Genomic DNA, 61,788 nt, shown 5'->3' on the forward strand with positions numbered 1-61,788 from the left:
CACAGAGTACATGCAAGTGGACGTCCATTCGTGCCTCTGATGCTGCAGGACCAGCCACCATTGCTGTTGGTCCTACAGGAGATTTATGGGGCGGTGTCTTCCAGGTGTTACCCCGCCCCCATCTTCTGGGTCCATCTCTTCCTTTGCCAGGACAGCTCCTTTCCAGTTGAAAGAAATTCTTTTTATTTTTTTTAAATTTAATTTATTTAATATATTTAGTTTTCAGCATTGATTTTCACAAGAGTTTGAATTACAAATTTTCTCCCCATTTCTACCCTCCCCCCACTCCAAGATGGCATATATTCTGGTTGCCCTGTTCCCCAGTCAACCCTCCCCTCCATTATCCCACTCCCCTCCCATCCCCTTTTCCCTTCCTTTCTTGTAGGGCAAGATAAATCTCTACACCCCATTGCATATGTATCTTATTTTCTAGTTAGATGCAAAAACTTTTTTGTTGTTGTTTCTGAACATCTGTTTTTAAAACTTTGAGATCCAAATTCTCTCCCCTCTTCCCTTCCCACCAACCCTCCCTAAGAAGTCAAGCAATTCAACATACGCCACATACCTATCATTATGTATAACCTGTCCATAATACTCATGTTGTGAAAGACTAACTATATTTTGCTCCTTCCTAACCTATCCCCCTTTATCCAATATTCTCCCTTGACCCTGTCGCTTTTTGAAAGTGTTTGTTTTTGATTACCTCCTCCCCCATCTGCCCTCCCTTCTATCATACCCCCTTTTTTATCTTCTTCCTCCTTCTTTCCTGTGGGGTAAGATACCCAATTGAGTGTGTATGGTATTCCCTCCGCAGATCAAATCAGATGAGAGCAAGATTCACTCATTCACCCTCACCTGCCTTCTCTTCTCTTCCTACAGAACTCCTTTTTCTTGCCACTTTTATACTCACACGCTCACACACGTTCGTCCGGGCCGAGCATGGTGTGGCGGGGACAAGGGGGAGAGAATCTTCTCTGACATGAACACCAGCATTGTTCTCCAATCTGTTCACAGACCGTCCTCAGGGACACACTCCGCTTGTCCGCCAGATCTCAGACGGCGGCATGTACCCGCTTGAAAACGCGCCTGCGCCCTGACAGAACCTGAACTACATTTCCCAGAATGCACCAAGATCCCAAGGCTCCCTATCAGAATTCAACCAAAGGCCACCAGGGGGCAGCAAGAGAGCGCAGTGAATAGAGTGCAGGGCCAGTCAGAAAAACTTCTCTCTCTGGGTTCACATATGGCCTCAGAGGCTTTCCAGCTGTGGGACCCTGGGCAAGGCACTTAACCCTGTTTGCCACAGTTTCCTCATCTGTAAAAAGAGCTGGAGAAAGAAGTGGCGAACCACTCCTGTACCTTAAATGAAGGGTTGGAAGCGACTGAAAAAACCAAACCACACCAACAACACTGTTATAACACAGATAAAAGCGGGGAAATGGAGTCTGGTCACAAGAACCTTTTCTGGCCCGATGCATCTCTCAGATGAGATTGAGTTTGGCAGGGAGAGGGGGACACTCAGTGCAGCGCTGAAGCTAATGAAGGGGATAGTTTTCAAAAGATCAGAGTGGGAACTGAAAGAGCCTTTAGTTCAGTTTCCCGATGAGGAAATTAAGGACTAGAGGGCCATGGCGCTTTGGCCAATTTTTAAACAAAATTTTGCATATTTTCAAGAAAGTCATTCTCCCTGTTATTCATGAGAGGATAGCCCACAATGGCTGAGGACCAAAACAAATCTGTGTCTCTGTGTTTGAAAAAACTGTGTACTCATCCAGGGTATTCATTTGACCCTACCAAAAACAAGTCTGTATATGTATGGCTGGACATTTTGTGTAATCACCTGGGGAGTCATTTGACCCTTCCAAAAGGAAAGCTGAGAAGCACTGAACACCAGGAGATAACAGACATCAGATGCCTCTTAAGAAGCCATAAATGGACATATGGATTCCACAGTCTAGAAGTTATAGATTCTAGAACATTGCCTTTAACCAACTAGCATCAGTTAGCTTTTACAAAGTGATATTCACTTAGCAGACATTATAACAGAAGTACAAACACTTCTCCCCAACAACTGGAAGCATACTCTATACTATACGGCATTGTTAACTGAGGAAAGTGGGATCAGTCCATTATCTCTTTCTCTGAAAACAGGAAGAGTGCTTCATCATGAATCCTCTGAAATTGTGATTATTCACTGTGTTGGTCGGAGTTCCTAAGTAATTCAAAGTAATTTGTCTTTAAAATACTGTTTTTATTATATAAATTGTTCTCTTCGGTCTGCTCTCCTAACTTTGCATCACTTTATATATGTTTTCCCAGGTGTCCCTGAAACCATCTCCCTCATCATTTCTTACAACACAATAGTAATTTGTCACATTCAAAAGCCATAACTTGATCAGGAATCACGCAATTGATAATACCTCCTCAGCTTCTAATCTTTACCACCACAAAAAAGAGCTGATATTGATATTTTCTACATATGTGTCTTTTTTCTCTTTCTTGGATTTCTTTGAGAAACAGTAGAAGCATTGCTGAATCAAACACTATACACACTTTAATAGCTTTTCGAGTTCAGTTCCAAATTTCTTTCCAGTATGACTGAACCAGTTCACATTTTCACCAGCATTGCATTAATGATGTTATGTTACAACAACCCTTCCAGCATTTCTCATTTTCCTTTTTTGAAATATTCCAATTTGATTTGTATGAGGTCATACCTCACAGTTGTTTTAATTTACTTTTCTCTAATTATCTAAGATTTAAAGCATTTTTCATATGCCGATTGATAGGTTGGATTTCATTCCCTGAAAAGTCCCAGTTCTTACCCTTTGACCATTTATCAATCAGGAAATGACTCCTATTCTTATAAATTTAAATATATTCCCTTTATATTTTACAAATGAGACCTTTTTAAAACTTGCTGCAAAGATTTTTTGCCTAATTTCCTGTTTCTCTTTTAATTCTAACTGATTTTGTTTGCTTGTGCACAAACTTTTTAAAATTTCATATACTCAAAATCATCCATTTTACCTTTGATGAAACTCCCTATCTCTTGTCTAGTTATGAATTTTCCACCTAGCCAAAGATCTAAAAAGTATTTTGTCTAGTACCTTCTAATTTGTTTATGATTATGTTTATACCTAAATCATGTCCCCATTTGGAGATTGTCTTAGTGTGCCATGTGACATTTTGATTTACATGTCATTTTTGCCAAACTGCTTTCAAGTTTTCCCAACAGTTTTTGTTTAACAGTAAGTACTTTTCCCAATAGCTGCAATCTTGGAGTTTATCAAAAACTAGGTTACATTCCACTCATTTGCTTCTCTATATTGAGTATCTAATCTGTTCCATTGAACCACCACTCTATTTCTTAACCTGTACCAAACAGTTTTGATATTTATGGCTTTCTAGTATAGTTTGAGATCTAGTACTCTAGGTCCCATTTGTTCCTATTTTTAAAAATTAGTTCCCCTGGTATTCCTGACCTTTAATTCCTCCAGATGAATCATTTTTTTCTAGCTGTATGAAGTAATCCCTTGGTATTTTGATTGGTATGACAGGTCCTAGTTTTATTTATTAATCCAACATTTTATTTACTTTTTTTTTTCACTTTCAATGTCATTCCTCTGGCCTGAGTTTCCCAAATGCAATCAGTTACATTTTACTTTAGGGCCCTGATGGGAGGACACTTATATCTCCCCTTCAGGATTTGAGGTGTTTTTCTATTATGCTTTATGAACCTCATAATACATCATTCTTCACCCCCCACTCCTTCAGTTAGCCTCCAGTGATAAGCATACCAGTTGCTTTTAACCAATTAAAATGTATTACCTCAATTGATAAATGGTCAAAGGATATGAACAAATGGTTTTCAGACAAAGTAATTAAAGCTGTCTATACTCATATTAAAAAAATGCTCTAAATCACTATTGATGAGAGAAATGCAAATTGCAACAACTCTGAGCTTCTAACACCTGTCAGATTGGCTAATATGACACAAAGGGAAAATGACAAATGTTGGAGGGCAAATTAAAATGCTGATGTACTATTGGGGAAGTAGTATACTGATTCAACCGTTCTGGAGAGCAATTGGGAACAATGCACAAAGTGCTGCAAAACCAGCATACTCTTTGACCAAGCAATGCCACTACTAGGTCTGTATCCCAAAGAGATAAAAAATCAAAAGGAAAAGGACCTATGTGTACAAAAATATTTATAGGAGCTCTTTTAGTGGTGACAAAGAATTAAAAATTGAGGCGATGTCCATCAATGGGGGAATGAATGGCTGAACAAGTGTGACTAGTGTCTTTGGAGCACATTCCAGATCAAGTTATATAGCCAATCAATGGTCTACATTCTCATCACAAGGTTAGCACACTGTTACCAACAGCTAAATATCTACATTTCCATTACACAGTATCATACATTTCCAGAAGCAAGTAGTAGTTGTATAGATTAGTATTTCTTTGGTTTTAATTTATTACACTCTCATAATCCTTTTTTTCACTTTGACATAGTAATTTCTTTTTATAGCACTGTGAAATTTACGTTTAAAATTTTAAATATTGAATTGTTTAGTAAGTAAAATAGAGAATACCTGTATTTATTCATTTTTGTTTAATCATTATAAAATACCTTGGTTTCTCTCTTTCATTTTATTTTTCTGGATTGAATTCTACTTTATCGGATACAATTAGATTCCTTCCTCCTTTTTTACACTTACTTTTGAATGATATATTATTAAAATTTATTCATTTTTAGTTTTCAACATTCACTTCCCTAAGATTTTGAGTTACAACTTTTCTCCCCATTTCTCCCCTCCCTAACCCCAAGACAATGTAAAATTTAATATAGTCTCTTTATATACATTCATATTAAACTTATTTTCACATTAGTCATGTTGTAAAGAAGAATTAGAACCAGTGGGAAGAACCACGAGAAAGAAAAAACAAAAAAAAAGAGAGTAAATAATATGATTCAATCTGCACTCAGACTTTATAGTTTTTTTTTTTTTCTGGATGTGGTTGTGCTCACTTCACTAAGCATCAGTTTATGCAAGTCTTTTCAGGTTTTTCTGAGAGCATTGTGCTCATCATTTCTTGTGGAACAATATTATTCCATCACATTTATATACCACAACATTGTTTAGCCTTTCCCCAATTGATGGTTACCCCCTAAATTTCCAGTTCTTGAACACCAAAAAAGAACTTCTATGAATATTTTTCTACATAGGGATCCTTTTTCCATTTTATGATCTCTTTGGGATACAGCCCTAGAAGCGGTAATGCTGAATCAAAGAGTATGTGCAGTTTTATAGCCCTTTGGTCATAGTTCCAAATTACTCTCCAGAATGCTTGGATCAGTTTACAACTCCACCAATAATGCATTAGTGTCCCAATTTTCCCACATTTTCTCCAGCATTTATCGTTTTAATATTTTCTCATGTCAGCCAAACTGATAGGTGTGGTGTGGTACTTCAGAGTTGTTTACATTTGCATTTCTCTAATCAATAGTGATTTAGAGCATTTTTTCTTATGACTATAGATAGCTTTAATTTCTTCATCTGAAAAGTGCCTGTTTTATCCTTTGACCATTTATAAATTGGGGAATAACTTGTGTGTGTATATATACATATATATGTATATACATATTTATACACATATATGTGTGTGTATACGGGTGTGTGTGTGCATGTGTATTGGAAATGAGGCATTGTCAGAGACATTAGCTGTAAAAATTCTTTCCCCATTGTGTGTTTCCTTCCTAATCTTGGTTACACTGGCTTTGTTTCTGCAAAAACTTTTCAATTTATTCTATCAAACATTTAAAGAACAATTAATTCTTATATTTTATAAAGTATTTGGAAAAATAGGCAAGGAAAGAGTCCTACCAAATTATTTTTATGACACAAATATGGTACTAATACCTAAACCAGGAAGAGTCAAAACAGAGAAAGAAAATTACAGACCAATTTCCCTAATGAATATGGCTGCAAAAATTTTAAATAAAATATTAGCAAAAAGATTGCCGCAACTTATCATGAGAATAATATAATATGACCAGGTAGTATTTCTTCCAGAAATGCAAGGCTGGTTCAATATTAGGAAAACTATCAGCAAATAATCAGAAACCATATGATTATCTCAAGAGATGCAGGAAAAGCTTTTGACAAAATACAACACCCATTCCTATTAAAAACACTAGAAAGCAGAGGATTAAATGGAATCTTCCTTAAAATTTTAAGTAGCACCTACCTAAAAACATCAGCAAGCATTATATGTAATGGGGATAAGCTAGATGCATTCTCAATAAGACCCAGGGTGAAACAAGGATGTCCACTATCACCCCTATTATTCAATTTGGTACTGGAAATGTTAGCTTTAGCAATAAGAGAAGAAAAAGAAATTGAAGGAATTAGAATAGGCAAACAATAAATTAAGTTGTCCTCTTTGCAGATGATATTATGATTTACTTAGAAAATCCTAGAGAATCAAGTAAAAAACTACTTGAAATAATAAATAACTTTAGCAAAGTTGCAGGATATAAAATAAACCCACATAAATCTTCAGCATTCCTGTATATTACTAACAAAGTCCAACAGCAAGAGATAGAAAGAAAAATTCTATTTAAAGTTACTGTAGACACTATAAAATATTTGGGAGTCTACCTGACAAGACAAACCCTATATGAACACAATTACAAAACACTTTTCACACAAATAAAGTGAGATCTAAATAAATGGAAAAACATCAGTTGCTCATGATTAAGCTGAGCTCATGTAATAAAAATGACAATTTTACCTAAATTAATTTACTTATAAAGTGCCATACCAATCAAACTACCAAAAAATTATTTTACAGAGCTGGATAAAATAATAACAAAATTCATCTGGAAGGACAAAAGGTCCAGAATATCAAGGGAATTAATGAAAAGAAATGCTGGGGAAGGTGGCCTAGCCATACCAGATATTAAACTATATTATAAAGCAGCAGTCAGCAAAACTACATGGTACTGGCTAAGAAACAGAGTGACGGATCAATGGAATAGGTTAGGTACACAAGATGTAGTACTCAACAACTATAGCACTCGACTCTTTGATAAACCAAAAGAATCCAGCTTCTGGGCTAAGAATTCACTGTTTCACAAAAAACTGCTGGGAAAATTGGAAATTGTATGGCAGAACCAGCCATAGACTAATATCTTAGACTGTATACCAAAATAAAGTCAAAATGGGTTCATGATTTAGGAATAAAGACTGATACTGTATAATCAATTTAGGAGACCAAGAAATAGTTTACCTGTCAGATTTATGGGAAAGAGAAGAATTTGTCACCAAACAAGAGATAGAGTGTTACAAAATGCAAAATGGATAATTGTGATTACGTCAAATTGAAAAGTTTTTGTACAAAGTCAGTGCAACAAATATTAGGAGGGAGGCACAAAATTGGAAAAGCATCTTTACAACCAGAGTCTCTGATAAAGGCCTCATATCCAAAATATACAGAGAACTGAGCCAAATTTATAGGAATACAAGTCATTCCCCAATTGAGAAATGGTCAAAGGATATAAACAGGCACGTTTCAGAGGAAGAAATTAAAGATGACTATAGGTATATGAAAAAATGCTCTAAATCACTATTAATTAGAGAAATGCAAATCAAAACAACTCTTAGGTTCCACATGTCTCCTGTCAGATTGGCTAACATGACAAAACAGGAAAATGATAAATGTTGGAGAAGATGTGGGAATATTATAATATTGTTACATTGTTGGTGGAGTTGTGAAATGATCCAGCCATTCTGGAGAGTAATTTGGAACTATGCCCAAAGACCTATAAAAGTGTACATACCTTTTAACCCAGCAATACCTCTTCTATGGCTGTATCCCAAAGAGATCACACAAGAAGGAAAGGGACCTGTATGTGCAAAACTATTTATAGCTGCTCGTTTGGTGCTGGCAAAGAATTGGAAATCAAGGGGATGCCCATCAATTGGGGAGTGGCTGAACAAGTTATGATATATGAATGCAATAGAATACTATTTGTGGTATAAGAAATGGGGAAGATACAGACTTCATAATAACCTGGAAAGACCTACATGATCTGATGCTGAGTTAGAGGAGCAGAACCAGCAGAACATCATACACAAACACAGACATACTAATTCTGTGATGACTAACTTTGATAGACTTGGCTCTCCTCAGCAATACAAGGCTCAAAGACAACTCCAAAGGACTCATGATGGAAAAACCTAGCTACATCCAGAGAAATATTGGTGGGATCTGAACACAAATTGAGGCAAACTATTTGATCTCTCTCTATCTTTTTTTCCTCTTTATTTGGTTTTGTTTCTTATCTCTCATGATACATTCCATTGGTCATAAATCTTTGCAATTTGACTATTGTGTAAATAAGTGTAATGGGAAGGTTTATGTAGAATCTATATCAGACTGCATGGTGTCTTGGGGGTAGGGGCGAAGTGAGGGAAGGGAAGAAAATTTGAAACTCAAAAACATGTAAAACTAAATGTTGTAAACTAAAAATTAAAAAAATCTAATTAAAAAAAAGAATCTGAATGCTATACCACTTGGTACATATATGTTTAGTAATAATATCACTTTGTTGCCTATGGTGCCTTTTAGCAGGATGTAATTTACTTCTTCATCTCTTTTAATTAGATCTATTTTTGCTTTTACTTTGTCTGAGAACAGGACTGCTGCCCCTGCTTTTTTTTTTTTACTTCAGCTGAAGCGTAATAAATTCTGCTCCAGCCTTTTATCTTTACTCTGTGTGTATCCATCCCACTTTGTGTTTCTTATAAACAACATATTGTCAGAGCGTGGTTTTTAATCCATTCTGCTATTCCCTTCCTTTTTATGGGAGAGTTCATCCCATACACATTCATAGTTATGATTACTATCTGTGTCTTTCTCTCCATCCTATTTCCCCTACCCTCTTTATACTTTCTTTCTCCTTTCTCCCTTTCCCTTCTCACTAGAGGCTTGCTTTTGACCACCTCCTTCAATCTGCCCTCCTTTCTATCAGCTCCCTCCCTTTTCTTTCCCTTTTCCCTCACTACTTCTTCCCTCCATTCTATCTCCTCTCCCTTTTCTTTTTCCTTTCCCCTCCTACTGCCTATAGGGCAAGTTAGAGTTCTATACCTAACTGAGTATGTTGTTCCCTCCTTGAGCCAATTCCGATAAGATTAAGTTTCAAACAATGTTCACCTCCCTCCCTTCTTTCTTTCTACTGTAATATATCTTTGTGCCTCTTCATGTGATGCAATTTTACCCTTTTCTGCTTCCTCCTTTACTCTTCTCCCATTACAATCCCTTTTCACCACTTGATTAGGTTGTTTATCATCACATCAAAGTCAACTTATACTCACACTTTCTGTCTATATATATCCCTTCTAAATGTATATCCTTTCTACATCTATCCCTTCTAATAAAGATACAGTTCTCAAGACTTACAAGTATCATCTTCCTTTGTAGGCATATAAACAGTTTTCCCTTATTGAATAATGATTTGTTTCTTTGTTGTTCACCTTTTTACGCCTCTATTGAGTATTGTATTTGAAAATCAAATTTCCTATTGAGCACTGGTCTTTTCATCAGGAAAGTCTGGACATCCCCTACTTCATTGCATGTCCATCTCCTCCCCTGAAAGATTATGCTTAATTTTGCTGGGTAGTTGATCTTTGGTTGTAATCCATGCTCCTTTGCCTTAAAGATTATGTTCCAAGCACTCTGATCTTTTAATGTAGAAGCTGAAAGGTCCTGTATGATCGTGACTGTGGTTCCATGATATTTGAACTGTGTCTTTCTGGCTGTTTGCAGTTTTTTCCTTGTCCTGATAACTCTGGAAATGGGCTACAATATTCCTTGGCATTTTCAATTTCAGATCTCTTTCAGGAGGTGGTTAGTGGAGGTGGTTAGTCCTAGAACCTTCTGGTTCTAGGACCTCAGGGCAGTTTTCCTTGTATTTTCTTAAAAGTTGCTGTCCAAGCTCTTTTTTTTCATCATGGCTTTCATGTAGACCAATAATTCTTAAATTATCTCTCCTAGATATATTTTTTGCTTTTCCAATGAGGTATTTTCTTCCTTTTGTTTATTCTTTCGATTTTGTTTAACTGATTCTCGATGTCTCATAGAGACATTAGCTTCCACTTGCAAAATTCTAATGAATTTTAATGAATTGTTTTCTTCAGTTAGCTTTTTCACCTCCTTTCCCATCTGCCCAGTTCTACTTTTTAAGGAGTTGTTTTCTACAATGTATTTTTTCCATTTTGTCAATTGTATTTTTAAATAAATTGTTCAATTTTTATTCTACCTCTCTTATTTGACTTTTAAAATCCTTCTTGAGTTTTTCCAAGAAGGCTTTTGGAGCTTAAGACCAGTTCATGTTCCCCTTTAAGGTTTCAGATGTGGGTATGTTAACAATGTTATCCTCTCCTGAATTTGTGTTTTGATCTTCCCTGTCACTGTAATATTTCTCTATGATCATTGTTTTTCTTTGTTGCTTTTTGCTTATGGTGTTTGCCTTTTTTCTGACTTTTAAAGTTGATGTCTGCTTCTGGGGCACATGGGGCACTGACCCACACTTCTTGTGCTAGGGGTTAGGGGCCTGGTAACTGGCTTTGTGTGCTGGGGCCTCAGGTGCTGGCAGCTGGAGGCCATAGGGGTCTGGTAGCTTATGTGATGCTGAACTGGAGCTGGTAGTAGTAGCTGTTGTGTGTCTGGTGTTGGTGCTTGCCTATTACATCACCCTGGGGCTCAGGATCTTCCCCCTTGCTTGCTGAGGTGTGGCTTGCCACTGATTTGCTGGGATGCCTCCCATCCTGTACTGGTCCCCTTCAGCCACAGCGAGAGGGATGTTTCCTGTTAATTCATCCAGCCTATTAAGCTAACAGAATGCTACAAACTGTCTTTCTGCTGGCTCCACTGTTCCAGGATTTTCCCCGGGGTGATATTCTCTGGGTTTTTCTTTTTCTTTTTTTAATATAATTTATTTATTTATTTTTAGTTTTTCACATCCACTTCCATAAGGTTTTGAGTTTTGAATTTTCTCCCCCACTGTCTCCTCCCCCCTCCCTAAGACTTCATGCAATCTGATATAGGCTCTACTTATACATTCATATTAAACATATTTTTACATTAGTCATAATGTAAAGAAGAATTAAAACTAATGGGAGGAACCACAAGAAAGAAGAAACAAAACAAAACAACAACAGAAAAGGAAAGCAAATAGTATCCTTCCATCTACATTCAGACTTCAAAGGTCATTCTCTGGATGTAGATTTCTCTGGGTTTTTCAAAGTCAATAAGGGAAGGCAAGAGTGACTTACTGCTTACTCCACTATCTTGGCTCCTGGAAGGAGAAATAGGTGACTTTTAAACATTCCATCTGTGGGCTAAGAACTCCAGAAGCAGCTATTGTCACTGCTGCTGCCAATTCATTCACTCCCAAAGCCTGCTGGACTGCGCTTCTCTCTCAACCAAGTCTAACAGACCCCTCCTGCTGAACTTCTAAATTGTTTTTGGCATCTGTGGGTTGAGAAGTCTGGAAATTGCCACTGCTGCCAGTGATTCAGTCCCCTGAGGCCTCCCCCAACTTTGCTGGGGCTGGGTCTGCACTGGCATGGCCTGTGCTAGACCACACTCCTCTCTCTACCTGGTTACAACAGACTTTTACTGTCAACTTTACAGGTTGTCTTCGGCTAAAAATCTGTCTCACTCTGTCTTTTTGCGAGTTCTGCCACTCTAGAATTTGTTCAGAGTCACTTTTTAATGATAATTGAAGTGGTTTGATGGAGAGTTCCGGCAAGGCCCTGCTTTCACTCTGTCATGCTGGCTCTGCCCTCTGAATGATATATTTTACTCTGGCACTTTAATGTTAACCTAACTGAACCTCCTCATTTAAAATGTGTTTCCTGCAAAAAACCTATTGATGGGTTCTCCTTCTCTATTCCTTCTATAACTTTTTCCTTTGATAGGAGATTTCAGACCACCCATATCTACTGTTATGTCTAATAAATTAGTTTTGTGTCATTTCTTTATCATTATTCTCGTTGATGCCTGAAGACAGTGGAATTTATCTAAATCTTCCATAAATATTTCCACTTTTTAAAAATTAGACATAAGATTTCATTGGTATAGTGTAGCAACAGAAATTTGGCTAGCAGCAGCTGTTGCGGTATAAGACCCAAGAAGACCAGCGCCAGCACAGGTTCTTTTGATCTGCTTTACTAGTTAAAGTAACTTTAAGCAGTTAACAATATCAGTTTAATCCAACATACAAATATCATTCATTTAGTTCAGAAGGAAAAGCCAGCACCTCGAACTTCAAAACAAATACAAATAAATTACAAACATCAACAGACAGACCTTGTCTGATTCAAATCTCAATCCATAGTAACCAAAGTTTAAAAAAATCCCAACATATGGGTTTACAAGCTGGGGAACTCTTAACAACAGCTGCCCAGAGTCTCTTCAAGTCACATACCACTCTTCCAGTGAGTGAGAGTCCCCAAGGAAAAACACAAACCTTTGAGTTTATATACCCTGTTCAGGGTCAGAGGGTGTCACAACATGGAACTCAAACCCATGTGGCCTAACAGCTTCTGGTGTCACAGACATGTGACTTAAACCCATGTAAACTAGGCTTTCCCTTGAGACAAACAAGTCATCAAAGACTCCCGATCTAATGAAAGAAACAAATGCCAGACTTTTCAAGGGCACTTGATTAAATAAGTGCTAAAAGGGAAAACAGTAAAAGAAAGTCCCACCTTAATTACTGATACATAGCATAACAAATGCTCAGGCTCTTTAAGAGTCTACTCAATATGGCAAATCTTTAATAAACTTTGTTTTTCTTTCACTGAGAAGGCTTGAGTCAAATCCATTTGGCAGGATCCAACATGTTGGTATTTTGGGGTCTCAAGCACTCCTCAACCCCAAACCTCATCATATGATTCCCCAAGACTGGGAATACTGCTAATCTCAAGTTCTTCTCCAGCCAAGACTGGAAGGTATGTAATCCTCCCCCTCTTCCTATCCCCTTTTCAATCTACAAGTACTTTGGAGGTGCTTTTTGGTCCCAATAGGTCAGATATCTAGGAAGCTGTCTTGTACTCAGCTTGATGCTCTCAGGTGGTTCTCAGTCCAGTGGTTATGTTGGAGGCCATGAACATGGCATGGCTTCTGGAGCATGGAGGACATGGACAGATGCCCCATCCAGAAGTATATGCCAGATTCTTTCAATTCTCTCGGCGCTAGGGAATTGGGAAAACTTCAGGTACCTTTTTGTGTTTTTTGTCTTCTTTTGTTTTGTTTGTCTCTTGATGCTTGCTCCTAACTTCTCCTTCACCCAGGAAGGGACTTCCAACCCCCACGCCAATAATGGGTCAATCTTTTTCAATTCCTACAAGCTCACCTTTGGGTTGTCTTTTACAAAATTGGGGAAAATTTAGTTTCCCTAAAGTAAAAGAAAAGCTGGTGTTCTTTTGCAACATTGTTTGGCCTCGATATCACCTAGAAGGCCATGAAGCATGGCCCATTTTGGGGACCTTGAAACATAATACTCTCTTGAAGTTAGAATTGTACTATCACCTAAAAGGAAAATGGATAGACCCTTCCTATGTGATGGCCTTCATTGAGCTCTCTCTGAAACCCATCCTCAGAAAAGACTGTGCGTGCCAATGACACAATAAAGATTTCTGAGTCCAAGCCCGAAATCAGAAAAGGCATGTACTATTCGCTCTCATGAGAAAGGATGCCACCCAAATGGTAGAGTTGGGGGGAGCTTTAATTATATTTTACATTTATTCAGTCTGAATAAATCAGTACATCCCCTGAACAGAGTAAGGGAAGTACAAAGGACTCAGATGGACGCCAATCCTTTTATAGACCCTCCCTTTGAATCTCCTGCTAAGCTCTTCATTGGCCAGATACAAGCCCCTGACTGTTTACAGCATGCCCTCCTCCAAGCACACATACGAGCCTCTGACCTTTCACCTGACCCACCTGAGACCTGGTCTCTGCCAGATCAGAACTCTGATCAGAAGCAGCTTCAATCAGTCACCTGACCTACACTCTGCCAAAGGTGGGGGGAAGGGGGAGGAAGATGGACACTCCCAACTGTGGAAACAAGACCACCCCCTCATCTCTTACAATTGTAAGATGCTCCTAGCTAGAGCCACTCCAAAAAGGGGCAATGGGAGTCAACAGGACATTTTGGATGACCCCCTTTATGGCCCCTAAGGCTTTGGCTTCTCCCCACAAGGTGACCACTGCTCAGGACCCAGCCACAGGTCTTGCTGAGGTGCATCCGTCTGCGGCCCCTTCCTCTGAGGTGGCACCCACTCAGGTCTCTGAGGTATCTTCCCCTCGGACCCCTACCCCTCTTCAGGTATCAGTTGATTTTCTCCCTTGCCAGCCTGATCCCCTGGCCTTGCAGTCTAATCCAGTTCAACTGGTACTCCCCAGCCCCTTCCTCACAAAAAGTGGGACTTCCTATCTCCCTCCCCAAGCTTCAGTCCCCATAGTGCCTTCAGGGCTTTTTCCCCTGAGGGAAGTGCCTGCCTCATCCAATGGGACAATCAGAGTGCTTGTTCCATTATCCATTTTGGATCTCATTCAGGTTAAAGAGAAAATGAGGAGATACTCAGAAGACTCCACTAAGTTTACTGAGGATTTTAGGGATCTTTCCCTGCCTACAATTCGAGCTTTCTTGGAATGATCCTCTTCTCTAGCTTTTGTACCATTGATGAGAAGAGGAAGATCTGGGAGCAAGCCCAAAAATTTGGGGATTGTTTGGGTAACAACAACCCCATAAAATATTGCCCAGGAACAGCTGCTGTTCCCACTAGTGACCCAGGATGGAATTATGAAAAGAGTAAGGATAGCGAAAAGAGAGACCGCATGGTAATTTGCCTGATAGAAGGCCTAAGAATGGCATTTCAAAAGTAAATAAATTTTCAAAAAATTAGGAAATTACTCAGGGAGAAAAGGAAAACCCTGCCCTTTTCCAAGATCGGTTAGTGGAAGCTATTAAAAAGCATGCAAAGGTGGATCCTGATTCTATTGAAGGGGCAGCAATCCTCAACATGTATTTCATTCATCAATCTGCCCCAGATACTAGGAGGAAACTGCAGAAATTGGCAATGGGACCACAAACGCCTCAGGACAATTACTGGAGAAGGCCTTTGGAGTCTTTAACAACAGAGACCTGGTTGCAGCAGAGGAAAGAGAATGCAGGGAAAGACCTAGAGACAGAGACCATGCTCAATTCTTGGCTGCTGCCATGGCCAGGAAAAGACCTGTTAAACCTGAAAATTTGGTTGAAGGAAACAACAGAGCTAGGTGATAGAAAAATCCATGTTGTTTATTATTTTCCCTTAAAGCATAGCGGAGCTAGCTTACTTGTACGTACAAGGAGTCAGAGTATAACTCTGGCTGCCTGAACAAAGCAATGAGAAAACTTATATACGTTATTTTAGCAGAGCTAGCAAGCCTGTATGACCTCATTTTTATGACCCCCATGTATGTTTAACCATGATACAAGAAGAGTATTTTCCTTAATGGAATAGATTGTAAATACAACAAATTAGATAGTTGTCAAAGTGTCAATTGGATTTGTAGCCCCAGGATCTCTGTGTTTAATTGGCCATTAACATTCCACAACATAGTATATGCCCATAAAATATTAAGATAAGGAAAAGTCACATATTCAAGATAGTGTCTGGGCTCAAGGTTTTCACCCTTAATGGCCATGGACAGAGCAAGAAATGCTCCATCTGGATTTGTTGATACAAGATAGAGGTATCTCTGAGCTTACTCAGAAAACAAAGAGACTGTTAGGATCAGGCTTTTCTTCTGGTTAGGTAGTTCAGGCCCTGAGTCTTATTGAAATTACAAAAATGATATAAAATAGTATAATATTTTCCACATTTCCTCCTTTTGGTCAAAGGTAAGCTGAAAGCTTCACCTGAAGACCAATTAAGGTATGGAAAAACCTCTATCTTCCTCAGGGGTAAAGTTGTAAAAAATCCTTATCTAGGTGGATTCAGGTTTTTTTTTTCTCTTTCTGTGTTTGGACATCCCCAGAGATGCACAGTAATTATAAACTACTTGTAAACAAGCAGGGGGAGCAAGTTGCAAGGGGTATTAGTAGGGAGCATAATGGGGAAACTAGAACACCTAAGTAAAATAAGCTAAAGATATCAAAGGTACAAGTAAACAGTCTTGGGAATGCAAGGGACTCAGAAAGGGAAAGAGCAGTTCTTCGTTCAGGTTCTGGTCCGGGCTCTTGGGAAGGTTGCCTGTGTCCGATGCTGTCCCCTTCAGGCTCTTTGAAACTGGAAGGCAAGGTGTCCTATGGGCTCAGATGTCCACTCAGGAGCACAGGCAATCATCAGATATGGTAGAAGGATCAAGGAGTCCATATCCACAAGTTGGCAGCTATAGAAGTAGTCAGATCTGACAGGAGCTCTCAGAACACATGTAATTTGATAATTGAGAGAAAAACAGCACACCATAGGTCCCAGCCACTCAGGGCTAAGTTCAAACAGTACAAATACAAAGTAGCTTTAAATCCCAGTTACATATTTCCAATGTCCATTTAAAGTGGCACTTTTTTCTTGAATCCCAGATGCCTGATTGTAGTTATCTGGTCCCTAGATAGTAAAAGAGAATTCTGCTTCTCTGGTTCAGATCTAGAAATTCTCAAACAATTCTGACTTACTTAATATAAATTAGTACAATCACTTAAATTTGGCTCTCCTTTTTTTTCTTTTTAACTTCAGAGTATTTCAGTTCATATATCATCTACTGTTTCTAACCTTACCTAAATTTTGTACCTGGTATAAGAGTCCTTTAAAATATAAAGGTCCAACCATAAATTGAATTCATCTTCCTTTTTTTTTTCTTGTACAAAAATCCACATTTAAGATCTTACTACCTAAACACACTTATTAGCTTGAATTTCCATGACTGATAAATTTTGGAGCCAATCATACACATCTGTATATAATTCTTAGAGGAATCAATTTGGTCCTATTGCCTTTTCCTCTCAAAATTTGCTATCCTATTTAATTAGACATTTATCACATTACATCTTTGCCTTATTACTTTGTCTAATCATTTCCTCCTTTGGGAGGATGTTATCTCTATATCCTTCTGATCTTTATTTGGTCATGAACATAGGTTAAAATTGTAAGCTATTCATTCCTGTATCCTATTATAATAACTCAGAGATATTCCAATATTCATCAATTACCTAATAGATTTAGCATTGTGCTTACAAAACTTCCTGATAATATAAATTTGCTATGAAAGAAAAGAGGGACAATTTCATATATCTTAACAGAAGGAAAGAACTTCCTTAGCTGTTTGATTCCAGGCATGAGTCATATCTGTTAGCCAATCATATAGCCATTAGATGCTGAAAGCAGGGCTTAGGAATAATCAGGTGGGGATTTTCCTTTTCAGAAAGGAAATAGCAGAATTGGGAAATAGAGTCAGGAAGATCCTACCTAGGTTGTGTCCAAGGTCGTCTTCAAGACTTTTTTCCAGGCATAGACATCCACCTTTAAGAATTCTCAGTCTGTAATGCCTGCCATTCCACTACTGGCTTCGTGTGACCTATACCTGTAATCAGAGCTTAAAACAATATTAAATTGTAGTCCCATAAAATCTTAAATAGCAAATAAATATCCTTCAGATAGGACTGTCCCAAATTTCATTGAGCTAATAATTATCAAATCAAGCTACATAACTTTTCCATCTTCTAAAATACTTTCTCACACTCTCAACTTAACTTAAACCATTTGAAACTAGTATTCCCTTGGGACAGGAGAGGCTTAGCTAACTCCCATTTGTCCCCAAACTTTCTTATCCTATTTTCCTATTTTCCCTCAACCTTAATTTACCTTTCCAAATCAGTCTTCTTTACATTTCAACCATAACACAAAACAACTCATAAGTTAGTACTTTCATTGTCATAACTGTGTATACTGGAATCCCATTCCAGTTTGCTTAAACAAACAAAAGAGGTTAATGACTGACCTCACAAGTCAGTGGATTTGTCCCTGTTAATTCCTTCTGGAGGGAAAAAAAGAACACTTCAGGAATTGAGTCTTATACACATTGTTAAGCAATAACTCTCGCTTAAAATCACAAAAACATTTTCCAAAATACTTCTAGAATTGTTTACCTAAACTGAAGATGTCTCTGATTTAGTCACAGTAATTAATTACACTATTTGTGTCAATACCCAATTGCTCTTCTATCACTTCACAACATCCAAGAACTCTATCTCGCATAAATACAATACAACTTTAAAATCCCAGTCTTAGTCCACGGGATAATGATTCAACCCTACATCATAAAACTTCTCTTCCCTTTCTAATTATTCTCATTAACACTTTAGAAACCATATTATCTTTCATTTGACTATACAAGAGTACCAATATAACCAGTCATTTGATTAAAACAACAAGATTTTACATATTTGCATTTATCCAATTTCCCATTTTTTTCAAAAAAACAACTTCTTTCACAATGGTAACAGATTCTGGCAGATAATTTCCCTTTTGTCACTACCTGCTTATTTCTGATTAAAGAGATCTGCCACATCATCTCCCCCTGAGGGTGGGTTCTTTCCCATCAGATGGCAAGCTTCACTAATAAGAACTGTATCCTTAAGACCCACATTCTCCTCGAAACCCAGTCTTATCCTAAAAACGCATCACTTTTGCTGACTTTAAAAAGCCAGGTTTTTTTTTTTTTTTTTTTTAGGCTTCTGACCCTTACTGTTCTTTCTTTCAGTAAAAACTCAAATCCCAGTAATTGTTGCCCCTCCCCTTTCCTTCCCTTCTGACAGGTGGGCTAAGGTGAATCTTCTTATCTAAACTAAGGGCGGGGAGGAGTAAGGAATTCAGACTGTCTTTTCCAACCTCCTTACTCAAAAAAGAACCTTGAATAAGACATTGAATGGGCGCTTCTATAGATAAGCATTAATTCTAATAATTCTAATTAGGTTCTCACCCAGAAACTCCGAGAACTCACAATAGGTTTGAACTGCAACCAATTGGCTTACAGGTGGAAATTCAGCAGGCCTTCTAAAATTATACAAAAAGATTTTACAGAACATTTTCCAAAAGTACTTTCCTTAAAGCAAATTAATCCTTAAATGCTGGAATTCATAAACTAAGTTGGTACCAAATGTCCTCATTCTCAAATATTGCCCAGAATTCCTAGATATTACAAGTTCCTTAGTCAAAAAGTGTTATAATGTGGAGGACACTTAGTTTCTATAATTACATGCCCAATTAATTAGCCTTATCACAATAATAAAGTTTACCAGGACTTTAAAAAGCTTTTTCCAGAGTAATTCCTCTACACTGAAAACCACACAAGATTGATAAGAATTCGTGACTAGATGGTTTCAAAAGTTCTTGTTTCAGTTAATAACCTCAATTTCTTAATTACTACGATTCTTAATCTAACAACATCCAGATTATAAGAGGAATTATTTTAATCACTAGTGGTAACATTTTAATTTCTAAGGCCCAATACTCTTAGCACTGTAAAAGATTACCACATTTTTCAATATTGCTGTTACATCTGTTTGTCAAATTACACAATTTAGAAATGTAACAGCACCCTAAACATAATTATGCATTTTAAAACTTGAAACAACCCATTTATCAGTTAGGTGAACATATTCCTAAATCTCCTTGCACAGAGAATCTTTCATCTCATCATTTGAAACTATAACTTTAAATCCCCAGATATATTCTCATAATAGAAAACTTTTTCACACAGAAAGTCTGTTCTCATGGTTAAATATCAGTATTATTAATTATTTACTTGTTATAACCACATATAACAGTTCCAGATTTTATCACACCCCTTTGGAAACCCAATTCACATATATCAAAATCAGATTAAAATTGCTATAATATCATTTCTTACCACACAATGGTCTTCTCAAATTCCACAATCTAAGAGAATTTTTGGGAACACAATGCAAGTTTAGAAACACAAAAACAATAATTTTCAGATGACGTCTATTGCATTTCCAGATTACCACATATAGAAATTATTCAGCTTATTACTTTTGGTACTTAAAAACCACTTCAAAAGTTAACAATTACATTAAATCAGAGAGAGATAATAATAATGTTGTATCTAACATATACCAGACTTTATGTTAAGCATTTTATAATCATTATCATTTTGATCCCATAACAACCATCATTATTACTTTCCCTTTAAAACTCAGGAAACAGGTCAAACAGAGATTAAAATACAGTTTTGCAGTTGGAACAAGAAGTGTGAAGTTACCTAGAGAAGTTACCTAGAGCAGAAGCTAGTATCCCAGCGGTGACAATTCTGGGAAGCAGAAAGTCCAAATCCATCTACCTTACCCTTCCCCCACAACTGCAAAAGTTACTGAGCCTAGGGCGGTTTGCAGCTGCTGGGGACAGAGTGGGCAGAATGCATAGGACCTGGGTGACAATTCCAAACTTTGCCAACAAGGATGGGCTACAAAGGTACCCAGGGGCACAGGACTGTCAGAATACTGTCAGTCTGTGAATTTCTGTCCTTCTCCTCCTTTTGCCAGGTGGGGAAAGGTGATTTAAGTTTTCCCTACAGTTCTCCTGCATTATCTTCTCCTAATCTGATTTTGGAGGAAAGGAGTTTGTTTAGCTGCTCTAACTTTTACTGCAGCTCTGGCTCAGTCAGAGACAGGACAATGGTGAAAGATCTCAATGACTGTAATTCAAATAACTTCACCTAAGTGATCAGCATTGGGAAGGTGTTTTAGCAAGAGTGAGCTCCTGGAGGGATTTTACAGTCTCAGGAGTTCTCTCCCAAAATTCCAACTAATCAATTTCCAAACTTTTAATGAATAATCAATCCCAGAATATGCTAAAATGTTTCAGCTCTATTTTTTTCTTCAAGTTCGGTTGGCCAGGCCAAACATTGAAAAAGGAAATAGAGTCTCTGTTTCCCTAACTGTAGCCTTAGAATTCTCTGGCTACCTGCGTTTCAGATTTTACACGGTATAGACGTTTCACAGCACAGGCTCTCACACAGACAGTTAACAGACAATTAACAAAACAAATACAGAACAAATACAGACTGAGCTCAGAGTTCAAACAACAGAGAATTAGAAGCTTTCCTGAGTTAGCTATTAGCACCCCTATGGTCTTTGGGAAAGCCTTAGCGTTCCTGATTTTTCTGACTCTCCATATCCTATCCCTTAGGAAGGGGGAAAGGGGAGATGGAGGAGGACTAGGACAGGTAAAGGAAGGCGAGGAGTAAGGATAAAATGCATTTATCCTCCCCATAATCAGAGCCTTCAAGGGAAGGAAGCAGGAATAGGGCAGAAGGCAAAAACAGAGCCCTTAAGGGAAGGGGGAAAGGGAGTGGGGAGGGAAGAGAGAGAGAAGGCAATGGTAGCAGAACAGAGTTACCTCCCTCAGGATCAGAGCCCTTCCTGGGAGGCAGAAGGGGAGGGAAAAAGCAAAGTGCAGTTTTTCTCCCCAGGACCAGAGCCTCCAAGGGAAGGAAGGGAGGGAGTGGAGGAATGGTTGGACTTCTAATTCTAGTTTTTGACTGATCCATAGTTAATTTTCTAGATCAATCAGTGTTTCCAGGGGATCTATGTGCGTTTGACTGCAGATCTGTGTTTTACCACAGATTTGATCCCTGCCCCCAGAGCTAGCTTAAAGGGAATTTCCAGACTTCAACCAATTTTGTGGGAGTTCTTTTTGGAAGCTGGTAAGAGAGACAACTTACCCCACCTTGTCAAGGCCAAAATTCCAGGAAAAATTAATCCTATGGCGCCCAAAAGCGTTGGCAAGGTTGGGCTGCGTTGTCCCGTTTCCATCATTTCCATCCGAAAGTCACGGCACCATAACTGTTAAACCTGAAAATTTGGTTGAAGGAAACAACAGAGCTAGGTGATAGAAAAATCCATGTTGTTTATTATTTTCCCTTAAAGCATAGCGGAGCTAGCTTACTTGTACGTACAAGGAGTCAGAGTATAACTCTGGCTGCCTGAACAAAGCAATGAGAAAACTTATATACGTTATTTTAGCAGAGCTAGCAAGCCTGTATGACCTCATTTTTATGACCCCATGTATGTTTAACCATGATACAAGAAGAGTATTTTCCTTAATGGAATAGATTGTAAATACAACAAATTAGATAGTTGTCAAAGTGTCAATTGGATTTGTAGCCCCAGGATCTCTGTGTTTAATTGGCCATTAACATTCCACAACATAGTATATGCCCATAAAATATTAAGATAAGGAAAAGTCACATATTCAAGATAGTGTCTGGGCTCAAGGTTTTCACCCTTAATGGCCATGGACAGAGCAAGAAATGCTCCATCTGGATTTGTTGATACAAGATAGAGGTATCTCTGAGCTTACTCAGAAAACAAAGAGACTGTTAGGATCAGGCTTTTCTTCTGGTTAGGTAGTTCAGGCCCTGAGTCTTATTGAAATTACAAAAATGATATAAAATAGTATAATATTTTCCACAGACCCAAGGAGCACCATTTCAGGGTGCCCCTTTGGAGGAAGCCTGGCAGCTTGGGCAGTGGGGAAACCTGCTTTGGATGCCACAAGGAAGGTCACTGATGCAAGGAGTTCCCCTCTAGGTTGTCTCCCCAGAGGAAGCCCCCAGGACTGACGCCTCTAGGACCATGCCCATTTGACCAGGAGGGACACTGGAGGAAGGACTGTCTTGGAGGTTCAAAAGTGCTGGAGCCACCCCCCCCACGGCCCCCCCCCCACCCCGCCACCTTCCCTGTCCTCCAGTCTTCTCAAGACTCTGGTGAGCCTGGGGTTTGGCAGTGCTCCCTCTTCCTCCACCTCTCTCACCAAGGCCTGGAGAAAATCGAGGCAGAAGGTAAGATTACCCACTTTATCATGTCTATGTTCTCTTGTTTTAACTAATTACTCTGGCCATACACACCCCTCAACCCATCGGGTCATAGGCATTAAAAAGGAAATTAAGGGATGTCTCCAGACATTACCCCTCCCAGGCCTACTTGAGGATCTGTTCTTTGAACATTCCTTCCTTATGCTCTCCTCTGGCCCTGCCCCCTTGTTGGGCAGGGACCTGATGGTGAAATTGGGGAGCCAATTTTCTCCAGTTAAACCTCATATCTGTTTTCCCTTTGTTTGCCAGACCTCCCTATATTCCCCCAGAGATGTGGGAGACACTCAAGCCAATTGTTAGGGATCAGGGAATTCCTGTGTGAGCTACTTCATCCACTCCAGCCATAGTTCCCCTCCCAGATACTAAAGTGTTTCCTCATTACTTTCAAAATCTAATGAAGCCCAAGGCCTGGGAGGGACTGCAACCATTAATTGCTACTCAAGGACCTGACTCATTCCCTCTATAGTGGTGCCCAGACCTGTCTCAAGCTTTTGAGATTTTGAAAATTAAATTGACCACCACTCCAGCATTAGCTCTACCTAACTTAGAAAACCTTTCACTTGGTATGTTGATGAAAGGAGAGGACAGGCCTTGGGAATCCTAACCCAGTCCTTGGGACCTGAATCCAGGCCAGTTGCCTTTTTTCAAAATAATTAGACTCCAAAGCTGCTACAGCCACTCTAATTGGGGAAGCTTCTAAACTTCTAGCAGATCAGCCCCAGGAATTTCTGACTCCCCATCACGTTCAGAGCATCCTAGAAGCAGAGAGCCACCAGTGGCTGGCTAGCCACATGCTCACCAAATATCAAGCCTTTCTCTTAGATACCCCTGACCTTATTTGGGTGTGCTACACACTCCTGAACGCTGAAGCAGTGTGGCACACAGAACAGGTGGTTAGGAGAGCTAGGTATGGAATAGTCATCTGTAATAACCTCCAGGAAAATTTTTACACCAGGGAAATTGTCCTTTCTCTATACTCCTATACTGCCTATTTGGTCCTTCTTGGCTTAACCTTCCCCCTAGGTTTATCTCTTCCAGGGTTGGAACCCTCAACTTCCAGATAACTGCTCAGACTCTGTACACCTTGAACTGGACCCATTGAGGCAGGGACTCTATGCCCCTTGCCAGCAGGAAGTAGTTTCAGAAGCTGAGACCTTTGCCTATGACCCCAAAAGAATTTGGGTCCCATTTGTTTGAGGGAGGAATGATGGGACTTAGACTATGGAAATTTGGATCCTGATTCTATTGAAGGGGCAGCAATCCTTAACATATATTTCATTAATCTGTCTGCCCCAGATATTAGGAGGAAACTGCAGAAATTGGCAATGGGACCACTTGTTCTAGCTTTTCATGCCCAAATAGCCTAGCCTAGCCTTCCATTGTCCAGTTGCCTCCAGTTTGCCTTCTGGCTGTTTCCCACATCTGTTATGCTAGCCCTCTGTCTGTCATCTCCAGGTAGCCTTCAGTTATTTCCAATCCTAGAGACTGATTTCACCTTAGTCACCCCAGTCCACCCTAAACCCCTCCTCCCATCACCCCAGACTTCAGAGTCTTTCTGTATATAAGCCCCTTCTCGCCTCCATGAAGGCACTCAGATTCAGTCTAGCTCACCTCAGATTAACCTGGCCTGCTAGCATTAGTATCATAAATACTCAGATTCCTTAAGAATCTACCCAATACGGCGAATCTTTAATAAACTTTGTTTTCCTTTGGCTGAGAAGGCTTGAGGCGAATTCATTCCACAAGACCCAACATGTCAGTATTTTGGGGTCTCAAGCACTCCTCAGCCCCAAACCTCATCTAAAATGATGGTTTGCTTTAACAGCATGCTATGAGTATGACAAATTAGAAGAAAAATAACAATAATGAAATAATAAAACCAATACATTGTTTACCTGCCTCTGGATATGCCTGATGATGTGTGATGGAAGTGTCTTGCTTTCCACTTTGGAATATGTACAGGCCAGTAGCTGGCTCTAGTTTACTACCCCTTGAGGAGGACATAGACCACTGATTGGCCAGGTCATCAGATCTGGGGTCTACTCCAAAATCACTAGTTACCCTAGGCCTTGCTTTTTGCCCACTTTCTTTCTACCTGGCTGCATGGCATTGAGAGAGACAATGCTGTAGGGTTAGATCTCTCAGGCCCACTACATCTGAGATGAATATTTGTCCTGTGAATATGGGCCTCAGTTCTTTCACTCTTTGTGCTTGTCCTTTCCTATTTCAGATGGAGTTTATAAATGTCTATGATTTTGTGAACTGAAAAAGGTCAGACATATAAAACACCAGAGTCTAGAAGTTGGAATTCACAAGGTGAGGTGTGAGGTCCTAAGCAACTCAATTGACCTAGGCCAGCAGGAGCACAGATACATATCTCAACCATTAGTCATACCACATCTGGAAACATGCTACTATAATCAATATGTAAAAACTTAGTAAAGGCTGATCCCTCCCTCCCCACATTCCAAGGTGATTTAGGTAGTATGTGTCCCCCCTTTGGGAGAGGGGGTTGGTGAGAAGAGGAATGTTTGTACTTCTGTTTTTTTCTATTATCTACAAAGTGAACATTTCTTTGCAAAAGCAATTCTATGCTAATTGGAGCAACTGGTGTATTTATTACTGGGTGCTAACTGCGAAAATGAGAGTAGGGATAGACCAGAATGAGGACTTGAGACATCAGCATTACTGGAAGTCATCCCCAAAAGGGAGATATAGCTGACCACCTCCTAGAATCATGAAGGGCAAATATAACTCATCTAATTCTGGGACAGGAAGTCCAAAGAATCATTACAATTTTATTTATCATAATCACTGATTTGAGTTTGTTTGTTTGTTGATGGCAAAACCATTCCATTCATGTACCACAATTAGTTGCCATTCCCTAAATAATGTGCATTTTCTTTTTTGAAGTTCTTTGCTACTACAAAAAAGTATTTCTATAAATAATTTGATAATGTGGAGGATATAGTCTATCTTCCTATCTTTCCTTGTCTTATGGTATGTGCCTAGTGATAAGATCTCTGGACCACCAGGTACTGTGAGAAATGTTCGTTAATTTCTCCTCATAATTCCAAATTGTTTGCCAGAATGGGAGACCATTTCAAAACTCCACCCACAGCGTATTGATTTTCCTCTTTCCACAGCACATCTAGCATTAACTTTTCTTGTCTTTTATAATTGTTATCAACTTGCTTAATTTGAGGTAAAATATAAGAGTTGTTGTGGTTAACATTCTGTTTATTGGTAAGTATAGGATTTTTGTGGATGTTTTTTCAAAATCACCTTGATTTCTGCCTTATATATTACCTCCTCTCCCATCTCAGAGAATCATCTCTTCTAACAAAAAATTTTTTAAGAAAAAGAAGAGAGAAAAAATTCAAAATAAGCAATGAATACAATGAATCCTCTTAAAGATTGGACCATTGTAAATTTGCAATATTCATTTTGATTTGATTACAATTGGTGTTTTTGCATTTACATTGTCATTATACATACATATATATATACATATGCATACTCACATATGTGCCCATATGTGTGTATGTATGTATATATGTATAAAATATAGTTTTCAACACCAAACTTTATATTACATCAATTCAAAAACTCTATCCATGCTTCTCTGTATTTAGCATGATTGTCATTTTTACAGCACTACAATGTCATGATTGAAATCTATGGATAAAGAAAATGGGACAGAGGGCAGCAGAACCAAGATGGTGGCTAGAAAGCATGAGCTCCCCACCAGGTCCCTCAAAAACCTGTGGAAAATGGTTCTGAACAAATTCTAGAACTGCAGAACCCACAAAATAGCAGAGGGAAGCAGGGATCCAGCCCAGGACAGCCTGGATGATCACTGGATGAGGTCTATCATGCACAAAGCTGAGAGGAATGGAGCCCAGCACGGGCAACAGCAGGAGCAACCAGACCGGGAGCCAGGAGGAACAGGCCCCAGCACCCTGAATCAGTAAGCTGTGGCAGTTACCAGACTTCTCAACCCACAAACAGCAAAGACAACAGAGGTTCGTGGGAAAAGCTGTGGGGGACAGAGTGAAAAGAGTTCGTGGTTTGGCCACCACCCTGGGCACAGTGAAGTGGTGCAGCTACAGAACTACAGCTGCAGTTGCTTCTGGCCCCAGGCCCACCTGGTGGGAGGAATTAAGTGGCAGATCAGAGCAGGACTGCAGAGCCTGCTTAAGATTTGCATCAGGTCCAGGTTGGCGGTTCTTGGGGAAGGAGGGGTGCTGGTGTGGCAGAGCTGGCTATATAGAAATAGCTCTGAAATCAATGGCACATCCCCTCAAGCTTGGAACAAAGTACTCTTTACTCTACAAGCAGTCATACCCTGCTGAAAACCTCAAGGGTCAAGTAAGTTGGGTGGAACATGGTCAGGCAGCAAAAATGCACTCGGATTCAGTCTCAGACTTTGGAATCTTTCTTAGGTGACAAAGAAGACCAAAACATACAGCCTAAAGAAGACAACAAAGTCATAGAGCCTACATCAAAACCCTCCAAGAAAAACATGAACTGGTCTCAGGCCATGGAAGAGCTCAAAAAGGATTTGGAAAAGCAAGTTAGAGAAGTAGAGGAAAAATTGGGATGAGAAATGAGAATGATGCAAGAAAACCATGAAAAACAAGTCAATGAGTTGCTAAAGGAAACACAAAAAAATACTGAAAAAAATATTGAAGAAAACAACACCTTAAAAATAGACTAACTCAAATGGCAAGAGAGCTCCTAAAAGCCAATGAGGAGAAGAATGCCTTGAAAGGCAGAATTAGCCCAATTGGAAAAGGAGATCCAAAAGACCACTGAAGAAAATACTACCTTAAAAATTAGACTGGAACATGTGGAAGCTAGTGACTTTATGAGAAATCAAGATATAAAAAAGAACCAAAGGAATGAAAAAGTGGAAGACAATGTCAAATATCTCATTGGAATAACTACTGACCTAGAAAATATATCCAGGAGAGATAATTTAAAAATTATTGGACTACCTGAAAGCCATGATCAAAAAAAGAGCCTAGATATCATCTTTGAATAAATTATCAAGGAGAACTGCCCTGATATTCTAGAGCCAGAGGGTAAAATAGAAATTGAAAGAATCCACAGATCGCCTCCACAAAAAGATCCCAAAAAGAAAACTCCTAGGAATATTGTTGCCAAATTCCAGAGCTCCCAGATCAAGGAGAAAATACTGCAAGCAGACAGAAAGAAACAATTTGAGTATTGTGGAAAAACAATCAGGATAACACAGGATCTAACAGCTTCCACATTAAGGGACTGAAAGGCCTGGAATATGATATTCTGGAGGTCAATGGAGCTAGGATCAAAACCAAGAATCATCTACCCAGCACAACTGAGTATCATGCTCCAAGGTAAAATATTGACTTTCAATAAAGTAGAGGACTTTCAAGCTTTCTCAGTGAAAAGACCAGATCTGAATAGAAAATTTGACTTTCAAACACAAGAATCAAGAGAAGCATGAAAAGGTAAACAAGAAAGAGAAATCATAAGGGACTTACTGAAGTTGAACTGTTTTGTTTACATTCCTACATGGCAAGATGATGTGTATGATTCATGAGACCTCAGTATCGTAGTAGCTGAAAAGAATATGCATATATATATATATATATATATATATATGTATATATATATGTGTGTGTGTATACATATGTGTATGTTTATGTGTGTATATATATAGGCATATATATAGACAGAGGGCACAGGGTGAGTTGAATATGAAGGGATGATATCTAAAAAAATAAAATCAAATTAAGGGATAAGAGAGGAATATATTGAGAGAGGGAGAAAGGGAGAGATGGAATGGCGTAAATTGTCTCACATAAAAGTGGCAAGAAAAAGCAGTTCTGTAGGAAGGGAAGAGGGGGCAGGTGAGGAGGAATGAGTAAATCTTGCTCTCATCACATTTGACATGAGGAGGGAATACTATACACACTCATTTGGGTATCTTACCCCATAGGAAAGAAGGAGGAAGAAGATTAAAAAAAAGGGTGGATGATAGAAGGGAGGGAAGACAGGGGGAGGAGGTAATAAAAAACAAACACTTTCAAAAAGGGACAGGGTCAAGGGAGAAAATTCAATAAAGGGGGAGAGGTTAGGAAGGAGCAAAACATAGTTAATCTTTCACAACATGAGCATTGTGGAAGGGCTTTACATAACGAAACACATGTGGCTTATGTTGAATTGCTTGCCTTCTTAGGGAGGGTGGGCAGGGCGGGAAGAGGGGAGAGAATTTGGAACTCAAAGTTTTAAAAACAGACACTCAAAGACAAAAAAAAAGTTTTTGCATGCAACTAGGAAATAAGATACACAGGCAATGGGGCTTAGAAATTTATCTTGCCCTACAAGAGAACAAGGGAAAGGGGGATGGGAGGGGAGTGGGGTGACAGAAGGGAGGGCTGACTATGGAACAGGGCAACCAGAATATGCACCATCTTGGAGTGGGCAGGAGGGTAGAAATGGTGAGAAAATTCGTAATTCAAACTCTTGTGAAAATCAATGCTGAAAACTAAATATATTAAATAAATTACATTTAAAATAAAAGAAAAAGGAAGCAAAAAAATTTTCAAAAACAATCAGTTTATTAGCCATGACTAGCCATTTGCCAATAAAATGGTCCAAGATCACCTCAGTTGGTACAAGGACCCTGAACTGAGTTTACGGAGCACTCTTATACACATAAATGAGAAACATCAGAATGGGGAATGAAAATAACAAGGAACATTAATCCCAAATTGAGAGATGTGATATTCATTCTCATAGGGGTTTACATTTTCTGATTGGTTAGGGTATTTAGGTATGGTCCAGTGTCATCATAGGAGTCTATCTTGAGAAGAATAGGGAATTTATATGAGAATGAGGTATTTTGACAGGTGAGCAATACTGAGGGAGTTTTCCATCCTCATGTGACTTATATTTGATCATGGAGTAACTATGAATATAGTCTACAGCAATACTTAATAGAAATAAGAAACTTAACCAGACAAAGGCATTTAATAGAAGTGAGAACTTTGGCTAAACAGGAAGCTAGCTGGAGCTGACGCCTTGTCAACCTGCACAGAATCTCATATACACTTCTTAATCTACTATGATTCATAAGAAGTGAATTATATGTGTAATTAAAGAATGTGATTAACATGATTGATCAAAAATTGATTGATATTTCACAAATCCATCATTATATTCATGCACCACAATTTTTTCAGCCATTCTCCTATTGATAGACTCTACTTTGTTTCCAGTTCCTTGTTTTCATAAAAAGTGGTGTTATAACTATTTTTATGCTCAAGAAATCTTTCTTTGTTTTTCATGACTTCCTCAGGGCTTATGCCTCTCAATAGAATCACTGGATCAAGGGGTATGGACATTTTAGGCACTTCATTTCCATAATTTAAAATTGTATTCCAGAATGGCTGTGTGTATACATAGTCCCACTGACAATAATTTAGTGCAAGTGTCAAACTCGAATAGAAAGGCAGACCAATAAGCCATGAATACCATCTGTATGGATACATATTGAATTAGAAAAAAACATATTAAGATTATCTATGTTTTATTACATTTTCATTTATTTCATTTATTTCTCAATTACATTTTAATCTGGCTATTTTACTGCATCTGCCTTTCTACAATACCACCTGCCAAAAATAAAATTTTGATTATTCCTATCTTTTGTCATCTATCCCAGCTGACTGGTTATGAAGAAAACCTCTGGGTTATTTTGGTTCTGATTTCTCTCACTAGTGATTTTGAGAGTTTTTTCTTAAAATTGCTAGGAGTTTATAGATTTTCTTTTGAACACTTTATTTATATCCTTTCAAAATTTAACCATTAGAAAATGGCCCTCTATTTGTTCCATAGCACAAAGTATTTCCCTACTCTTGCATCGCAGCACAAAAAAAAAAGAAAAGAAAAATACCAAATTTTAATTATCGGACTCCAGCAATAATTTTTTTATTGGTCTTCATACTGGCTGAATTTTGATAGTGTTAGGTCGAGTTTGAAGCTCTTGAATTAGGTCTCTAAATGATGAGAGTTTACATGGTTTTATCAGGCCTTCTTATTTATACTTGACTGAATTGATAAATGATGATTTTTTTGTAATTGTAATTTGATGTAATAGCCATACAAAAAAAAAGTAACTCTTAATACAGACTAGGTTTAGCTTTTCATGGTTGTAGATATGACTTCAGTTTCGGTGCTGGAAAATATGTACAACATACTACGCAGGAAAGAAAAAATGGAGTTTTTTTTTAAAGCAACTGCTAAAGAGCAATGAAGACAAAAGGCATTTGGAATGATGTCCTCAAAAATACATACTCTTTGTGGATTTGGAGGAAGAAGGAATAGAAAAAAGGTTTAATCCAAGGTGAAAGCTTAACCCCAGTCAGGTAGCACTAAACCTGGTAAAGAGTCCCAACAAATACATCGTACCTTAGGTTTTTACTATGAACCTGTTTTATTAATGTTTTCTAAATTTTAAAAAAGTGAATGTTTGAAAATTGCTGGGTCCCAGTGTGGTGGCTGTTGGAGTTTTTGGACCACTTGCTAGCAGTGATTTAGAAATTAAGATTAGCTAAAAACCCAAAAATCGTACAGTGCGGACCATGCACCTTGACAATGGTACTAACTTGTTATTCTATAGAACACGTTAGAATAGGTCTATTTTTGCCAGAGCCTTCTCCAATCTTCCTCCAATTACATTTCACTAGTGTTCCTTAAGAGGTTGCTGTATATTAATGGGACCTTTTTTTAAAAAAACAAAACAAAAAACAAAAAGAAACAAAAGGATTACTTTTTTCTATGTGAATTAATATCTTACTTGATCTGCTTTTTCCTAAACCTCAGTGGCTTTTCCCTTAGGTGGGGCAGGGTGGGTGGGGAGAACTTACTGGATATGACTGTTTTCAGAGACTTATAAAACCTTTTTTTGTAGAAATGCTTAATTTTTAAGCAGTTAGGCACTGAGAGCAGCAGAAATCCTGCAAAGCTTTATAGTTCTCTAGGCCCCTGCCTTGTTTTTTCTCTGAGTGAAGTCTTGATTTTGATAGCTAGAACTGCTCATGCCCTGAATGTGCTACAGAGGGGTGTTGATATTTTTCAGGTAACACAGTTTGTTAGCACAAATACTTCAGACCAACATTTAATGTTTTCTTTTCTTCCAGTTATTTTAATAGCATTCTTTCCTTTTTTTTGTAAAGTCATATTGCTATGGTGTGTTCCTTAGTATGCCAGCAAACACTGTCCCACAGGCCTCCTTGAGAAAAAAAAAATTGTTGCACCTTATGTATATCTCAAGCAAACCAAAATATGATGCTCTTCTGCTTTGTTTTTATTCTAAATATGTTGTATCATATCTTTCTGAAACCATTCTGAATTGAGTTGAAATTATCAATATTTATGCATTTAACCTTAATTTCTGGATTCAAACCTGTATATAAATCTTTTGAAAAAAAAAAAAAGAAAAGAAAATGGCCCTCTTTTGGTTATGTATTTGTTAATTGCCTCTGTATTGGAACCTTGCCAGAGAAATTTAATGCGAATGTTTTTTCCCATTTGAACCGTCCTCTTTTTATATTAGTTATGCTAATTTTTCTTGTGTAAAATGTTTTCCATTTCATATAATATATGTTTCATAATTGTCAATCTCTCTTGTTTATTTAAGACTTCTACCCCTGGTTAAGGCTAAGGAAGGTACCTTTCCAGTTTCTTTTCTAATTTTCTAATGCTATGACTGTTTATCATTGAGGTGACAGATTAATTTTTACTAACACAGGTATTTGGTGTTACCTGGTGCTCTAAACATAATTTCGATAAAACTCCTTTTGAGATTTTCCAATAATTCTTGCAAACAGCATTCTTTCAGAAATTTATTTATATCCTTGCTTATTGAAAACTGTTAGATTAAGATAAAGTGTTTCTGGGTTTCATTTGTCTAGCCTGTACCACTAAATCTCCTTTTATTTATATTTTAGCCAGTGATGTAAAGTTCTAATGATTACTAATATATGCCTCCAAAATTCATATTTTGAAAAAATTATTTCTGAAAGAACAAGTTCTTGAAATGCTCTACATTCAACTTCACTTGGAATTATTACTTATTCAGGTCATTCAGCACATCTTGCTTGGTGATACTAAACCATGCATTAGGAATCTGACCTCTGCCCTGGAATCTGAGATTGTAACGCTCTTCTAATTGTGACCTGAAGTGACAAATAAACCATTTCCAGTATGGCTGGGCAGATGTATCTGGAGTGATGTTCCATGTGGCATATTCACCACCTGCCTGACGATAAGTCTTATATGGGAAACGCCTGCCATCCTTAAGAACAAACAGAAGATCACTTGCCACAGAGCTGGTACAGAAATCAAGTGCAAACTTTTCAGTCTGGTACCACTTCCACCCACGGACAGCCTGAGAACGATGAAAAGGGACACTGTGCTCCTCAGAATGATTTTTGGCTGTATTTGTACAAATTGCTTTACAAAAAGGACATTGATTCCAGCAGCCACTGAGCTGATCAGAGAGCATGGCCTGAATCTCTGGGACGACTTTCTCTATAGATGTAATTTCACAGGCCTCTCCCACCCTTTGGATTCTGATATCCAGGTTTTCATTCATGGCTTCCTTAAGGAATTCGATGTCAGCTATCTCCTGGTGTTCAATGCTTCTTAAGTCTCCTCTTGGAAGGGTCAGATGACGCCCAAGGTGATTACATAATGTGTCTAGCCATATAGATGCAGAATTGTTTTGGTCCTTAGCCACCAGAGTTGATTCATGAATAGCAGAAAGGATGATTTTCTTAAAAAATTCCAAGCTGTTACTTAAAAAATTCTTCAATTTCTCATTTCCTCTACTTATACAGTACGCTTGGATCTCTTTCTCAATGTAATTCTTAAAAAACTGTTTTGGTGTATGAATATATTCCCAATAATTCTCAAAGTTTTCTTCCTTAGCCAGAGAGATGAGAATGTATTTCTCCAGGTTGGATCGGTTTCCATTGAAGGCAGGACAGTTAGCCCTTATCTCCCCAGCAAGGTCAAGGGCTATCTTTTTCCAGATGGCTATAGGTAGGGGAGCACTGATCTTGCTCCACAGGAAGTCAGCAAATGCTGTGATAGAGGTTGCACCTTGGCAGGAAATCTTAAAACTCATAAAGAAATCTTCTCTCTTGTTTTCTAGATATGTGACAGGCTCATGTGCTCTCTTGAATGCTGTGTGCATGTCCCTAAATTTAGCTGCTGCTCTGTGGCATAAACATAAGGACAAATCTATTTTATATTCATTTGTAAATGTGTACCGTACTTCATCAGATATAGAATCACTGTTTTTGTCAATCAGTCTCAGTATTTCGTGGAAGTAACTTATATTATAATCCTTTCCCATTCTCAACTTAGATTCAATATTTTCAGTGACCAATGAGAAAATATCTTCAGTAGTTTGCATTATGGTCCTCTTATCAGATTCTGCTATGGAATGTCAGAAAACCATCAATTTTGCCTTCATTTTGACATGTTTCTCATAATTAATGGAAAACTTTTTTCTTCTGGAATGATCTCGAAGTTTGCTTACCACATTGTGCTCCTGTTTAAAATAGTCCAGAAAGACATTCTCCAAATCTACATCAATATTGGGGTCTTCAGCAGGAGGGGAATTGGAGGATACTTCACAGACCCACTTTGTCCAAAGTAGACTGAATCTCTCTCTCAGCTCCTCCTCACTTAATTCTTTACCCATTAAGGATAGAGCCACATCTCTGCTTCTTAACAACAGTTCTTTTTCATATTCTGATTTCTTTTGATCCAGTTTATCTTGACTTTTCCTTGAACTAAGCAAATCATTGGACTTCCTGATGCTTTCTGAAACAAGTGCCTCTTTTAGATTTGCCAGCTTGTTCTCAAAGTTTCCCTTCCACTGAATCAGGATTTCATTCTCTTGGTCTTCATCAAAATATTTTTGAAGCTCTTTCTTGATGTCTTCATATTTTTTTGCAATGTTAGCCTCAATAGCACTTCTTCTCAGATCCTGAATTTCTCCATTCTGAATCTGATTGGTCAGTTGGTTCTGCAAATCCAACACATGACTTCTTAGATTCCAGGTCCAGTTATTATACATTGTCTCAAGCTTGATCATGGCCATGATTTCCCGGGTGTTCCTAAAGCTGAAGATGAAATTTTCATTCACCAAGGCTTTCCACAAATCATGGATGCGGACTTTCACCTCAGACATCTTCAGGATGCTGCCTTTGGATTCTTTCTTGGCAACCAAGAGAATTCTTCTTTTGAGTTCCTGGATGTTGTGGCTATAAGTGGGGTTGGGAGGGGCCATTGGAGGATCCCCTTCCCAAAGATGAGCAAAGTAATGGACATGGGTGCTAACATCAAATCGAATGACATCACTGAAGCAGGTAATACCAGAGTACTCTTCCTGTTCTGCGGCTGTGGCTGCCATTTCATCCAGTCTCTGCTGCAGTCGCCTTCTTCCTTCCATGTTTTGATCTTTGGCAGTGATTTCCCCCACATTCTGATGCACAAAGAGACAGCTTGGGGAAATGTTCACTTGTTTCATTCTCAGAAAGGCCTGCACAGCAATTTGCAAGATATCTTGCATTTCTGAAGGATTTTCACCAAATATATTGATCAAGGTCAGGTTTCCAAGTCCAATAACAAAAGTTGCCAGCTCATTATCCCGATTCTGTGATTTTTCATTGAGTTCTGTGGCCCGGAGTCCTTCTGTGTCAACCACAAGGACAAAGCCAAAGCCCAGCTCTTCCCAGAGTGTCTCTTCCACCTTCAGTAACTGCATGTAAGCTCCTCGTGTGCATCGCCCTGCACTGACATTAAACTGTAGCCCAAACATAGCATTCAGCAGAGTGGACTTCCCTGTGCTTTGGAGGCCAAGAACAGAGAGAACAAAGAGCTTTTGGTCTCCAATTTTTTCAGTCAGTCTGTCAAAAACAGCTGCTACCCACTTCAGGGGTACATAAGAAGCATCCCCATCCATCAGCTCAAGGGGGTACCCAGAAACCATCAGGTCAGCAGCAATTTGAGGAAGGGAGAAGAACACAGTGTACCTTTGGGATAAAGCTTCTTCCAAAGCTTCATAGATCTGGCCAACCTCCCTCAGGAGATGTTCAATACCCAATGAGGAATCCCTGATCTCCTTGGAGACAGCTTCTAGTTCCACTTGGTGGCATTTCAAGGAGGCACTCTTGGATCCCTTTTGGTTCTCTGACAGCACCAAGGACCACAACTGGTGGCACCTCTTCTGGAGGTTTTCCAAGTGACCTCTGGTCAGGTTATCCATGAATGTACTCAGCCACTGTAGGAAGTACAGTTTAGTGCTGTTGTCTTTCTCTGAGTGAGACTGGAGGATTTCAAGAACAGATCGCATCAAATCATTGAGGGGAAATGCCCTTTTTAACTGCTTTTGTCTTATTATTTGCTTATCTGTCTCAATCTCACTTTTGTGCTGTTCAAGGCTGCGGTTCCCTTTCTCTCGTAGGTGACAAAGCTCTTTGTCCTTCTTACACCACTGGTGCCAAAGCTCTCCTTGAAGGGGCAGTAATCTCTCCTTCATTTCAGACAATTTCATCTCTTTCATGAGGACCAGCAAAGCCTGTGCATTTCCTTTAGCCTCCTGACACTCCTTCCTGTCCACATCTACAAGGAAGCCATGGCGCCGAGCAATTTCAGCACAGTCTTCCAGACTGAGAAAGGGACCTGAAGTCCTCAGCAAGCGATTGATGACATTTGTGAGTTCATCCATTAATTCAGCCTCGTTTCTATTTCTAATCCCAATCCTCACTTTCTGGCCAGAATCATTGCCACCAATCTTATCTTTATCATCAAACAAATAAACCAAAGGTTTGTTTGACTTCCACAGGTCCCGGACCATTTGGACAGTCCTCTCACTTTTATCAGAAGTAGACACAAGGACCACTGTGACTGAAGCAATTTCCTGCAGAAATCTGAGCTGTGTCTCATAATCTTTGGCATCTCCACGGAGATTGGTGAAAGCAATACACCTTTCAAATCTGTCCTCATCTCTCCCTCCTGGACAGAACCAGGAGATCTCTACCATACCTCCCATTAAGAGGCAGGATTTGCTGCTGCCTCGGCAGTGACGGTGGAAAAAAGCATCATGTTTGTGCTTACTCAGCAGAGAGTTCAAGATCTGAGATTTGGAAGAAGAAGCAGAATTCACAACTCTTATAAAGGACACTATGGGAATGGGTGCCTGGGAGACGAGTTGGTTATTAAAATTAATGACTGTGTCTTCTCCTGATGATTTCTCCACCTGTCTCCAGCTTTTCTTGATTTGGCTGAGAGACCAGAGTGGGAATTCTATTGCAGAGGTACAGGGATTGGGCACCACAAGGGGGAGAGCAAATTGACAAATGGAAAGTTTGTTTGAAATGTATTGTCTCATGAAATCATCGGCACAGTGAAAAATCATCATCTGGGTGTCCATCGGGTGGATGTGGGGTGGACCTTTCGACAAGAGGAGAGGGGTTGTAATCCTATCTTCAAAGAAATCATCATAAGGATCTGAAGTGTCATCCTCAAGATTTGTCAGTGTCAGTGTCCCACTGCCCATTGTGTCTCCATCACCTTTACAAAACAAGTATCTCAGTCGATAATCCAGCATCAACAACTTCTGTAGGAAATAAAATGGCAATTGTTTGTCTGTTTCTGGTTGACTGTCATGCACAGAGGTCTTGTAGATCAGATGGAAATCTTCTCGTCCCATCCTCCTTGGATAGTACTGCTCCATACCAAGCCTCTTGGCTAACTCTAGAAAGTTGGAATTTTTTATCACTTCCTGGTACGTGATGGTATTTGGTTCTGGTGCACATGTCTTTTTCCTTCTCTGAGACACACTGTCCAGTTCTTTTTTCACCTGGTCCATCTGTATACAGTTCACTGTAGCTTCATATTCCCCACTAATGAGGAAATTCAGGTCTTTCTCCAGAGTTTCCCAATCACGACCAGCCCTTGGTTTCTTGAGGACATGAAGCACTTCTTTGGACCATGACTGTCCCATGTGAAATTGAATAAGGTTCAAACGTTGTGTCTTTTCTTCTGCAGACACAGCAGTATATCCAGGAGTTACTGTGAGCCCTGTGAACAACAGGAATGCTTGTGCCCTATAATCACATTCCTTATTGAGGTACTGGTATTTTTCATGAGCTTCTGTCATTTCACATGACAGGAAATTCAATTCTTCAATTCCTAGAAGACAATGGAAGGTTTGGTTTTCCTCCTTGTACCCTGCACCAGCTGCAATGGGAAGTAGCAGCAGGTATGTGCCTGACTCCTCTGCCTGTTTCAAGGTCTTTAGAAAGGAGCTGAGAGACAAACTGATATGATAAGTAGCCTTTCTTTGAGCTTCTTCCATCTTTCCTAGGGCCTCTGAATGGTGAATTATTTCGAGAAGGTCATCCTTTGCCTTTTCTAAAAGCTGAATGAAATCAGCAAACTCTGTGACATGGATATCCTTTTGCTCCTTTGCTGAGTGGAAAACCCACTGCATAATTGAGTGACTCTGTGGGAAGTCTTCCACTTGATAGACATGAGGGTACAGAAGGCTACGCACCTGGGATTTAATGAATTTGGTTTCATGAACTGGCAAGTCCTTGCAAAAATTGACAATGTCCACTAAGAACTGCTGCAGAGACAGGTCTTTGAGACAGATATTAATCCACGTGTTCGAGTTCCTACTTTTCTCACTCAGCTTTTGCTTGAAGTCCATTAGTTTCATCAGTTTCTCCTCAGGCTCAGTGATTTCCCAGGATTTTACTCTTTCTACAAAAGACCTGGCATCCTCCACTGCACTCAGTAACTCCTCTCCATCCTGGATCCTTGCACATCGGCCGGTCAGAGCAGTGTAAATCTTAGTGAGGCAGCGAGTCACTCGTAGAGGATCCTGAAAATCTTGTCTGTGGTTAGACAGAATTATGTCCCAGACAGGCACTAGCTGATAGCCTCGGTCAATGACACACCAGGTGTGGTTACTGGCCACAAGACCAGCTTTCCACTGTGGGAGAGAATCCACTTCTGGGGGGCCTCCTGTTTGGTATACAGACATTTGGAATCTTGCTTGCAAATTGGTGGAGCTTGTATTGTGAGAAGCCATTTGGGACTGAGAATTTGATGAACTGACTGTGGCTGCTGCTATCATCCCAAAACCACTGTAGCTGCCCCCAATGTACACATCAAGTGCCTCTGAGGCTTGTCACTTCACATCCTGCAAATCCTGTGACCTGAAGCCCTCAGCTACAGCTTTCCACCAGAACACTCCTCCCAAGTGCAATGGGCCCTGGTTCACATGAGAGCCAAACCTTTGGAAAAATGCCTCACATCTATGCTCCAGATTAGTTTCTGCACCTTTGGAGTGACTCAGAAGTTGCTCCAGCTCTTTTAACTCTTGAAGAGCTGACCTGGATAGGTGGAGCTGGTCCTGTGAAAAGCGGCAGGAGGCTAATGGGATATAGCACAATTTGGTGGTACAGCTGTAAGTGTGTTCAGAGCGTGACTTATGGACTTCTCTAGAGTCAGAAGATCTGATTTCACTGGCACTGGCCTCCAGGTTGAATCTCCAGCCTCCACCCTTAGCCAAGAAGGTAACACTGAAGCCCAGTTTCTCCATGCTTTCAGTAAACATGGACTCTTCATGAGAAGACAAAAACTCCATTGTTTCCATCCTTGTTCCCTGTGCTGGGCTGAGCAGGAAGAAGTTCTCTGGGAGGCTGAGCAGTTCTTCTCTCTTCACCAAAAGATCCTCGGGGTGATTGGTTTGGTAAATGCCCTGCAGGGCAAGGCCACCTGACACCCTTTTGAGGAGCTCCCTATCAGGAAGATTCTCCCTATGGGAGAGTGTGCCCTCCATGAGACTGAGGTGTCTCTTCATGTTCTCTATGACCTCTGTTAGGGGTTTCTCAGGGGGTGGCCAGTACTTGTGTGGGATCTCCATGGCCTGCCTCAGCACCTCTTCTTTCTCCCTCACAATTGCCTCCTGCCTGCTTTTGCCTGCTGCCTGCATCTCCCTCAGTTCCTTCAAGGCTGACTGTGCCCACTCTTGTCTCTCCTTCGCTGTCACCCAGTGTTTCTCTTCCATCTTCTCTGAGCCCTGGCCACTCGACAGCTGAAGAAGTTTCTCCAATGCCCGTTTCTCCCAAGGATGTTTTGCCTGTTTCTTCAGTGTCAGAATTTCCTTCTGTTCTAGGTGTTGTAAAGCTTGGGCAGAGGTCACACCCAGGTATTCCTGCAGCTTAGGCACCCAATACTGGGCATCCAGCCCCAATTCTCTCAGCTTCTCCTCCAGCTCTCGTCTTCCTTTCTCCTCATGTGGTGGTTCATCACCATCATCCCGTGGTGTAGACGTGGCTGCAGGAGAGCACAGAACATCAATTAGTCAGAACCTGCTTTTTCTTCGGGGAGAATAGTGCACAGAAGGTATGTGGTGTGGGTGTAAAATATAGAAGGCACTCTGCAGAAAATATTTCACCCTCCTCTCCTGCCCCAGAACTATCACTACATGTAGATGATTTATATGGAAGCCAGAGGCCTCCTGATTTGGGTTTGTAGCATTTGGAGTCTAGAAAGACCAAAGCTTTGTGAAGGATAGAGGTGAGGACAAGAATGGTAAATGGCTTAAATAAATCACATGGCTTGATCCTCTCTCCCCATCAAGAGCAGCAAACACCCCTCATTTCAGTGAGGTGAAAATCTCTCCTTCAACTTCTGGTAGCCTCCTGTATCTTTGCCCTACAATAGGTTCATCTTAAAGTCAATTTGGAAATTTTCTATTGAGACCTAAGTATTAAAATATAAACTCCTTAGCCTGAATTTTGAATTTTAAGGCCTTACAGGATCTGCACTCAGCCTACCTTTCCATAATTATTTGACATTGCTATGATTCCATCATTCTACATTCCATCCAGATACTATACTGGCTTCTCCCTGATCTCATGTAATTCAATGTACATTAACAGAATGATCCCCTTCCTTTTCTCTAACTGTTGAAATTCTTTCTTCAGAGCTTAGCTTACTTGCTATTTCCTTAGAGAAGGCTTCTTGATGATCCCATTTGCAAGAGTGTTTACCTCTTTGAAATTTCTTATGACACTTTTACTAGACTTCTCCTTTCCTCCAACCAACCATGCCTGATATTATCCTCAATTAAATACAAGCTCATTGAAATGAGAGACTATGTCAATTTTAATCATCTCCCCACTGCTGAGCACAGAAACTTATACACAGCAGCTGCTTAATAAGTATTTATTGAGTTGAATTTAATTTACTCTAAGGTTCATCTCATTGCTTTCTACCTTGGCCTACTTATAGGAAAGAATATGTGCTCATCCAATACTCCAACCTCTCCTGATGTCTAATTTCTGTTCAATCATTGATCTCCTTGTACCCCTGCCAAAATACCACCCTCATCTACTTCTTATTATGCTAGTTCTTTAAAGCTAGTCAGACTAGGATGTTCCTACTACCACCATGAACTCTAACCCCTATTCAGATTTAAGATAACCCCTTACCAGACCCATCCCCATTAGGTATACCCCTCTCTAAGGCCATTCTACTTTGCCCACTGAAATCCTAACATCATTACTGATAAATTCCTTCCCAATCCTTGTTATTTTGTAATATATTTCTACATTAGTCACGTTGTAAAAGAAGAATCAGAACAAAGGGGAAAAACCAGGAAGGAAAAAAAAAGAGAGAAATAATATGCTTCAGTATGCATTCAGACACCATAGTTCTTGCTCTGGATGTGGATAGCACTTTCCACCATAAGGCTTTGGAAATTGTCTTATATCATTACATTGCTGAGAAGATCGAAGTCTATCAAAGATTGTCATCACACAATGTTGCTGTTACTGTGTACAATGTTCTCCTTGTTCTGTTCACTTGACTCAGCATCAGTTCATATATGGCTTTCCAGGTTTTTCTGAAATTTACCTGATGGAATCCTAATAAAGCTGCCCCCAGCCCCAATATTGTAACTTCCTTATAGGGTCCACTGGACAGCAGACATGTCCTGATTTAACCATGCAATCTGTCTTTAACCACACCACAGGCTCCCAAACTCAACACAGCCACTGCTCCTAGCTAGCCAGTGCCCCCAGATTCAATTCACAAATTTTAACATGTGTATTCTTGTATTCAACCACAATTATATTGTCCATTTAGCCCAAGACAGGACCAAAATACCTAACTATTTGTCTTGAACAGACAAGACCACAATAGCTAGCCAATCAGAAATCAACACAACTAGGATGCTTGACTACCAAACCATAGAAGGGACCCCTCCCCCATTACCTAATTTCTTAACATATCCCTCCTGTCTTTTTAATATTCATGATTTCTGTTGGGTAATCAGCATCATTACACTATAAAATTGCCTGCCTTATATTACTAAGTTGCTGGTTCTTCTTGGAATTCAGCCTGCATCATGAGAGGTGTCGATCTCAATAAATGCCTGTACTTGGATTACAGGTGGTCTGACTTAATTCTTTGAGATGGTTCTGCCACAACACATACGAAACCACAACCCTGCTCATCATTTCTTATGGAACAATAGTATTCCATTGCATTCATATATTTGTTCATAACTTGTTTAACCTAATCCCCAATTGCTGGAAATCCCCTCACTTTCCAATTCTTTGCCTCCACAAAAAGACCTGCTATAAATAATTTTTGTACATTTGGGTCCTTTTCTTTTTTTATGATCTCTTTGGGATATAGCAAGTAGTGGTATTGCTGGATCAAAAGTAAAAAGTTTTACAGCCCTTTGGGGATAGTTCCAAATTGCTCTCCAGAATGGTTGGACTAGTTCACAACTCCACCAACAATGTATGAGTGTTCCAATTTCCCCACATCTTCTCCAACATTTATCATTTTCCTGTTTTGTCATGTAAACCAATCTGATAGGTGTAATATGGTACCTCAGAGTTGTTTTAATTTGCATTTCTCTAATCAATTGTGCAATATTTTTAACCAAAACTCATTTTTCCTAAAGATATCACTTCTTTGGCATCATTAATAACAGATTGGGCAAAAATACTGTGTCCTCTGAGAGGACCCTAGGTTCCATGTGTGCAAGGAAATGGAAGGTACGGGAGAGAAATAGGTCTCATATGAAGCAAAGTTCATTAGCAATAAAATGTGATTCTTGATGGTACATGGGAAGGAGAGATCCAAGCAAGAAAAATACATGAAGAAGCAGGGCGGAGGTTAGTGGGAATAAGTGAGGAAGGAATGATAGCATTAGAAGGGAGATTTTACTTTGGCAGCTTTGAATTCTGGATACATTTTTACTTAATTAAGAGGTTTCCCAGCTACAGGAGAGTATATTTTCTAATCATTTCCTATGGTAAAAAGAAGTGTACTCTGGGCCCCAATTGGATAATCAATTTTATTTTCTCCTTTGGGTGGAAGAGCTTAAAATTAAGGGATAAAACTCTGGATCTGGGCTGATCCAGTTGCTTGGTGGGAAATAAAGAAGTCTAAATGATTGTGTCATTTCTTTTATTCTGTTCTGGGAGGACAGTGGCCTGGAAGTCAGAGGTCCGATACTTTGACCTACATTAGTTATAGGGTGATTTGTTTACGTACACACCCACATAAGCATGGACAGCTCAGCCTGTAAGACCCAGGTGGAATATTCAATCAATTACTATTATTAAAGAGGGCAGGATCAACAGGAGATGAAGAAGTTGGGTTTTTTGTTTGTTTTCAGAAGAGGTTCCAAAGAAAGGAAGTGCTACAGAGAGGGGAAACTAAAGGAGATACAACTGATAGGATAGATAGGATCAAGAAGTCAGTCTAAAGGGGACATATAATTTGCATGAGCATCAATATTGTAAAGAAGGGAGGAGAAGAAAGTGGAGATGACAAGTGTTATCCATGCCTTCCCTTCAATATACCAAGGATACATGAAGAGACAGAAAACACACTACTTCTTTAGACAGTTCATTCCATTTTCAAACAGCCGTAATAGTTAGGAAACTATTTCTTGCAATTTGCTTTCCTATAATATCAGCAATGTGCTCCTAGATGGCACAGTGAATAGAGTGCTGGGCCTGGATTCAGGAAGACTCCTCTTCCGGAATTCAAATCTGACCTCAGTTACTTAGTAGCTGTGTAACTCTGGGCAAGTCACTCAGCACTGTTTGCCTCAATTTCCTCATCTGTAAAAGGATCTATAGAAAGAAATGGCAAACCACTCTAGTATCCTTGCCAGGAAAAACCCAAATGGGGTCACAAAGTAGCAGACAAAACTGTAAAATAATTGAACAAAATATTAATATACTGATCTTTTTTCTTCATTTAGAGAAGAATGGTTACAGAGAAACACAGAGAACCAATACTGCATAATACAAGTGCTAAGAGGATTTGAAGAAGATGACCAATAATGTTATATGTCACTCAGAGGTTAGGGAGTGTGAGGATTATGAAGATGCCTTTTAATTTATGAATTCTATGATCACTAGTAATTTATTTGGTGAAATCAATTTCCACAAAGTGGTATATAAAAATGCAAGTTTTCTGGAACCTGAATAATAAGTAGAAAGTTAAAGTAAAGACAGCAAGTAAAGAGACATTGCTATTTATGGAGGTTGAAAGGAGAAAGGTAGAAGAGTAAGGGTCATTGAAAGTTTACTGTAGGGAGATGGAGCCAAGATAGAGCAATAGAGGGAGCTCCAGCTGAACTCTCCCAACATTCCCCTCCAAGCAACTTTAACGAAGTGCATCAGATTGAATTCTAGGGTGATATAGCTGACAATAGATCAGAAAAAGATATTTTTCCAGCTCAAGACAACTTAAGAGTTTAAAAGGAAAGGCCTTTTCCACTGAGGTGGAGACTAGCACAGATCACAGTATGGAGTATTAGACAGAAAAAGATTACAGGGGACTCCCATGCAGAAACCAAGTACCAGACTTGGTGTGCTTGGTTGTGTTTGGCAACTCCATTGACCATTGTCCAATTCTAGGTCACAGTTCTAGGATGGAGAGGAGTGCTTAGAGTCATGAGGGAAACTTCAAGGGCACAAAGGGAGCAGGGGTTCTGTAGTAGCAGTTTATATTTGAAGATCTTTCCCACCCATTAATAGGCCATGTGACCTGCTTACATCACAGGAAGCCTGAGTCACATGTGGTGGGAGGAGCTTCCTGACACGAAAAGGAAGGTATGTCACAGGAAATGCTGAGAGAGAGAGAGAGAGAGAGAGACAGACAGAGAGACAGAGAGAGAGAGATCATTAATGGTTGCTAATGGCCACTCTCATGATTGTTAGAACTGCATAGGCTGACTTAGCTGTACTGTGACTTTGTTTTTGACAAGACTCCAGCAGGGTGTCAGAGAGGTTTTGGGATGATGAGGCTCAAGGTTGTGATATTATTTATGGAATGCTCTGATAGATTGGATAAATGGCTTGTGGGATGTGGTTCTCTGGTGTCTGAATAAATTGTTTACTTCTTCTACCGCCTATGTGGATAGCTCATATACTTTGTGATACAGAACTACATAGGCATTTTGACAATTATCATCTATATTGTTATGATTGCCTTATTGATACAGGCACTAATTCCTGGTAGTAGGTTTAGGGCTAAGGAAGGAGTACTAGTCACTACAGTGGTGAGGGGTCAAGGACCTTCCCTCTGTAAGGACCAGAACACAGGCTAGGAGAGCAGTGACTACACTTTTCCCTAGATCACCCACCTTGGAAGCACCTGTTTCAACAATCCGGCTAGCAGCTTCTGTGAGAGTATAAGATCCACCCACAGCCAGCACCCAGAAAGCTGCCAACAGCACAGGTTCTTTTGGTCTGCCTTAATAAGGAAAGCAAGGTGAAGGGGTTAACAAGTTTACTTTAATCCAGCATACAGACAGCATTCACTTAGTTCAGGGGAAAAAGCCAGCACCCTGAACTTCAGAACAAAATACAAACAAATTACAAACATTAACAGACAGACCAAATGCAGATTCATAGTTACCAACATCTAGGTTCAGCCCGGGAGCTCAGAACAAGGGCTGGCCCAGAGTCACGCACGCCACCACTGCTGTGAGTAAGAGAGCTCCAAAGAACAAACAGCCAAACCCTGGTTTTTGTATCTTTTTCAGTTCACCCACATGACCTAGAATCGTCACAGAGAGGCGGACTTAAACCCACATTGTCTAAAAGTCTCTGCTCTCCCAGACATGTAAACTAGGCCCTCCCTGGAGTTAGCCCCACCTTGGGCCCCACACTAGTTGCCAATCCACACCCACTAAGGTTTTACACCTAATAGGGGTTTGGGCCTGGGGCTTAGCACCTAGTAAGACTCAATCAAAGACACTGAATTAATCAAAGGAAACAAAGGCCAAACTCTTCAGGGGCACTTGTTGAACTAAGTGCTAAGGAGCCCATTTTGATTACCCCCACAGCACCAAAACTTAAAGACTCCCAGAACTATCTGTGAAAACAGCAGAAAAAAATAGCCTGACCACAACCTCCAGTCAGAGGTGAGCAGAAACCATCTCCAACTCAAATTTAAAAGTCAAGAAATAGGATGGAAAAATGAGCAAAAACAACAACAAAAACCTTATTATAAAGAGTTCCTATGTTGACAGGAACACGTAAGACACAAACTCAGAAGAAGTCAATGACATTAAACCATCTATAAACAAAGCCTCAAAGGAAAAATACAGATTGGACACAAACCTAACAAAAATTTCTGGAAGTGACAAAGAAAGACATAAAAAAGATCAGAAAATTATTTTACAAATCAAATCAGTGTGACAGAAGAAAAATTGGGAAAAGAATTGAAAGCAACACAAGAAAATTTTGAAAAGAAAATTAATAGATTGTAAAAGAGGCACAAAAAAACTCTGAAGAAAAAGTATTCTTGAAAAGGAGAATTGCCAGATGTAAAAAGAGGAATAAAAATTCACTGAAAAAAATAATTCCTTCAAAACTAGAATTGGGCAAGTGGAAGCTAACAATCCTATGAGACTTCAAGAAACAATAAAAAACTCCAAAGAAGGAAAAAATAGAAGAAAATGGGAACTACTTCATCAGATAAACAACTAACCTAGAAAAGAGATTGAGGAGAGATAATCTAAGTATTGCTGGGCTAACCAAAATCCTTTATCAATGAAAATACAAATGACATATTTCAAGCAACTGTAAAGGAAAGCTGCCACAATATCCTTGGAACCAGAGGCTAAACTAGAAATTGAAACAATTCTCTGATGACCACTTGACAGATAGTCCAAAATGAAAACTCCCAGTAATATTATAACCAAATTACAGATCTCTCAGCACAAGGAAAAAATATTTCAGGCATCCAAAAAAAAAACACTCAAATACTATGAAGCGACAGCCAGGCTCACAAAAGATTTAGCAGTTACCACAATGAAAGAGCAGAAAGCAAAGGAGCTGGGATTATAAGCAAGAATACCATGCACAACAAAACTGAGTATAGTCCTTCAAGTGAATAAAAAGTCAATATTCAATAAAATAGAGAAATTTCAAACATTCTAGATGAAAAGACCAGAGGTGAATAGAAATTTTGACATTCAAACACAAGACTCAAGGAAAGCAAGGTAAACCTGAGTGGGGAATCACAAGGAACTTAATAAGGTTAAAATGCTTACATTCCCAAATGAGATGAGACTTTAGAACTTTATCATTATTGAGGCAGTTAGAAGGACTTTACATAGACAGAGGACATGGGCGTGAGCTGATTATGTTGGGATGATTTGGAAGGATGAGAAACAAAGATGCACTGGAAGAAAAGGGAAGGAAGAAGAGAAATGGATAAATTTTTCCCACATAAAAGAGGCATACAAGGAAGAGTATTGACAGTAGAGAGATAAATAGGCTGAAGTGGGCAACGTTTGAACTTCACTCTTGTCGTAACTGGTTCAAAGAGAGAACAATATGTATAAATATAGATATACGCAAACTTACTCAGTTACATATGTGTATATATATATATAGATATATATATATAGATATAGATATAGATATACACTCAGTTGGGTACAGAAACCTATCACATTGAACAGGGAAGTAAAATGTAATGGGGTCTAAGATAGAGTGGGGAGAGGCAATAAGAATAGATTAAGGGAATCAATGGTCAGAAGCAAAACAGAGTTATGAGAAGGGACAGAATAAATGAGAGAGAGAGTGGGAGAGAGAGAGAGACAGAGAGAAAGAGAGAGAGACAGAACATCTAAATTATTAAAGGAAAAGTTAAATTAGTTAATAGATGAAATAGAAAGCAAAACTATACTTTTGGGGGATCTCAATTTTCCCCTTTCAGAACTAGATAAATCTAACAGTAAAATAAAGAAGAAGGAATTTAAGGAGAGGAATAGATTTTTAGAAAAGTTAGAGATGATAGGCTTCTGAAGAAAATGAAATGGGAACAGAAAGGAGTATGCCTTTTTCTCAGCTATATATGACATCTTCATAGAAAATTTACCATGTATTAGGGCATGAAATCCTCAGAAACAAAGATGAACAAAAATATCAAATGCATTCCTTTGGGACCATAATACAATAAAACTTGCATTCAGTGAAGTACCTCAGAAGCAAAGATTAAAAATGTATTCAGTCATTTATTCATTCATTCTAATTCTAATTCACCTCCAGAGAGAGAACTGATAAATTCATTAATTCACTCTAATTCTAATTCTATGAAACAATCAATAATTTCATTAAATATGAAACAAGGAGATAACATACCAAAATTTGTGAGATGCAGCCAAAACAATACTTAGTGGTAAAATATGTTTGTGTATGTATATGTGTATGTATATATGTATTTGGGGGGGGGATGTTAGTATGGGTGTGGGTGGCTGTGGATTTGGATGTGTATGCTTACATAAATAAAAAAGAGAAAGAACAGATCAGCCAATTAGCCATACAATCTAAAAAACTAAAGAAAGAATGAAATAAAAATTCACAATTAAACATTAAGAAATTTAGAAATCAAAGGAAAGATTAACAAAATTTAGAATAAACAGACCTTTGAAGTAATAAATAAAACTAGCAAATGTTTTTATGGGGGAAATAGAAGAGCACTTTGGTTAATTTGAATTTTTGCCAAAGAAAAGAAAAAGTTATCAATATCAAAAGTGAAAAGGGTTAATGCACTACTAAGGGAGATGAAATTAAAGCAATAATTAGTAGTAATTTTGTCCAGTTATATACCTAAAAATCTAACAAACTAAATGAAATAGGTGAGTATTTATAAAAATATAAATTGTAAAGATTAACAGAAGAAACCAAATACAGAAATTACCCCATATTAGAAAAAGTAATAGAACAAGCTATAAATGAACTTCCTAACAAAAAAATTCCCTAGAGCTAGATGTATTTACAAGTAATTTCTACCAAACAACTAAAGAACAATTAATTACAACACTACATAAACAATTTCAGGGGGAAATAGGTAAACTAGGAGTCCTACCAAATTCTTACAATAACATAGACATGGCTTTGATACCTAAAGCTGGGGGAGCAACATAAAAGAAAGAACACTAGAGATCAATTTCTCTAATAAAGATTGACGCAAAAAAAAATTTAAATAGCAAGGAAATTACAACAATACATCGCAAAGATCATAAAACATCAACAGGTGGAACTTATATTAGAAATGGAGGGCTGGTTCAATATGAGGAAAACATTAGGCATAACTGACCATATCAAAAACAGAAGCAAAAACACTTATGTGATTAGTAAATAGAAGAAAAGGCTTTTGGCAAAATACAACACCCATTTCTGTAAAAACCCTAGGAAGTGTATGAATAATTGGAGCTTTTCTTAATATGATAAGCAGCATCTATCTAAAATAAGGAGCAAGCATCAGTGGTAATGGGGATGACTAAATGCCTTCCCAATGAGATCAGAGGTGAAGAAAGGATATGCATTATAACTATTAGTATTCAATATTGTACTAGGAATGATAGCTATAGCAACAAACAAGAAAAAAAAAGAATAAGAATTGGCAATGAGGAAACTCTTTGCAGATGATAGGATAATGTATTTAGAGAACCCTAGAGAATAAACTTAAAAAACTAATTGAAGCATTAACAACTTTAGGAAGTATCAGGGTACAAAAAACCCATATAAATTATAATATTTCTATATATTATCAAGAAAACCAAACAGAAAGAGATGAAAAATAAGTTTCATTTAAATTAACAGCAAACAAGGAAGCAGAGCCAAGATGGAGGGGTGAAAGCTGGGACTTAGAGTAGAACATATTATGCTTCAGCTAAAGCAAAAAAAGCAGGGGTAGCAATCTTAATCTCAGACAAAGTAAAAGCAAACATAGATCTAATTAAAGGAGATAAGAAAGAAAGCTATATCCTGATAAAAGGCACTATCAACAAAGAAACAATACCATTACTTAACATATATGCACCAAGTGGTATAGCATACAAATTCTTAGAGGAGAAAGTTAAGGCAGTTACAGGGAGAAATAGACAGCAAAACCATATTAGTGGGGGACCTCAATCTCCCCCTCTCTGAACTTGATAAATCTAGCCTCAAAATAAACAAGGAAGAAGTTTAGGAGGTGAATAGAATTTTAGAAAAGGTAGGTATGATGGACCTCTGGAGAAAACTGAATGGGGATAGAAAAGAATATACCTTTTTCTCAGTGGTACATGGGACATACTCAAAAATTGACCATGTACTAGGGAATAAAAACCTCTCTATCCAGTGCAGAAAGGCAGAAATAGTCAATGCATCCTTTTCAGATAATGATGCAAAAAAAAATTATTTGTAATAAAGGACCACAGAAAGATAAACTAAAAATTAATTGAAAACTACATAATCTAATCCTGAAGAATGAATGGGTCAAATAACAAATCATAGAAACGATTAGTAACTTCATTCAAGAGAATGAAAATAATGAGACAACATACCAAAACTTATGGGATGCAGCAAAAGCAGTTCTGAGGGGAAGTTTTATATCTCTAAATGTTTATGTGAATAAAATAGAAAAAAAGCAGATCAATGAATTGGGCATGCAACTGAAAAAGCTGGAAAAAGAACAAATTAAAATCCCCAATTAAATACCAAATTAGAAATACTGAAAATCATAGGAGAGATTAGTAAGATTGAAAACAAGAAAACTATTGAACTAATAAATAAAACTAAGAGTTGGTTTTATGAAAAAAAGCTATAAAATGGAAAAACCTTTCAGCAATCTGATTTAAAAAAAAAAGAAGAAAACCAAATTACCAGTATCAAAAATGAAAAGGGAAAATTCACCTCCAATGAAGAGAAAATTAAAACAATAATTAGGAATTATTTTGCCTGATTGTATGCCCATAAATTTGACAACCTGAGGGAAATGGATGAATATTTACAAAAATATAAATTGCCCAGGTTAACAGAAGAGGAAGTAAAATACTTAAATAACCCCATCTCTGAAAAAGAAATTGAGCAAATATAAATAAATTAATTAATTAACTAATAAATTAATAAATGAAAGAAATTGAGCAAACCATCAATGAACTCCCTAGGAAAAAAATCTCCAGAGCCAGGTGGTTTTACATGTGAATTCTATCAAACATTTAAAGAACAATTAATTCCCATACCTTATAGACTCTTTGGGAAAATAAGTGAAGAAAGAGTCCTCCCAAATTTTTTTGATGACACAAATATGGTACTAATACCTAAACCAGGAAGAGTAGAAACAGAGAAAGAAAATTATACACCAATTTCCCTAATGAATATTGATGCAAAAATTTTAAATAAAATATCAGCAAAAAGATTACATCAACTTATCATGAGAATAATACATTTTGACCAGGTAGGATTTATTCCAGGAATGCAAGGCTGTTTCAATAATAGGAAAATAATCAACATAATTGATCTTATCAATTACAAAACTAGCAGAAACCATATGATCATTTCAATAGATGCAGAAAAAGCTTTTGACAAAATGCAACATTTATTCCCATTAAAAACACTAGAAAGCATAGGAATAAATGGAGTCTTCCTTAAAATGTTAAGTAACATCTCCCTAAAACAACCAGCAAGCATTATACGTAATGGAGATAAGCTAGAAGCATTTCCAATAAGATCAGGAGTGAAACAAGCATGTCCATTATCACCACTGTTATTCAATATGGTACTAGAAAGTTTAGCTTTAGCCATAAGAGAAGAAAAAGAAATTAAAGGAATAAGAATAGGCAAAGCAGAAAAAAAGCTATCAACTCTTTGCAGATGATGTGATGGTACTTAGAGAATCCTAGAGAATCAAGTAAAAAACTACTTGAAATAAAAAACTTTAGCAAAGTTGCAGGATACAAAATAAACCCACATAAATTACCAGCATTTCTATACATTACTAGCAAAGCCCAATAGCAGGAGATTGAAAGAGAAGTTCCACATAAAGTTACTATAGATATTATAAAATACTTGGGAATGTTCCTGCCAAAACAAACCCAGGAACTAAATGAACACAACTACAAAACACTTCTCATGCAAGGATAGAGCTAAATAAATGGAAGAACATCCATTGCTCAAGGTTAGGCCAAGCTAATTTAATAAAAATGATAATTCTATGTAAATTAATTTACTTATTCAATGCCAAACCAATCACAGTACCAAAAAATTATTTTGCAGAGCTGGATAAAATAATAACAAAATTCAGCTGAAAGAACAAAAGGTCCAGAATATCAAGGGAATTAATGAAAAGATATGCTAGGGAAGGTGGCTTAGCCATACCAGATAATAAACTGTACTATAAAGCAGCAATCATCAAAACCACTTGGTACCTCCAAATTGGCAGGCTAATATGTTTGGATTTGCACTTATACATCCTATCATGAAAAGTGACCTGACTGACTTTCTGTTAACTCACTCCTAAGACTTATAAGTTTTGTTATATCTTTATGGAATTCGTGTGCTATGTTCCCTCTAAATTTAATATAATTTCCCTCCATAAAGAAAGAAAAAGAAAGCAGAACTTTTTTTGGTCTTTTTTAACCATAGATTTTTTTCCTAGCTCAAGGGTTCTCAACCAATTCACAGACCTTCTAGCATTTTATGGACAGATTTCAAGGGGTCCATAAACTTGGATGGGAAGAAAAGTACTGTTTCCATATAACTGGTCTCCTTTGCAACCCTATGTATTTTGTTTTATTCATTCACCAGTCTGCCAAAGGAGTCCACAATACCAAAAATGTTAAGCACAAAAGTCTTTTTTAGTTCACTATCTTACACAAGGGTCCTCCTATTCTTTCCTCTCATCCTGTATCCTTAACCATAAACTATAGAATCAAAATTTTATCTGAGTCCTAGGCAGAGTGTTACAATGGCTTGCCATTTTTAATGTAAAAATGCTCATTAGCAGTAGGACATGTGTTCTAAGTTATGGTGAGTTGTGCTGTGCTGAGTCATTCTTAACCTGTCCTTATCCCCCTTATGATGAAGAGCATGGCTGTGAAGACGGGATGGGGCAGGAAGGGAAGGGAAGTAAACTGCTTGGTTTGGTTTTGTTAGTGCTCTTCTTCACACTATGAAGATGATACTACAGACCCAGGGTCAGTAAGACTTCTGTTTTTTGTTTGTTAATTATTATTCTAGTAGTAATGGTGACATAATAGTGATCTATGCACCCGTAGACATTATCTCAGTCTTCTTTTAAAATTTACAGTGGTTATTGGCCCCAGGGCAAGCCATGGCCAAGGGAGGAAAAAAAATTATTTTCTTCTCTGAAAACCTAACTGGATCATACAAGGAGACATTCTTAACCTTGCCTCGTTAGTCCAAAGCTCTAAGTAACTACCAGTATCAAAATAGATCATCAGAAAGGAAAAGAAAGTTTTAAAAGAAGAAACTGGTTGAACTGCATTTAAGATAAACTTTCTTAGATTTGACTCCCTCTAGAGTATATTGGAGGAAAAGACTTAATCTGGAGATATCTTTGCTATTTCATTAAAAACATTTTTAATTCACTTTTCTATTTTAAAAAATCTAGCTCAAAACATTTTGAAGTGTGAGTTCCTCATGATGGTTAGGATTAAAACATCACTGTTGAGTATATGCTCTCTGGGTCCCCAACATATTCACCCATGCTAAAGGCTGTGATATCCCTAAAACTCAAATTATTTAAGTACTAGAAAGGGAAAACTAAATTCTATTTTTGTAGTATATATAAAGAACTTTGCACAGAAGCCAGTATGTACTTATAAAGTATGTCTGATGGAATGTACTTCAATGTGCAAATGCATAAATGCTATGTCAACGTATATTATATATAAATTTATGCCATGATTTTCATTGTCAGTTCCCTATTGCAAAGAGAGCAAAAATTATTTTTAGATAGCACATTTTAAATTGACTTAAAATCCCCACTTGCTTCTTGTCTTACATTTATGTTATTATTTATGTGCTATTGTTATTTTCAGACAAGTTACATGCAGCCAGTATGAGAGGTTAGAAGATTTTCACATGGTCACACAGCAAATATGTGGCACAGACAGTAATTGAACTCAAATCTTGCCTGTTTCAAGAGCACCCACTTCTTCTTCCAAAATGAATAGTACAAAGGTATTTATTATGTGACAAGTCAAAGTTCATACAGCTTCACACTCCAATCGACACTTAGATTCAGGGGACATCATTTCCAAATCTCATCTTAGGAAGCAAAGGTGTCTTACTGACCAAGCTCTTTTGAGGTGATGCAGCAATCTCTTCTGCAAAATGTGGGGATAGGGACTTGGGGTGGGGGAGCTCTAATTGTTCAAAAGTGCCTACTGTGTTAGAGCTTTTCTCTTCTCTGTCAGTGCTAGGAGATTTTAATAATGTCTTCTTGGGGTCTTCATTATGTAATTGTTAGGTCCTTTTTAAAAAAGCAAGTTAGGACCCTGCTATTATATCAACAATCAGCTTAATTATTAAAGGCTATTAATCAATTGCCTTTAGAGAGGGATGGAAGAAAGCCCTCCTGGTGCAGAAACTCTTACCATTTAGATCTGTTTATATAACAGTATGAGCCAAGTATGAAGTGTTTCATCTCCTGTTTGACTTTGCCGTGGGTAAAGCAAAGCAGGTTAATGGTCACTTTCCCTAGGTTTTCTGGGAAAATACAACAAGCTTTTCACAAGTTGCAAAATGCAATGACTGAGCCTCATACTATTGTATTGGATAGTTGTGTGAAAGTCTGCTAAGGTCAGTGGATCTTTTCCCATCCTGCTCACTTCTGGTGTTTACTTGTCTTTCCGTTTATTTAAATGACACTCTAGTTTGAAATGCTGGGGGCTTCTTCTCCCTTTGAGTCACACATCCTAGTCTGGGATCCTCTGCTAAGTCACTTTTAGCACCTCATTAATTACCAATTGCAGCAAAGTCCGGCCGTTTTGCAACTTCAGTTTCTTTGCTGAGAAATAACAATCCTGTTGACATCCTCTGCCCCAACAACCAACTTGGAGGGGGTCTGTTACCCCTCCAACACCCAGGCCTTTGCCTAGCAAAGGGCCTGATCTCGCGGACAATGAATGGGGCAGAAGCCGAAGGTGGTGAGTGACTTGACTCCGTTTATTGTTTCAGCAAGCAGCGTTTTTATATCTTTCGTTACGTAGGCATTAGGGCCGCCCTGGTTCCACCTACTCTCCTCCCTTTCTCTTCCCGAGCTAACCTGAAGCTCCCTGCGGTCAGGCAGTCCAGGCAAAGAACCTGAAGTTCCATGTGCTCTGGCAAGCCCAGACAGAGAACCGGAAGTGCCATGTGGTCAAGCAGGTCCGGGCAAAGACCTGGAATTGCTACGGAGCTAACAAAGGCAAGACCCCTCCTCCTGGCTCCACCCATATCTCAGAGCCCTGAGTTTACCTCAGCAGGCCCTGGGCGTGGAGGTCGGCTCTAACTCGCCCCGTAACACAATCCTATGCCAGGATGCATAAGTGGCACAATCCTTATCTGCCAAATGCCTCCATTTGACTGCATCTTTTAAAAGGCTAATTACCTTAGCACTAGTCTTAGAGTTCCTGCAAATCTCAAGACAGAAAAAAGCCAAGTAATTAGGCCTCTGCAGGACCTTTACATTTAACTTTAGGTTAAGGCAATCAGGAACTATTTTCCATCTCATTTCTTCTTTGGAGAAATGGTCCCCGAGAGGATAATAATAGCTGTTGTCATATAGGAAGTTATTTTAGCAGTGTGGTGCTGTAGAAAGAGCCCTGGACTCGAAATTAGTAGGAACTTCCATTTAAATCACAGCCCTCACACTTAGGAGCTCAGTCACATTGGAAAGGTCATTCAATTTCACTTTGCCTCAGTTTTTTCATCTGTAAAATAGAGATAATTAGATTGTTTTAAAAGTCTGAGTGCACAAAGGCTTTTTCAGCACCCTGCTTGCACTACCTATATTACAGTGTCGTCATAATGAACAGATTTTGCACATCTTAAAACATTATATCACTGTGAGTTATTTGAAGTCAGTGAGGAGATCTAGAAACTTATGTGACTCTTGGTTCACTGGTCCAACTCAACTTTTTTTTTTTTTCAGGATGCCTTATGTGTTGTGGTAGGGGTTGAAGATATGATGAAACTCTAAATATTTGGGCCATGTGATTACATAAACATGATACATCCTGAACTCTTGTAGCATTTCATTGTGGGCCAGACATAGACATGTGCTTTCTCTTGTTAGTTGTCATTTTTGTGCATATGACTTATCTCCTCCAATGGAGGACATGACCTGAGTTCTGTATCCCTAGCACATAACCCAGTGTCCTACCCTAGTAAATCTTGGTGTTTGTTGTTACTGAGAGTGAGAAAATGTTAATTATGGTTATTACAATTAGGTAATCATAATGCTCATTAACTGTTGATGATAATAATAGTTCACATTAGAACTTCTGTTTCAAGGAAGACCTCCCCCAGGCCACCCATGTCTTCATTTCTCCTACTACACATGACCCGTATATTCCAGCTAAACTGAACTATGCAAATTTCAGTTTACAGTATGTTTTATACTATGTATATAGAATGTTGTACAGTATGTATGTATAGTGTGAATTATATAGCATAAAATATATTAAATTTATTTAAAAAAACTACTTAGTACTGGCTAAGAAACAGAGTGGCGGATCAGTGGAACAAGTTAGGTACACAAGACACAGTAGTAAACAACTCTTACAATCTACTCTTTGATAAACCCAAAGAATCCAGCTTCTGGGATAAGAACTCACTATTTGACAAAAACTACTGGGAAAACTGAAAAATAGAAACTGGGCACAGACCAATATCTTACACTCTATACCAAAATAAAGTCAAAATGGGTTCGTGATTTAGGAATACAGGCTGATACTATAAGTGATTTGGGAGAGCAAGGAATAGTTTACCTGTCAGATTTGCAGGAAAGGGAAGAATTCATGACCCAACAAGAGATAGAGAGCATTGCAAAATGTAAAAATGGATAATTTTGATTATGTTAAATTGAAAAATTTTTTGTACAAAATTGCCAATGCAACAAAGATTAGGAGGGAAGCACAAAATTTGGGAAAGAATCTTTACAGCCAGTGTCTCTGATAAAGGCCTCATATCTAAAATATACAGGGGCTGAGCCAAATTTATATGAATAAAAGTCATACCCCAATTGAGAAATGGTCAAAGGATATGAACAGGCAGTTTTCAGAGGAAGAAATTAAAGATATCTATAGGCATATGAAAAAATGCTCTATTTAGAGCACTATTGATTAGAGAAATGCAAATCAAAACTCTTAGGTACCATATCTCTCCTGTCCTTATGCCCCCACAGAAGCTGCTAGTCGGATTGTTAAAACACACCACTCCAAAGGATTCATGATATAAAATGCTAATCCCTTCCAGGTAGAGAACTGATGGACTCAGAGTGAAGATTGAAGCATATTTTTTCTGTTATTTTTCAAAACATAGCTAATGGGGAGATCTGTTTTGCACAGCTATATATGTATATTGTATATTTTAAGTATTTGTTACCTTCTCAAGGTGTAAGGGTAGGGGCAAAGCGAGAGATTGAAAATGTGGAATGTGGAATAAAAATATTTTTTATAAAAGAATAAGGGAGGAAATGGCAGAAATTACCTGGCTTTCCCAAATTCCCCCACAAATAATATACAATAATGCCCCAAAGTGAACTTCAGAGTGAGAGAAATAAGTAAAAGTCAAAGTAAAGCAGTTGTCCAACCTAAGACAACTTGGGAGGACCAGGAAAGACCTGACCTCCTGGAGCAGTGATCTGGCCTGACTGAAGCACAGATACATCTAGGGAGACACCAAATCAACAAATAACAAACCCTGGGGTCATCTGTGGAGGAGGCAGCCTCAGCTTCAAGAACTTTCACCTCATGGACAGTATAGGGGTCAGGCTACTGATCAGGGAAAGATTGCAGGGCCTTCCACTGGCTGGTGCTGGACCAGGGGCCCCTTTGCACTGACTGTATATAGTCTCAGGCTGTGGCTATGGGCAAGGAGAAACAAATACACCTAGTGAGTGTAGTTGCATAGGAGTGGGTCCCTGATGGCTATTGTCACTCACAAGAGAATGGAGTCCCTGGTTCTGGTTCCAGGACAAAGGGTGAAGTGAAGCTTGCAGCTGCTAAATGGAACCACAAGGAGTAAGATTATTTGCGGTGACATCATGGCTGGGGGGCCTGGTTGCACCTGAGGGGCAGAAAAGAGCACATGAGGTTACTTATAGACAATGGTATGAGCTGGAGGAGCAGTGAGCATATCTGGCCTTGGATTATAAAGCATTGCAAGAAGCAAGAGATCAAAGGAACCCAGAGAGCTCAGAAAACAACGTAAAAAACTTGAAGCCTGAGATATTATCCCCAACACCTCAGGACTAGATTCTGACTCTAACATAAAGTTAACAGCCAAAAACTAGGCCACTGAAAAAATGGGTAAGCAAAAAAGGAGAAAGAATCAGACCATAGATATCTACTATGGGGATATAAAGGGATCAAATTCAGAAGACAATGAAGTCAAAACATCTACTTCTAAAGCTTCAAAGAGAAATGTAAAGTGGTCACAAGCCCAAAAACAGTTCTCGGAAGAGTTTTAAAAGGACTTTAAAAATCAAAGAGGTTGAGGAAAATTAGAGGAAAAAAATAAGAAAATCAAGATAATTGTGAAAAGAAAGTCAACTAATTGGAAAAGGAGATCCAAAAACTTAAAGAAAATAAATTTTAAAATTTGAATTGGGCAAGGTGAAGCTAATGACTTCATAAGTCAATGACACCAAGAAATAATAGAACAAGGGGAAGTATGTGGCGCAGTGAGTAGAGCACCAGCCCTGGAGTCTGGAGGAGCTGAGTTCAAATTTGGCCTCAGACACTTGACACTCTTACTAGCTGCATGACCTTGGGCAAGTCACTTAACCCCAATTGCCCTGCCTTCCCCCCCAAAAAAAAAACAGAAAAAAGAAATAATAGAACAAAATGAAAAGAATGAATAGAAGAAAATGTGAACTATCTCATCACAAAAACAACTGAACAGAAAAATAGATCAAGGAGTGTATTGGTAACTAAAGTGGGACTTTTTTTTTACTGTTTTCTCTTTTAGAATGCCAAAGTAATCAAATGCCTTTGATTAAGTCCTACTAGGTGCAAAGCTCCAGGCTAACACCATTTTGCTGATTAGGTGTGAAGCCTTTGGGCCCTAAGAAGGGTGTATAAACTCAGAGGTTAGCCTTTTGTTTGGGGCTTTCACTCACTGAAAGAGTGTTGATGTGGAGACTGGGTAGCCACTGGAGCCACCCAGCTTTGAAGAAACCCAGATGTTGATGCTTCCCTTGTAATTATGTATTGCTATGGATAGACTGGTTTGTGTTGTTTGCTCTGTTGATATTGTCTCTGTTTGTAATTTCTATTTGTATTTGCTCTGAAGTTCAGGGCACTGGCTATATCCCCTGAACTAAGTGAAAGATATATATGTATGTTTGATTAAAGTGAGATTGTTAACCCATTAAAGTTGCTTTCCTTAGAAAAGCAGATCAAAGACCCTGTGCTGGAAGCTCTTGTTGCTGGTCTTGTTGGGTCTTACACCTCAGCAGCTGCTAGCCAAATTTTGTTCCAGGATCCATGGCTAATTAGATTATGTAAAGCCAAGGATCTTGGAATGTAGCATGGCATGTATCGGTATTTAAGGTGGCACTTTTTTACTGTTTTCTCTTTTGGAGCACAAGTGCCTTTGATGAGTCTGGCCTTTGTATTTTTTTGATTAAATGGGGAGTCTTTGGTGACTTGCTTACCTCAAGGGAAAGCCTAGTTTACATGGGTTTAAGTCACATGTTTGTGATGCCAGAAGCTTTCAGGTCACGTGGGTTTGAGTGGCATGTTGTGATGCCTTTTGACCCTGAACAGGGTATATAAACTCAGAGGTTGGTGTTTTGTCTTTGGGGCTCTCACTTACTCAAAGAGTGTTGGTATGGAGACCCTAGGTAGCTGCTGGATCCCCCAGGCTTTTAAGAAACTCAGATGTTGGTGCTTCTCTCTCTGGTAACTGTTGGTGTATTGCTTGGACAGACAGCTAGAAGCCTGTCTGCTGATTCATGTTTATTTGCTGTTTTTATAATATGTATTTGTAATTTCTGTTTGTATTCTCTCTGAAGTTCAGGGTGTTGGCTTTTCCTCCTGAACTAAGTGAATGATGTATGTATGTTTTATTAAAGTAAGATTGTTAACCCCTTAAAGTTACTTTCCTTAGAAGAGCAGATCAAAGGACCTGTGTTGGCAGCTCTTCTATGTGCTGGTGTTATTGGTCTTACACTGCCACAGTAACTGCTAGCCACATTTTTGTTACAAGGAGAGATAAATTAAGAATTGTTGAACTCCCTGAAGATTATAATAAAAAAGATATTAGACACTATACTTCAAGAAATTATTAAGGAATATTGCTTTGAAGTTTCAGAACTAGAGGGTAAACTAGAAGTTGAAAAAAATCCACTGATCACCACCCAAAAGTGATCCCAAAATGAAAACTCACAGGAATGTTATAGCTTAGTTTTGAAGATCTCAGGTCAAGGAGAAAATACTACAAGGGAAAAAAAAACTTAAATACTGTGGAGTTCCAGTAAGGATAGCACAAGATTTATCAGCTTCTACATTAAAGACCAAAGGGCATGAATTATGATATTCCAAAGGATCTGGGTTTGCAACAAAGAAAAATTTAACCAGCAAAGCAGAGTATAATCCTGCAAGGGAAAAATGAATTTTTCATGAATTAAAGGACTTTCAAGTAGTCTTGAAGAAAAGACCAGAACTGAACAGAAAGTTTGACCTACAAGAATCAGGAGAAACATGAAAAGATAAACATGAAAGACCAATCATAAGAGGTTTAATAAGGTCGAACTGTTTACTTCTTATATGGGAAAGAGTCATCTGTAACCCTTAAAAATGATCATTACTAGAGTAGTTTTAAAGAGCATACACAGAAGGCTTGGGGTTGAGTTGATTATGATGAGATGATCCTAAAAAATAAGATTGGGTAAGAAAAGGTAAACTGGAGTAATTATCTCATACAAACAAGGCACATAGAAGAACTGTTACAGTAGAGAGTACAAGGGGGTGGAGGGCTAATAGTGCTAAAACCTTATTCTCATCAGAACTGGGTTAAAGGTGGAATAACACATCTAGAAGTGTATAAAAGTCTTCTTAACTTACAGAGAAATGGGGGGGGGGCAAGGGAGTTTAATAAGGGAGTGTCTCTAAGAAGGAGTACAGATGAGGGAAGCAGTGATCAGAAGTAAATTTAAATGTCTGAAGTATGCATAATATGGTTTTACATAGATGTGT

At 38.5% G+C, this 61,788-nt stretch overlaps 1 pseudogene; it reads right to left on the reverse strand.

The window, feature by feature from the left end:
- Nucleotides 1-32,468: 32,468 nt before the first annotated feature.
- On the reverse strand, nt 32,469-41,573 carry LOC118836498 (annotated as a pseudogene).
- Between the last annotated feature and the right edge of the window lie 20,215 nt (nt 41,574-61,788).

The sequence above is a fragment of the Trichosurus vulpecula genome, chromosome 2 (genome assembly GCF_011100635.1).
Source record: "Trichosurus vulpecula isolate mTriVul1 chromosome 2, mTriVul1.pri, whole genome shotgun sequence".
Lineage (NCBI taxonomy): Eukaryota > Metazoa > Chordata > Mammalia > Diprotodontia > Phalangeridae > Trichosurus > Trichosurus vulpecula.